Source organism: Antechinus flavipes, chromosome 2, assembly GCF_016432865.1.
Source record: "Antechinus flavipes isolate AdamAnt ecotype Samford, QLD, Australia chromosome 2, AdamAnt_v2, whole genome shotgun sequence".
Taxonomy (NCBI): domain Eukaryota; kingdom Metazoa; phylum Chordata; class Mammalia; order Dasyuromorphia; family Dasyuridae; genus Antechinus; species Antechinus flavipes.
The window spans coordinates 684927629-684998548 of record NC_067399.1 but is presented as its reverse complement, the minus strand read 5'-3'; the positions used below and the strand labels follow the sequence as shown (position 1 = coordinate 684998548).

The following is a 70920-nucleotide window of genomic DNA, read 5'->3' as shown; positions in this document are numbered from 1 at the left end:
GGGAGAAATCCAAGATTTCCCTCGGGGAAGTGTTCCAGAAGAGAGAGCAGGCCCTGGAACTGATGGGGGGCGGAGGGAGGAGGAAGGAGGAATGGCCAATGTGGAAAATCAGGAACACTTGTAAAGCTAGTTACTGAGAGCAGCACGTCTACCCGATCTAGTCCCATTCAGCCGAGCCCCGAAGGCAAGAAGCATTTGCAGAGTGCCCACTGTACTGTGCCTTTAGAAAGGTGATCTCGGGGATCCTCAAACGGCTTGCAAGGTTGGATTATTATCTCCATAATAATGGTTATGATATCTCCATTTTACAATGAAATAAATGAAGGCAAATAGATTCAAGGATTTGCCGAGCTAGAAAATGTCTGAAGCCGATTTCAATTCAGGTTTCCCTGATTCTGGGACCAATGCTTCAGCCACTGTGCTTTCTAATTATGGCCAAAATAAAGCCATATTAAGATAATTAATGAAATGAATGCAAAGAGACAAATTATACTTCTTTACCGCCCCCCTCTCTCACACACACGTGTTCTTTTATTGTTTCCTGGGGGGCTGACAAGAAAACAATTTTTAATGATTATATTGACTCACCATTATTTTCTGTATAAAAATGTTTAAAAGGCAGATTAAGGGCATTAAAGTCTGAAAAATAAGAAATTGGGCATTTCGGGTTAGAAATAATGATGGGCTCAAAGGTTCAGATGCTCTTTTCAAAATTTGGCAAAGAATGGATAGTAATCAGTATCCACTTCACAAAAGGTCAGTAGGCATTCAATAGAATGGGTTAAAACAAATCCCAGGATGGTCTGAGGCTCTTTCCAGCCTAAATCTAAGAGTCTGTGATTAGAGACACATGAACAACAAAATGGCAGACTAACCATTTTCTTTACTCCCACAACCCCTCAAACCTCCTCAAAACAGAAATTATGCAGCAAAATAAAGCGACGTCAGCGGTTTCTATGGGTTGGAACACCCCAAATCCAAAAGAATGTTTTAAAAATCCATGAACTGACACACTCCCTGAGCTCACTCAGTACCCCTCCCCCATCTCCATGTTAGCAGCACCAGGGCTACACTAGCAGACTCAGGGAAACAGCTTATATTAAAGGCTGTCTCTGTACCACAGTCCCTTCCTTCCTCTTTCCAGTGCCAGGGAGATTTTGTTCAGGCTTCTACAGTATGACCACAATCCTTTGGCGCAAAACACAGAAGATCCAAAGCTCTGCCTTTGCAGGGGCAGGAAAAGCAGGGTCTGAACTGGACAGGACACCACGACCCAAGACTACGTGTGGGGTTATGTGCAGCACTCTGCCAAGCCCAAGACAAGAGCACAGCATCCTGCTGACCACCTAAAAGTCACTTGGAAAGATGAATCAGGAATTGTCTTGTATGGGAGAAGCTGAAATCTGAGATCGAGACCCCCAGGAGACAATCATCCAGATACAATCATGGGGCGGGGAGGGGGAATCAGAAAGTAAGCAATTAAGAAAAAAGGAGGGAAAAAAAAACTAAAAGGACTAAAAGGAAGAAGTAATCTCAAAGACCTGAACAAAAACAGATAAATCAACAGTGAAAGTAGTAACAACAGAAAGAAATATGGCCTCTAGATTCAAGCCCAGCCATCAAAGAATCAGTGCTGCAAGCAAAGAAAAACTATGTGATGAGACAGAATTCTGGGGAATGGGGAATGTGTTCCCATGTGGCTTCAAAGTGAGCAGCCCAGAAGATTGTGTGAATGGTGACAAGGAGAAAAAAAGTACCTCCAGAGAAAATCTGCAGTTCCTGAAGCCAAGATGCATAGAGAAAAACAGAACAGGGCAAAAGACCTTGTTGTTCATGCTTCAATTTTGAAGAGGATCAATGACATAGATTGTCATTGAAGTGCATGAAGTCATTCACCTCTCTCTCTTTCTCTCTCTCTGTGTCTCTGTCTCTCTGTCTCTCTCCCCTATCTCTTTCTGTCTCTCTGTGTCTCTGTCTCTGTCTCTCTGTCTCTTTTCTGTGTGTGTGTGTGTGTGTGTGTGTGTGTGTCTCCCCCCACTCCCATCTTCAAAGCTCGATGAGAGAACAAAAGTCCAGATGACAGGTCACAGCCCAGGGCACCCAGATGCTCCCGTTGTCTTCGGTGCCTGGCTAAGCTCCAAGCACTCCACAGCACCTGCAGCAACCACCTTCCTGCCCATGGAAACAAATTGTTCTCATTCTCCCTTTCCACCAGGGAAATTATTCGCCTGCTTAGAGAACACAGGCACGTTTGAGCTCCTAGAGTTACTCTTCACTTGGTTTAGTCTGTCTGCTGAGAGGTTTTACTGGGGTATGGCCTCTGTGCATGTTACAGCTTCTTAGAGCCAGAGGGGAGAGCTGAGTGACAGGTGCATGAGCAGCCCTGCCAAGGCTTCAGAAAGCCTTTATCCCAGAGGTGCTAGTTCTCTCTGCTTACCCCATGCACTCTCCGTCCAAAAAATCCTTAACATCATAGTGAAAGAAATAATAGGATTGCCCAGCACTTCTGAATATGAAAATGGAATTCTAATTGAAAAAAGTTTACAGGTCATTTCTAGGAAAAAAAAAACAACCAACCTCAAGACTGAAAAGTCCAAGAGTTTGCTCCTGAAAGCCATCAAGAGAAAGATCTTCAGATACAAATAGAGCGGAGGAATAGAATTATATGTTTTGAACAACAATGGAGCTCGAGATGCAGCCCCCAGTGAGCTCTACTGCAGATCTGAGCTTAAACATAAAGAAAAAATTGAAGCATTTTTCGAAAGCAAGCCAGAACTGAAGAGGTTCTTTGCTTCTCCAACAGAAATGCAGGAGCAGTGACTCAATACAGATAATAGCAACAATGACAACAGAGAGACAGTAAGAAAGAGGCTCCTAAATGTATGCAAGAAGACCATGGGGCAGGTGAAAAATCTAGGAGAGGCAGCAGTGATGAGGGGGCCAGGGACCATGATGGATGGAACAGGCCCACAAGTGAAAGAGGGAGATAGAGAGCAGTCGGGCGAAATCAAGGATGAGCAACATAGTCTCAGAAAAAAAAAGAGAGGGGAGTGGGTGAGGAGGAAGAGGGAAAGAGGGAAAGGGAGGAAGAAGGCCTTACTTTGGAGGTGGGAAAAAGTTCCACTGAGGGAAAGAGGGAAAGGGAGGAAGAAGGCCTTACTTTGGAGGTGGGAAAAGGTTCCACTGAGGGAAAGAGGGAAAAGGAGGAAGAAGGCCTTACTTTGGAGGTGGGAAAAGGTTCCACTGACAAATACGCCTCTAGGTGAAAGGAGGTGAGGACTTCATGTAGGTGAGGCCCTTGGTGCTTAGAAAGTCTGCTCACCAGGAAGAGAGAGTCAGGACCTCTGGGGGCAACTGGCACCTGGAGGAGTGGGAGATCATGAGCACAGAGAGGAGGTTCCCAGAGAAATGTAAAAAAAAAAACAAAAGTCAACAAGAGAGCGCCTAGGTCTGAGGTGTCCTCTCTGACATGGCCAATGACTGGCATCGTCCAGCCCCTGAGAAATAAAACTCTGAGTTGTTGCTTGCATTGGCAAAATGAGTCAGTAGATCCTTTATAGAACATAATGTTTAAGAATAGAAATTGGTTCAGAGATCACAAATAAAAGATACAGACCCAAATGGAGACTTAACAATGAATCTTAAATAACATATGGGTCAGGGAACAGATTAAAAAAAATAACTATGTAAAATAAAATGATAATGATGAAACTACATACCAAAATTTCTGAGACGAAGCTAAAGCAGTTCTCAGGGGGAAATCATAGCCTTACAATCATATATTAACAAAATGGAAAAAGAATTAATGAACTAAAACTGCATTTTAAAAAATCAAAGATGGAGGATTCTGGGAAGATGCTGGAGTAGGTCAAAAAAAAAGTCTAAGCTCTCCAGGTTTCCCCCCACAAACAAAACAAAATTGTACCTTAGGGCTAACAGACTAGTGGAGGAAAAGAAATAAGAGTTGGGGCAGAATAGGGGTCCTCCTGGGACCACCAGAGAAGACCCAAAGAAAGTCTCCAGGACTAGGATTTGACTAGTGTGAAGTATAAACAATCCCAAACGAGCTCCACTGAAACCACAAGCTAAATCCAGAGTTAGGCTCAGTCCCAGCTGGGACTACAGGAACTTTCACCACCTGGACAGCATGGGGAGTTAGCAGTCTGAATGCAGGAAGTCTGAGGGGGCCTCGGCTGATAAGGAACATCAGGCCCAGCTATGCTGCAGAGACAGGCCTCTGGGCCAGAAGGAACCAGCCCAGCTGGTGGGTGAGTGGAGCAGAGAAGCTGCTGGCTGCCAGCCCCTGCAGAAGGACATGGTTCTTAGCTCGGGTTCCAGATCAGAAGGAGAACTAAAGTGAAACTAGAGGTGCCATCCCCACCACCATCCCAGAACTGGAAGCAGTTACACTACTAAATGCCCATAAAAAAGTAATAATGAGCAGGCAAAGAAAGACTCCAGCCATAGGGAGTACTATGAGAGCAGGGAAGGCTGGATTCATTGAAGTAAAAAAGAAAAAGCTTCTCCTATCTTAAAAAGTAACATTAAATGGTTACCTGCCCTGAAAGAACTCAAAAAAGATTTTTAAAACCAAATGAGAGAGATCGAGGGTGGGAAAAAAGCAATCTAAGAAAAACAAGATTATGAAAGGAAAGTCAACCAACTAGAAAAGGAGATCGGGAGTCTTAAAGAAGATAGTGACTCTTTAAAATTAAAATTGGGCAAGGAGAAGTCAGTGAAGCTATGAGAGACCAAGAAACAACAAAACAAAATATAAAGAATGAAAAAATAGAACAGAATGTGAAACATCTTATAAGAAAAACAACAGATCTGGAAAACAGATCAAGAAGAGAAAAAAAAAAAGAACAATTAGACTACTTGAAAGCTTTGATTAAAAAAATAACCTTGATACAATAATGCAAAAATAATAATAATAATAATAATTGAAGAAAATTTTCCTGGAGTGATAGAACAAAGAGAAAATTAGGAATAGAAAAAATCATCAATCACCACCTCAAAGAAATCCTACAAGGAAAAGCTGTAGGAACATCACTGCTCCTACAACCTCAAAACCTCCAGATAAAAGAGAAAATTTTATAACAAAAAAGAAACAATTCAAATATGCTGGAGCTAGAATTAAAATTGTACAGGATTTATTTGCAACTACTATTAAAGTTCACAAGACCTCAAATACTATATGTTGACAATCAAAAGAAGTTGGGTTGTGGCTGAAAATATTATAATTCAGAAACATTAAGTATAATATTAAATGAAAAAAAAAAGACATCCAATGAACTCTCCGATTTGGGGTATTTTAAGCAAACCTGAACTCAAAAGAAAATTTAACCTGTAAGAGTTGATATCAAAGACCAACTTCAAGGGACTCAATAAGGACAAACTGTTTATATTTTATATGTGGAAATGTAAACCATGTGTCCAAGGTTGACAATAGTAGTCAGATAGTTCGAAAGAAAGATTGGGGCAGAGCTTAATATGATGTGAGTCTAAAAAACCAAAACTGTCAAGGAAAAGATTGTGTGTGTGTGCATACATAAGCACGTCCATGGTTTTTTTGTTTGTTTTGCTGAGGCAGTGGCCCAGTGATTGAGCGATTAAGTGATTGAGACCAGACTTGAACTCAGGTTTTACGGACTTCAGGACCAGCACACTATCCACTGTACCATCTAGCTGCCCTGATGTATCCATGTTTATCCATGTAGACTGCAGAGGGGAGATAGGAGGAAAGAAAGGGGTGAAAAGTATAAAGTAAAAAGTACACAACAGAGAACAAGAGAACCTACAAGGAGCAAAGAAAAGGTGGATAGTCATGAATATGATGTCTTCTAATATTACATAAACTTGCTTGAAATGGAAATTTATTATTACATATTTTGAATCCTCCCTGATGTTCTGTAGACACAATTTTTTTCTTTTTATATTTTGTGTTTTCTTTCTTTATGTTTGTTTTAAATAAACTAAAAAAAGTCAGAAAGCCAACAAATAAACTTTTTTTAAAAAGAGGAATCTTAAATGTTAGAGAGGATATAGATATATTGATAATAAAAAACCTATAGAAATACCCTGATCAAAAGATGGTGCTTTGAAAATATTGATAAGACTTTAGTTAATCTAATTAAAATGAAGAGAGTAGAAAATCAAATCAATAAAGTAGCAAATGAGCAGGGTGAATTCACAGCAAAATCAGGATAAATAAGAATAATAATCAGAATATTATATGGACACTTTTATATTAATAAAAGTGAGGATATAAAAGCAAAGGAGAAGTATTTTAAAAGAATATAACATCTCAAATTATAAGAAGACCAGATAGAGAAGTTAAATAACCCAGTCTCAGAAAAGGAGATAAAGGGAACATCCCCAAAATCCCAACCTTACTTCCAAATAATGAATCAACGTTTTGAAAGAGTAGAAGTAAGTAATGGGAGCACTCTTTCATTCCTTTAGTTGTTTGGGGAATTTAAGAATTTATATAGAGGGAAGCAACCCAGGCCTGCTTTGTAATTATGATGTGGATGTGGTCCCTTTAAGAATTGATTATACCTTTCTTTCTGATTCCCAACCCCTCCTAGTTGATGTAATTATCAATCAAGGACCTTTTGATTCACAAATCCTGGTCTCTTTGAATTCCAGTAGAAGATCCGGATCTGAGCCAACTTGGGGCTGCACCCACTGGCCCCTCTAGCTAAATCTCCCATTATAAAAGGGCCATGCTGGGACCCCCTCTTTGCAGAGGTCCCAAACATGCCAGCCTTACACCTGGCATGTCAGGACCCTCTGTCCATTGGAACTCTGTGTCCAGTGCCCTCTTATCTCTACCTTCACCTATTTCCTTAACTATACTTTAACCTCACTTCCAAAGCCCATAATAAACCTCTTTTATCAATCTAGCTTTTCAGGCCAATAAATGCTTTTATTGGGGACTGCGCTGCCACTAGACTTATTTAACTCAGTATCCTGGGGTTGCAGGGGAGCTCTGTTTGACTCCCTGTACCCCGAACCTGCCACTAGATCTCAATTAAACCTAACTTCATTTAGGTACCCCATATCTAGACCTCATCAATTACAGTAAAAGGGAAAGGGACCCCCTTTGCCTTTCCACATCAAGAGTTTCACAATTTGTAGATCCCTTCCCTGAGTTTCCCTAAATGAATAGCCTAATTAACAGAATGTCAGTCACATGGACTCCATTCTCCTGTTGAGACATGTTCCAATTTTAGGTAGCCAGGGTGGGTTGATTAGACATTTCTCAATCTGAATGTGGTATCATATTCAATTTCACAACGTTAAAATGCTGACATTTAGCTTGAACAAATCAGGCTCTTTGGGAATTCTTCGTTATTAGCAAGGCAGAATCAATTTCAGGGAAGGATTAAGTTAATAGTACCAATGCTGTGGGTAAGTAAGAACCAAACTACACGGAGTAGATAAAATTTTGAGGAAAACACACATTACTGTCCTTTATTTTACGCTTTCTCTTTTATATTAAATAGGCTCCCATGAGCCAAGTTGTCATCATCCTGTTAATCTTTAATGGTATGAAGGAGAAAAACCATTCATGAAAATTAGCATTTACTCAATTATCATTTAACAAAAGCAGTGTTTGTGCTAATAAATAACTCTTGATTGTAATGATTCATACTTACATGAGAGAATAATTAGTCCTGGCTCACCTGGCTAAGCCCAGGAGGCTTTTTATCCAGTAATTATCTAGACATGGTCAGATCAAGAAAGGGTTATAATTCTTATGAGTTTCAAAACTGATGCAATAAATCCAGCAGTCCATGACTGCTTTGGCTTTGTCAAGTCAGCTGCTTACCTGACTGATCTTCAAAAACAGATGCTGGAAGATAATTGTATAAATGTGTTTACATATATTGGATTTAACATATATTTTAACATGCAGAACATATATTGGATTGGAAGGAGTGGGGGAAGGAGGGGAAAATTTGGAGCACAAAGCTATGCAAGAGTCAATGTTGAAAATTTATCCATGCATATATTTTGAAAATAAAAAGCTTTAATAAAAAAGAAAAAGAAAGAAGGGGAAGAAAAAGGAAGAAAATTGGCAGAATGTGATACCTAACTTAGAAAGGCTTCCTGCCTCCAATTTCCCTTTTCCTTTAAATTGGTTTCAGTATAGAATGCTATGCATAATGTACACTTCTGATTTGAAACAAAGATTATGAATTTGTGAATTTACTTTATTATAGAACCTTGTAAAATAAAAGAGTAGAAACAAAATTAAAAAAAAAAAAACAAAAAAAAAAACAGATGCTGTGCAATTTCTTGGCTGAACACTGCAGGGTGGGGTCCCCCACAGAGGAGGGGGAATCTCCCCAGAGGGTGGGACCAAACTAATCTTTATCAATGCCCTGCCCCAGGGAGCAATTCCATCAATATTTCATTCTTTCTTTGACAACCAAGATCTCATTAACTTCGTACATGACAAAGATGGTCTTAGAGGAAAAACCCAATGGCGATTGTATTTTTTATTTTTATTCTTTAGTTAGTAACTTTGGACTTCAATTAGTGATACAAGTGTAAGAGATTTAGGACTGGGTGAAACTTTACAGCAATCTAGTTTAACAAAAGAATCTCCTAGAGGCATGATTGTCAGAGTATTCCAAAGCTTGGGAAATCTGTTTTAGGAAGTCAAAAGACCCAGAGAGCAGGTTTGCATTTTTTATCTGATTTGGGACAAAAGGGATTGCACTTTGGTTCAACTCCAGTGGCTTAGAAATTATTAGGCCTAGGTCTTGATGCCTCATTTTAAAAATCCCAGGAAGGTATAGGGAGGGAGAAGGGAACATTTTTCAGGTAACGTGAATTTCCACCTAAGTTCCCTTAGTTCAATTTTTAGAAGAAAATCAGAATGAGTCAACTCCATGGAATGGAAATGGGTTCCTTGTGATTTTCTTATTAGAATAAGTTTCTGCCAAGGATTTCCTTCAGTCAAGTTGATTTTGGCCACATGAGGGTGAATAGGGAGAATGGTGAGAGAATTCAGTAAAACTGGCCAATGAAATCTACATAGCCTTACCCAGTAATTTCTGTTTTTTCAATTCCCACACAATTCTCTGCATGAAATAAATTTGTTTTTTTAAAAGCCTCTTATTCTTTAATGGCATAAAGGGAAAAGTGTAAAACCATTTTCTGTTACTACAGATAAAGCCTTAATCTTTTTCCTCTACATTAGCCGCAGATCACCATCCTTGGACAAAATTTTAGAGTAATTGGTTATGGCAATGCTGTGAGCAAGAGTAGGGTTTCTGTTCCAGTGATTATCGGGAACCTGCCAAGTCAAGAGAGAGACCCCTAGGATGTTAAATAATCATAGACCTTCAGAACTGGACTTGGCCCCAGTAGAACACAGCAGGTGTTAAATAAGTGCTTTCCCGTTAATTACTAGCACCTTTGAAAGCTCACTTTTGCTGGGTAGTTTTATTTGTCAAACCCACTTTTTCCCTGTTGTGGGAGATTACTGGGTTGATGACTTGGAATCTGCCAGGTCACTACACAAAGAATGAATGTCCTGAGAAGGCTGGTCTGTCATATAATCTTAAAGCCCTGGTTGAACCTCTGTTTATAGATCATACATAGACGATGTACAGACCTGAGTAGGGAATTTTCTTCGAGTTTAGCCTTCCTATTCCTATGGGATTCCTAATCCCAAATTTGGCACTTTTGCTTATTGAACATTAAAGAAACTAAGAATAGCCACAGAATGATGTGGGGCAGTCCTGTCTGATGGGCCACATCCACTGCTCTCGAAAGGGTCTGCTTCTGACTCTTCTGTCCTGACTGGAGGGTCCCCTCCAGACCATTATTTACTACTCCTCCCTATTCCTTCCACTGTGGTAGAAACTTAACCTCTTCCAGACAAAAAGGACCAGGTGCTGTGGTTTTCTTTTCCAAAAGACATTTATAACTGATGCTACCCAGGCGGGGAAAATGATACACTTAAAACTCTCTTTTGTTATCCCACAAATTATCCAATATGAAGGAAGAGATAAAGAAAATTTATAGAAACCTGATTCAATCTTGGCCACTGCCCAAATGTCTCTGGCTCCTTTTTGAGCCTCGCCACGAGGGAATGGTACATTTTTATTGCCACAAAAGGAAGCATTTTTACTAGAGATTGCAGAAAGAAAAAAGAGGGATTTCCAGAATAAGAGTAAAAATGAGATACTGGAAGAATCTAAGAAAAATTTACAGCATGAGAATATGGGTTTAAACATCTGTAGTATGTTGTGCTTGTTCACTTTCCATGGCCTAACAATTCAGTCTACCCTTTTCCTTTAGTGTGATCAGCCAAGAGAAAGATTGTAAAAAGTGAAACTTTCAAAAGTCTTCAGAAAAGACAAGTCTCCTTTTTCTCTACATATTTGCAACCTGGACACATTGGCAATTGCAGAGATGGAAGACAGATACAAAAACGAATTAGAGACTAAATTTGAAATTCAACATGTTTTTTCCTACTGAAAATCTCTAAATTATGATTGGAATGTTTTTGAAAAATTTTGGTGAGTGTTAGGGATTTCAGGCTATAGAGATTCTCTGAATAAGAATAAAATATTGTTAAGTTTGATGAAAACAAAAATCAACAGATTAGGTTACTTAGAAAAAAAGAAAAATGTTTGCTATTTAACATAGATAATATGCTGGAGAATTCAAGGCTAAGATTAGATAGATCACTACCTGCTCAGCTCCACCTACCCAAAGTTGTTTCAGTTTGTTAGTCTATGAGTCTAGAAGTTTTGGGGTGCCATTGTATGAAAAAGACTAACCCCTAAATGGCACTTAAAAGGAATGACGAATTTATTTCAAGAGAGAAATAGAATTTTTTTTCCTTATTAAAAGGCAGAAGAGGAAAATTTTATACTTTCAGTTCTCTCCAAAATAATAAAAGTAAGTAAAGTTGGAATTTATTTACTCTTTTTTTTTTTTAAAACAACAAACCTGAAGACACCAAGTGAGCTGATCGGCTCCTACATAGGGTCTCCAGATTGCAGACAAATATCAAAGAGGAGACAGGAAAACGTGTTTTGAAAACAGAAAGCAACTGAAAAGTGTTGAGATTTGGGATTGAGCCCACTAAATGATGGTGTTGAGGTCTAGCTTTGAGATACCTAAATGAGATTAGGGTTTAGTTGAGGTCTAGTGGCAGGTCTGGGGTACAGGTGGTTAAGCAAAGCTCCTCTGCAACCTCCTTGGATTCGGCGCAAGGATATGGGGGTAAATGGAGTCTAGTAGCAGTGCCAGTTCCCAGTAAAAGCATTTATTGGCCTGAGAGCTAGATTGATAAAAGAGGTTTATTATTGGGTTTGGAAGTAAGGAGATAGGTGAAGATGGTGAGGATAGAGATAAGGAGGACACTGGACAGAGGGTCCAGTGGACAGAGGGTGCTCACATGGCTAGCATGTTTGGAATCTCTGCAAAGAGGGGTTTCTAGCGTGGCCTTTTTATAATAGGAGACTTAGCTCGAGGGGCTTTTGGGTGTAGTCCCAAAGTTGGCTCAGATCTGGGTGGGGCTGGGACAGATCAGGATCTTTTATTGGAATTCAAAGGCATCAGGATTTGTGATTCAAAGGGTAATTACATTCACTAGGAGGGGATGGGAATCTAGAAACTAATCTTTCCCACATCAATGGGGTCCAGGATTAGAAACAAACAACAAAAAAATTGGAGTTTCAGAACTCCCTGTACAATCCACCAAATATTGGGGGAGGAAAGTGTTGGACCTTAAAAGTGTGAAGGGGTTTTAGATGAGTCTCTGGCTTGAGGTTTCTCAGAAGAATTTGTAGGCTTAGACTTTATCCAAATCAAGAGGTAACGATTTTATTATCATAAACAGCAGTTTATTTTCCAGATGGATTTTAGTTGATTAACAGGGAACATACTCCCTGTCAGAACTTGCTATTAATAAAGGTGGAAGACTTCATAACAAGGGGGAAGAAAGCAATGCTCCTGAAGAACTTGCTACCACAAGGTGAGCAGTTCCTAATGAACTGGCAACACCATCAGGCAGGAGTTTAATGGGGCAATTACACCATTAACTGACTGGCTAACCTAAAGCCATTTAGGGTAGCCAGGGACTGGGGTACAAGTAGGTTCTTTAATAGGAAAAGAATAATTTGGGGGATTGACATCACAACTTGGCCTTCTGATTGGATACAATAACTGTGAGGTCACGATAATTTTGTCAACCTGAGGAACTGGACAAGAAACAAAAGACCCACTTAGAGATAATTGTCTCAGTGTTCCTTCCTGCTTACCTTCTGGGAGTAGTTTGGACAGTAATTCAGGCTCGGTCTTTTCAATGCCCCACTAGTTGCCAAGGACTAAGGGTCCCATTAAAAAGTAAGCAAAATGTAATGTTTTCCTGTGAGGGTTATAAGTTAGGCTCAGTTACCAAGGAAGAACACTGACGAAATGGATTAGCCTTTGGGGTTTCAAAGGAAATAGAGAGCTCTTGAGCTCTTCAGAAAATTACAGTGAATCCCAGGCAGACGCTCCCCAAGGTCAGGGGACCACAAAATCATATTACATTAAAGCTAATTGAAATTTTAAATTCTAGCAGATATATATGATAGTTGGGATTTGAAACTGTTAACATTAGTGGTTATATATCTACCTTGGATTTAATTGAATTCAAAAATTAATGTGATCAATGATGTGATCTCTGGTGTGGGGTTTGTCACCAAATGATGAAGGAACCAAAAGTTGGGGTTTGATCTTGTAAAGAATCCACCATGGCCATTCTCTTTGGCAAAAGAGATGTTACAGGGGAGATGTTACAGACAAAATAAAGGGAGACAATAAACAACTGGAATGGTAGATAGGAAATAGAGTGGGAGAGCATATGAAAGACACGTTACTCCACGGACTCACAATTATCCAATAGAAAGGGAGCCCCCCATGAGGTGGGGAATGCCCTTGGCTGGCAGGCTCAATCCCAAAAGGAACTCAGCACCCCAGAAGAGTTAGTTAGCTGTAAGGAAGAGAATTGGGGCTGGGAAGCCTAGTGGAGTTAGGGGAGATACGCTGTGGCATGGGAAAGGGAAAGGGGAACGACACCACAATTATATCGCCAATTGAAGCAGGCTAAGTTCCAAAATAATTTAGCAAAGAACCAGGACCAAGAAAACAAATTTATAGAACAAGTTAGACCAGAGCTTCATGTTACTTATTTGTTAATTTTATGGCTCCCTGGCAGGTTCCAGCGGGGGTCTGTTCACTATTGTCTCAGGAACTTGGTGATCACTGACCAACAGATTGTAACTAGATTATTATCTTCTTAAAGCCAGGAGACTTTAGAATCATCGACAGATAGTTAGAACTCTAAGGTCAGAGGACTTTAGGGATTACTGCTATATTTCCTCTAGGAGCTGTACCCCATCAATAAGGATTTCTATTCATTTAAAATCATCACAGATTAGTTCTTCTTTTGATGAGAGATAAATATAAAACTCCCAACTGCTTAATTAGGTACAATTATTTAATAACCTATAGTATCAGAAAATAACACAAATTTTGTAAAAAGGGGAGGTAATTAGGAACAAAGATCTTTCACAGTTAAAGAAAAAGTGCTTCCTAGTTTCTTGACACATTTAAGTACCAGCAGTCAACATGGAAGTCGCTTTTATACAATAGACTAGACATTGAGAAAAGAAACTAGTAAAAATGTGAAGAAAGCTGTCGGATGTCTGACAAAGTTGACAGCAATAACAATTTCCTGCTCTGGGAGGAGCAGCAGAGAACCTGGAAGGTGACAGTTTTGGTGACATTCTGGTGTCCTGGTTGGACTTGGGCCCATGCCCCTGGTCTCCCTTGTGAAATCTTTTTGTGAATGTCTCTCTAGTAGAGGGAAGGGTGCCTTTGGGAGCGAGGGGAATTTCGTCTTTCCAGGGTTATCCTGCTTACTGCATATCCTGATACTGGATTGGTTAGTGGGAAGGAATCCCCAACTTTGGGAGGAATTTAGTCCAGAAATCCCCCCTCCCCCCCCCCAAAGATGAGCAAACACTCACTTTTACTCGGCTGTTAGCTTCAGGAACTGCAATCTTCACAATTAGACTTTGTGGAAAGGATTCTCTAGGACTTGGTGGTATCTGTCTCATTCATAAACAAAAGTAGAACGTGGGACGTTTGCTTGGAGGCCTAAAGGAAGGATCCAGGCAGAACTCTGCAGGGCTTGTCCTGTGATAAGCACCAACTATTGTGACTTAGGGCTCTTCAAGAAATGAACTTCATGAAAACTAATGTGGAAACTTGGTCAATCGAATTAACCGGGCCCAGACTGTCGGAAGCCTCGGTCTCATTTGATAATGTATGAGATTGTAGCGAGAGACGACTTCCCTTCATCTTCCGCATTGGGTGGGAGTTCCTGATAGCTAACAAGCTATCATTAACCTACACTTTAATCCTTGAATGAGATATTTATCTTCTGAAATAATTAATAATGACGACGTACAGTGGGGAAGTTCCTTAGACTTTTCACATCAGAAGTCATGAGATCTGGTTGGCCCAACAGCTGAAGTCGATCGAAAATCTAAGAAAGGAAACCACCGGGAGACTATCTGGGAGGCCATTGGCTTGTGTCTACTCTAAGTAATCGGTGATAGAGATAGCTAGTGAGGAAATCTGTGTGACCATAAAGTACTATCTTTAGGCCCACTTAGTAACAATGGGCTTTAAATGGATGCCTTCCACAAATGCCTCATTCGTTACTCCATCCCATTTCCTTCCTTCCCTCTCTTAAATCCGTCCACAGACTGACTTCTCTCCTTCTTCTTTCTTCTTTCCGTCCTTACTTGCTTCATCCTTCCACAAATGTCTCCTGCATTCTTTCTTCCTACTTTCATTAAGTACTATATTCTTCCCTCTGTCCTTCCATTTTTCATTCCTTTCTACTTCCTTCTTCCTTCCATTCTTTCTGCATTCCTTGCACAAATGTCCTCCTTCCATCTTTCCTTCTTTCCATTCTTCCTGCAGCCCTTCTTTCCTTCCATGCTTCCTTTCTTTATCCAAATGCTTCCCCAAAGGCCTCCTGCACCCCTTCCTTCTGTGATGCCTTATATCCCTCCTATTTTTATTCCATCTTTCTTTCCCTCTTTCCCACCTTCCTCCCATCCAACCTGCTTTCCTTCCTTCCTTCTTTTCTTCTATAAGCATCTCTCCATCACTTCTCCATTACTTCCTTCTTTCCTTCTCTGCTCCCCCTCTTCCCAGGGACAATTCAGGTACCTCCAGAGACGCACTGGGAGCCGGTGAGCTGCTGGATTGACTGACATGAAGGACATTATGAGAAGAGTAGCACGTGTACCAGGGTGGCCGAGTGGTTAAGGCGTTGGACTTAAGATCCAATAAGCATCTGCTTTCGTGGGTTCGAACCCCACCCCTGGTAGTCCTTTCCTCTGTTTTGGCTCCTGTTACCCCTAAAAATCACACACTTTGTCTACACCAGCACACCCTAACCGCCTCCCTCAAGGACCCCCTAAGGGGGCCAAGGCCCACCTGCCCTGCCCTTCCTCCAGAGCTTGGGGCTCCCTCCCTCCTCATTGCCTGCCCCTTACTGCTGATATTTACTTAGGGCTGGGAAGAAGTAAAATCCCGAAGAAAGCTTTCCCGGGATGGGGGCAGGAGGAGCCCCAGAGCAGGGCAAGCAGCCGGGGGAGGGGGGGGAAGGGAGACCAGGACAGTGTCTGCCCCGAGGCAGAGGGACCTCAGCATGATGTCACCTGTTGAGGAAGGAAGGGGCCGGGGGCTTGGAGCCCGGAAAGGCAGTGAAGGAGTACCATAAGGGAGGAAGCCCCCTTCGTGTCCCCCTTCCTCCCCTGCTTTACAAAGAGTGGGGGTGGGGTGGGGATTGCAGCGGATCCGATTTCCACAGCACTTGGAAGATTATGCTGAATTTTCGTTTTTCTGTTTTAAAAATTCGGTTACAGCGATGGCAAGGGGGGCGGGGACCTTGGGAGGGGAAGAGGGATTCCAGAGCCAGACAAGGCACCCGAAGGGCGAGGGGGGCACCCTCGGAGCAGCCCAGCAGAGTCCGGGGCTACGGGACTCGGGTGTGCTGGGGGTTCACCACTGGCTGGGAGGGCGGAATGTTGGGGCTGCTGATCTCGCCGCAGGTTCCAAAATTTATAATTGGGGGAAAAAAAAATTCCACCACGCTGACCTCGACGTGACTCGAACACGCAACCTTCTGATCTGGAGTCAGACGCGCTACCGTTGCGCCACGAGGTCTGCGCTGTTCGCGTTTGGTGCCGGCCCTTAGGACGTCAGGTCGCTCTTTGCCCCCGGGGCAGACATCCATTCGTGACTTTCCCAGGCGCGGTCACGGCTCTCTAGCATCCCTGCACCACATCCCCCAGCTCTCCACGCTCTCCTGGGAGTAAAGGAAAGAGGGGGGAGGGACCCCGGAAACCCCCCTCTCCCCCAAACCCTTCCCCTGGCTAATTCGGAAAAAACGTCCGGACTACTCCCTCCCACAGAGGCTGGAGAGTGGCCCCTGCCCCCGGAGTCCCTCCAGCCTCGCTTGGCGGGAACCACAGTACCAGGGGAGCAGGGGGGAGGGAACCCTCTCTGTTCCCTTACCCCTACCCCAGGCCCAGTCTCTCGTGAGTGTCTCTTAGACCCTGAGGGGGAATGGAACTAGGCCCGTGGGGGCAGGGAAAGGGGTCTTCCCCGCCGGCAGTCACCCTGTAGCCACCGGAAGGCTCTGCGCCCTCAAGCCCGCCCCGCCTACCCTCCAGGGTCCCGAGGGCCGTACTAGGTCCTTGCGGAGGCCTGATCCTGGGCCCTGGTTTAGGACCCCCCTGCAGCGGCCCCCTTCCGACGGGAATGCCTCGTGCCAACAAGGGTGGCCCTGCTGGCCGAGACAGGCGGGGGCTACGGGAGGGGCAGCGCGGCCCCCCCGAGCCCCGGGGCAGTAGGGCCGCGGGTCCAGCTTGCCCTGCGGCCCCAACCGCCACCATTCCCCAGGCCTCTAAGGAGTCATTTCTCCCCAGCTCCGTGAGCCGGAGGCCCAGACTTGTGCCTTTCCTGATTCTCCGACCACCCAGCGCCCCGGAGCGCCCACTGCTATTTTTCGGGGCCTTGTGGTTTTGTGCAAGACGGGGACTTTCTCTGGGGCCGGTTTCCTCCCGCCCCGGGAGCTGCCCAAGCGCCGAGTGCTGCCCTTGGGTGGTTCAGGGGGTGCCAGAGAGAGCCCTTTGCCAGACACAGAAAAGCAGGCAGTTGGAGCCCTCGGCCACTCCGCTCCTGCCCGGGGGTAGAATCCTCTGTGCTCCCTCACACAGTGTGAGGGAGCCCGGGGAGGGGGACCGCGCGCTGGGGGCTCGGAGCCCGACTCCTGCACCCCTGACGTACATGGGAAATAAAGGCCCCTTATCCAAACAGGCAGAAAACCAGAAAGCAGAGGAAGTTAACATAGGAGAGATGGTCCGGCAAGGCAGAGGGCACGGGAAGGGCTTAGCGCTCCCGCAGGGGCCGTCCCCCCAGGACTGTGCTGGAGCGCAGGGCACAGGCTGTCCCATCTCCACTTATTAGCAAGGCCGGCGGATGGCCAGGACCTAGGCAGGGCTCTCTGCGAGGGCCCAGAGGCGCAGCCAGGCCCTTTAAGTGCAGCTCTCTTCCTCCGGTCAGCACCTCCCAGGCCGCCCCTAGCAACACGGCCAGGCCTGATTGGTGGAGGCTTGAGGCGGGAGTGGGCCGACTCCTTAAGTCCGATGAAGTCATCCCGGAGAGAAGAATAGCTGGAGAACGTGGCCTGGGGCTCGGGCCGCCTGCAGCCATCTGGGCTAGCCCCTCTCCTGGGGCGCCCCCTCTTCTTCCCCGTGGACCCGGTCCGTGTCCCCAAGCGGAAACGGGCTTAGGCCCCTTGTGACCACTTAGGAGAGAATGAGTTCACGCACAGAATACGAAGCGAAACATAACAGTAACAACAGCGCATTCACACCGTATTCCAGCCTCCCCCGGCTCTGGAGGGGGGTGCTGCTATTCATCCCCATTTCACAGATGAGGCAAACAGAAGATGAGGGACGCACTGCTAGCCAGTACGGGAGGCCGGATTTGAACTTAGGCCTTTGGACTGGGGCCTGGCCCAGCCTGATCCATTGTGCCACCAGTTGTCCCCAAGGAAAGAGAGGAAAGATCTCATTGGAACCCATTTATTTACATGTAAATAGTTATCAAGAAATTTGATTTGATTGTGACTCTGCTCCCCATGTCTAAAACAATTCAGCCTCTTTGCCCCCAAATGGCCAACGACCCTAAAGGTCCCGGGGCTACAAGGCCGATGATTTTTATAGTCTATAAACAGCAACTGTCGCTGCTCCAACCGTGAGCTCTGTTGTCCAAAGAGCAGGGAACTGATGTGCCTTAGGTCACCGGAGCCATCCTCGGACAGAAGAGGACGCAGGGGCTTCTGGGAAGGGGTCTCCCAGCTCCCCTTGCCCAGGGAAGCCGACAGTTGCAGTGGCCGCGTCCTCCTCCTCTCCAGGGCTCAGGATGATGAAGGAAATGGAAAAGGCCCAAGTGAAGGGCAGCGGCTCATGCACCAACATCTGTGAAAGGGGTACGGAAGAAAATATGAAGATGGGCTCCGACGGAGCCAAGGAGAAGGCAGCCGCCCCCTCGGAGCTGCTTCTGGGCCCCTTTTCCCTGTGGGACTTGCTCCCAGAAAGGTTTGAGAAAAGCATCTCAAAATGGGGGGGGGCAGTTAGGAAATAAGAGAGGACTGTGGCTCCTGCCCTTCTTCACTGTGAGCAGGTGAGCAGCCAACGCTCAGACAGAGGAGGCAGAACAAGGCCAGGGCATCAGAGCCGTCCTGTGGGAGCAGAGACCAGAATCCAACTGGACAAAACCCAAAGCCAACACAAAACTGCCTCCACCTCAGCTGGAGAAGACCCCGGCCGAAGGCCGACCCCACAGGCCCACGGGGAGGCCCCACAGGCCCACAGGACAGCCCACAGGTCCATAGGATGGCCCACATGTCCACAGGCCCACGGGGCAGCCCCACAGGATGGGAGAGGAAGATGTCCTAGGAAGGAAGAAGTCAAGTCCCCCAAAGCATGAAGCCTCTCTGCCATGTCCCCAAGCACATCTGGTCTCCTCTGAAACAAGGGCTCAAGTGTGAGTCTCTGTGGCCTCCGACGCCCTGCGGCCTCTGCCCCCGCTGTGCCACTGAAGACCACCGGCACAGCTCTATCCCCTTTCTGAAGGAAACCGATGGCGCTCCGATGCGGGGATCCCCGTCTTCTCTTGGTCCTGCTCTTCCTCATGTGGTGGAGGCCCCAGAAGGAGCCCTGGGATCAGAAACCTTTTGGTCAGGCTGATTTTACTAGAACGCCAATGGAATCAGGGCTGGGGGGGCCAGAGCCCAGACAGGGTATGTGCCGTCTCCCTCCCCGCCACGGGGAGCCCTTAACCGCTCTTGTGTCCGGGAGGGCTTGGGCAGGTGGGTAAGTTTTCTCATAAGAATGCTTTGAGAAACATAACATTAAACAGTAGCAGGAAGGAAAACATTGAAATCTAATGATCCAAATAAAGAATCGGGGTGGGCACCTCAGGCCCTTCCTTCCAAGTGATGGGGATGACTCCCGGGGAGAGGCCCTTATGTGATCATTAACAGAAATACAGCCCACTCCCAGGAGGGTCTTCTGGGGGGAGGAAGTAGGTCGGAGGCCATTTGGGCTCTTTCTGAAACCGTTTTTTGTGTAATCACCGTTTCTAGAAATCATCTGGTCTTTTACCCTCAGTAAAACCCCTTGGAAAAACCTTTCTGCCAGGGGCTTTATAATTCGTGGTCTCCTCCCGAAGCCCCGGGGTGTGTCCCTGGTGTGTCCTGCTTCCCACCTTGCTTTTCCAGCTGCCGCTTCAGCTTCCCTGGGTCAGGGAGCTGGGAGTTGGCTGCTGGAACATACTGGGAGATTACGCCATTCCTTGGGGGGCAGCTCCGGGGACAAGCTGGCTTGGGTGGCTCAGACCCCCGGAATCTTCCCCTTCACCCAGAAGCCCGACTTCCCAGAGCCCCGGATGCTCTTCTCCCATCATTTGCCTCCCAACCATTCTGCGAGAGTCTCTTTTTTTGCCCGGAGGGCGCTTTAAGCCCCCTGGAGCTCGGGAGGGCCAGGGCTCGGGTCAGGAGCCTCCATGCCCTCCAGGCCCGCCTGAAAGCCCGCCACCGCATCCTGCCAGGATGTCCTCCCGCTGGCTGAACCACAGGCTCTCCCTCCAAGGCTGTTCAGCCCGACAACTGTTTAAATCACTGAGCAACCCAGACAGCGCTGGCAGCGGTGGGGGCAGGGATCCTGAGGGGAGGCGGTGGGGGAGGGGCGTGGGGCACAGCTGTGCAAAGGCAGAAGCTGCAAAGCCTGGCCCGTGGCTGGCACCCCAGGGACGGCAGAGATGCAGCCCCGGGGCCAGAGCCAGGGCTGAGAGGACAAAACCAGTGTGGATTCGGGGGGCCGGGGGGGCTTGTGGATCAGACACCCCCGCGGCAGGCAAGGGGACCTGGGGATCTGAGGGCAGCCTCAGCGAGGGCCGGGGTCAGCTTCGCGGGGAAGGAGAGGCTTGGGGCGTAGCAGAGCCTCTGGGACTTTAGCCTGGGACACATGGGAGGGAGAGGCTGGCAGGGCTCCCAGGCCGGACCCCGGGATGGGTCTCAGTTTGAGGGATCTGTGTGCCATCCCCATGGGCGACAGGAGCGGGCAGAGTCGGGGCTGCGCCAGCCAGTGCCTCAGAGGAAGGGAAGAGCCTTAGGTCACTGCAGCCATCCTCGGACGCACGAGGACTCGAGAGCCAGGGCAAGGGTTCGTGCTCGGGGAGGCCAGTGTAAGGGCAAGATTGGGGGCGACATCCCAACGAGGAGCGGCCCCAGAGGGGGAGGGTCCCTTGTGGGAGGGGCTGAGAGCGGGCAGAATCCTCTCTAGTCTCTGCTTGGGGTGGGGGGTCTCTGTTCCCCGGGGGAGCCCCCGTAGGGACAGGGATTGCCAAACTGGCTTCCTCACCTGAAAGGACTTGGTGTCCTGCAGCTACCTCCTGAGCTGGACGTCCGTCTGGTTTCTCCAGGGATTGAGAACAGTTTCTGACCTGGACACCAGACTGGGGCTGCTGTCTGAGGGGTCGGCGTGTCCCTCCGGAGTCTCTGGGGAGAGTCAGAGGGTCACAGGTGTAGCCTCCCACGGAGCCACAGGAACTGGAAAATGCAGCTAAGCCCAACAGGCCGTGCAAACCGCGCCCTGGACAACTGGGGCTTTGTCGGGGGCCCTAGAGCGCACCAGGCCCTCCGGGGGCGGCAGGAAGGAGGAAGTGTCGCTGGGAAACCCGGGCCCCCGCCAGGAGAGCGGGCCGAGCGTTCCCTGAGAACTGCCCCCTTTCCTCCACACGTTTAGGCTCCTCGGGTCACAAGCAGGGCCTTCTGCCGGCTCCCACAAAGGGGCTCCGAGGGCAAGACTGGGGGGGAGCTCCGGCTTCATCGTGCCGGCGGAGCACCCTGGCAGGGCTCTGCTGCGAGAAGTGACTTGTCCATAACTAATTGTCTCGTGATAAGTTAATAACTACTTGGGAGATGCGAGGTATTACTGAAGGGGAGACTGAGGCAGGCAGCGGTGCTCCCAGAGACCCGAACCTGGCTCTCCCTCCTAGCGTTTCCAGCCCGAGCCCCCCAGGAGGGAGCAGAAGCTTTGCTTAACGGCCCGTCCCAGGGCACGAGGACCAAAGGTGGCGCTGCCAGATGTGCCGTCTCCTGGGGGGGCCCGTGGAGGGTCGGCGTCCCCAGTTTTCTATCTGTTCCCCCAGCAGAGCTCCCAGAATGCTTCTTCCTTCCCCTCACTCTGGGGGCCCCTGGCAGGACGGCGTTTTCAGAGGCATCGAAGAGCCGTTGTTTTTGGTTAGCGCTACTAGTTAGACCTCTGCTGCCGAGGACCCTCCCCCTCTGAGACAGTGACCACTAAGCCCACAGACCTTCACTGCTCAGCAAGTTTTGGTCGTCCTTCCATTTGAAATCCGCCTTCTGGTACAGGTCCATGCGGTTCAGGTCCCCTCCGCTGGAAAGGGCTGCGGACAGAGCATCCTCCTGAACGGGGGCTTCGGAGACCGCTCTCCCACCCTGGCCCACCCCACCTCCTGTGCCAGAGGACTCCCGCCCAGGCTCAGTCACCTCCCCACCCGACTTCCTGCCTCCCCCTGCAGCGGGGCCCAGAAAGGCCTCCCGCTGCCCTCGGCCTCCACAAAGCTGCTGTCCTGCCCAGGCTGGCCCGAGCCCCATCCCACCTTCTTCGGGGGCAAGATGGAGCCCCCAACATGCTCCTCCCCTTCCCCCAGTAATTCATGGGGAGCTAGCCAAGATTCCTGGGGCGGTGTGAAGGTGGGAGCGCGGCAGAGCTTCTCCGAATTTCGGCCCCCCCTCTTCCAGGCCCATTGCAGAGCTGATATCCAGGAGTCCCCCCAGCTGCCTTCCTCCTTACCAGCCCCCATGATCCCCAGGAAGGCGGATCTACTCTCCCACTCATCAGCTCGCCCCCCCCCCCCAGAGACTGATCACCCTCCCGCCTCCTCACAGCCTGGGGGAGGGGTCTGGGAGTTCAAGGGCTCTGGGGAAGGGTCACACCTCTGACTTGCTGCCTCCGTCTTTTAGTCCAAACCCAAAAGGAGAGAACAAAAAGGAGGAGAACCACAACGAGCACTGAGAAGATCCAGGACACCTCAGAGCCTCTGCGTCCTGCAAAAGGAAGAGAAAGAGGGGCGGGGGGAGGGACGAGGGGGGGGAAGAGAAGGAGAGAGGGAGGGAAAGAGGAAGGGAGGAAGAGAGAGAGGAAAGGAAGAAGGAGGCAGGGAAGGAAGGAAGGAGGGAAGGAAGGAGGAAGGGAAAGAAGGAGGAGGAAGGAAGCAGGGAAAGAAGGAAGGAAGGAGGAAGGAAGGAAGGAAGGAGAAAGGAGGCAGGGAAGGAAGGAAGGAGGAACGGAAGGGAGAGAGGGAGGGAAGAAGGAAGGAAGGAGGAAGGAGGCAGGGAAGGAAGGAAAGAGGAAGGGAGAGAGGGAGGAAAGGAAGAAAGGAAGGAGGAAGGAGGCAGAGAAGGAAGGAAGGAAGGAGTGAAGGAAGGAGGAAGGAAAGGAAAGAAGGAGAAAGGAGGCAGGGAAGGAAGGAAGGAGGAAAGGAAGGAGAGGGAGGGAGGAAGGAAGGAAGGAAGAAGGAGGGAAGGAAGGAGGGAGGAAGGAAGGAAGGAGGGAAGGAAGGAAGGAGGAAGGAGGGAAGGCAGGGAGGGAGGGAAGGAAGGAAGGAGGAAGGAGGAAAGGAAGAAGGAAGGAGGGAGGAAGGAAGGAAGGAGGAAGGAGGGAAGGCAGGGAGGGAAGGAAGGAAGGAGGAAGGGAAAAAGGAAGGAGGGAGGGAGGAAGGAGGCAGGAAAGGAAAGAAGGAGGGAAGGAAGGAGGAAGGGAAGGAGGTGGGAAGGAAAAGAAGGAGGGAGGAAGGAAGGAGGAAGATAAGAGAGGTGAGCGGCCAGGCCCCAGGCTTCAGGGAAAGAAGAATCCAAGGGCTCCGAGAGCCCCGGGAAGGCCAGAGCATGCCAGTGCCCAGCCTGCCCTAACCCTCTCCCAAGCCCCAGGCTGCAGATGTCATCAAGACATCCTTAGGGTTCGGGGGCACCACCCCAAAAATCGTTCTTATGGCCCCTGCTGGGAACTGTGGGATCCTGGCCAGGTTCCTGGAACAGTCAGCACAAGGGCTGAAAGAATGAGAACCAGGTTGGGGGGGGGGGTGTCTGATGGAGGAAGCCAGAGCTAGCCAGCCTGAGACCCGGGCAAGGAGGGTGGGCAGGGCTGACCCTCCCCCCCCGCTTGTCTAGCAGCCTCCTCGGCACCCCATCACTGCCTGGGCAGGGAGGTCGTACCTTCAGAATGTCCAGGGGTCTTGGAAGTACCTGCAGGAAGGAGGAGAGGGAAAGCTGCAGTTGGGCCTGGGGGTCAGGGGTGGCAGATTCCTCCCCGAGACCCCCGGGGCCGCCCCCAGGACTGAGGAGCTTCTGGGCAAAGGCAGCCTCCAGGGACGCCGGGGTGAAGGCCCCTTCCTCCTCCCCTTGCCAGCCCGGCCCAGCCCCCAGCTCCCCTCGGGGACCACGGCGCTAGCAGACCCTCACCGGAGCAGTGCACACTGGCATCTTCCTTGTGCCCACAGGCCGCCTGCCCCCAAGGGTTCGCAGGGCAGTCCCACAGAGACGACTCGTTTCCTTGGCAACGGACATTGCTCAGCCAGACGGGCCCAATGCCTTGGCCAAAGGCGGCCTCCAAGGGGGCTTCCAGGGGGTCACCGCAGCCCAGCTGGCGGCACACCACCTCGGCGTCAGCCAGGTCCCAGGAGTCCCCACACACCGTGCCCCAGGAGCCTCCGTGCCAGACCTCCACACGCCCCGAGCACGAGGAGTTTCCCCCTTGAACACGAATCTTCCCTGGAAAGACAGAAGCATCTCCTCTGACTGGCAGAAGTGCAGGGGGAGCTCACCGTGGGCCTGTCGGGCCGGGCGCCGGGCATTCTGCGGGGCCGAGAGTCAGGGGGTGCACGGGGGACGTGGGGGAACGAGCTTTCCCAAGATGCTTCCTGGGTGGCTACCCAGGAAGGGGAGCGGGATGCCCGGGAGAGCCGGGGGGGGGGGAGAGGAAAGGTCCGTGCCAGGGGGCAGCACTGGGGGATGGGCTAGTCAGGGTCAGCCGTGGAGCCGAGGCTGCTCAGGGAGGGAGAACCGAGTCTCAGTGGGTGCGGAGAAAGGAGACCAGAACCACGAGCTCGGCAGAGATGGCAAAGCCTCCCGCCCCGACCCTGGATGAGGAGCCTTTCAGGACCTCTTTTGTGGCCGACTAATAGGGGGCCCGTCCGGAGAGCAAAAGGGGGGGGCGTCCTGGTCTCCTGCAGGGCTAGCCGTAGGCCCGCTGCGCGCCCGGGGCCAACAAGGTTTGAAGGTGTCCTGGAAGTCCTGTTTCTTTTCTCCTCGGAGGCAGGAAGGGCTCGCCCCAAGGCCTTTCTAACCATTCGGGTCTCAGTGGACCAGTCATTTGGGGGTGCTTAACAAAGGCCTCCTTCCTGCTCCCTCTTCCCGGCCCAGTGGTGATCGAGCCGATGACCCGAAGACTGCCCTCGGGATCCCCTCGGGATCTCGGCCCGTAGGGGGCTCTCATCAGTACGGCCGCGCCCTGGACAGAGCCACGGACTGGATGGGGGTCAGAACAGAAAAGGCCAGAGGGGCTTCAAATGTTTGGGGGCCCCTTTGTGCCCCCAGCAGCTCCCCGAATGAAGACCGTGCTTGCCCCCCAGCGTTCTCTCAGTGTCCCTGGGAGTTTCAGGCATTGGACCTCCCTGGCAGGAAGATGGGATAGGATTTGGTGGATATGAGGCGGCCATATTTCTTCCCCAATAAGAAATTGCCCCCCACAAAAAAAAAATCAGGACCTGGATATCAGAAAATAAATGAAAATGGAGAACTGGTCACGTGGTGCGAGCAGCCCCAGCCCCCCGGGAAAGGCCGCCATGCTGACAAGAGCTAGATGGGACAGAACGTTTCTGAAGCGGAGGACTGTGGGAACCGGACACCTCCAAGTGGGATTGGAAGGGACGGAACAAGTGCTCCTCCGGCCCCCGGCCCTCTGTGCTGTGGGAGACCTTAACCCGGTGGCGGCCGAACTTCAGGCACAGTCCCTTCCAGCCCCCACTGACCCGCTCTCACTCCTGCTCAGGGAAGCCAGGGAAAATCCCCCTGGTCTGCAGCCTGGGCCCCTTCCCTTTCCCTCGCCATCAGCTCTGGGGCAGGAGCTTCCTCCTAACGGCCTTCCCGGTGGGCGGCTCTGCCCGCGGCTGCCCGGCCGCGCCTGCTGCCATGGGGCCCTTTCTCCATCCTCGTCCTCCTTGACTCCCTGCCCATGAGCCTTCTCTCCAGCCTTCTACGACCACTGTCTCCTCGAGAGATCCACCCAAACCACTGCCGCTCACTGCCCGTGTCAGACCCATTCTCCTTCCAGGCAAGCTTCCTTCCCAGGATGCATCTGTGCTGATGGCTCACAGACCTCCGGCCCTAACGTCTTACCCGGCCCCCACCCTGAACCCCTGACTGGCCACTGGACATCTCAGAGGGACCGTCTTCCAGAACAGGGATGTCGCTAAATTAAAATGTCATCGTTTACTAATGAAGTAAAACCAACCGCGACAGAGGTCAGGTTCACTCGGGGTTTCCAGCCCAACCGCGACAGAGGTCAGGTTCACTCGGGGTTTCCAGCCCAACCGCGACAGAGGTCAGGGTCACTCGGGGTTTCCAGCCCAGAGCGGTTCCTATTTGGGTCTGCGGCTACTTGCTCTAGACAGTTTAGACTCGACAAGAGCCAGGCTCCTTTTCTTTTCCCCGAGCCAGCCCCTCTTCCGGATCACTTTTCAGGGTCTCACCCTCCTCCCAGTCCCTCATATTTACAAGGCGGCCATGGGGAGCTCAGCCCCTGCGTCCGACCCGTCGCCCGGCTTCTCAACTTGTAACCAGGCTCCCCTAGCAGCCCCTTCTCCCCACTGCTGCCGCCTCCACCTTGGGGCAGACCCTCATCGCTTCACACCTGCAATAGCCAGTGGGGGCTCTCCCCCCCAAGTCCCCCTCTAGTTACTCAGCCACCAAAGTGATTTTCCTAAAATGGGGTTTTATCGTGTCACTCCCCTCTCCACGGACTCCGGTGGCTCTCTGTCCCCTTCAAGACCAAATGCAAAATGCTCTGTCCGGCCTCCAAAGCCCTTCCTAACCCAGCCCCGGCCAGTCCCCCCCCGCCCCCCGCATGTATTCTGGGATGCAGGACACTCCAGCACCACTTTCTCCTTGTCCCCCGTGCCTGGGACGCCTCTGTATCCCTGGAGACCTCCCTGTCTCCCTTCAAGTCCCCCTAAAACCCGTCTTCTCCGGACACTTTTCCTGCCCCCATCTCTGCTTCTGGCTCTTCTGGGCTCCTTAACGGCAGGAACTGGAGGTTCTTTTGGCCAGTGCCGGCCCTCCGGCCGCAACGATTTCTCAGTTTTACTGACTTAATCAATAGCTTGTATTAACACTAAGTGCGATCACCTGGATCAACCCTGACTGACTGACTCGCCGGTGAGGGAACTCGGAGCTGCCCGGGATTATTAACCATTAAACCAGAAGTTCTCTGGTTAAAAACCGGGACTCGGCGAGCACCAGTGACTTTCCCACGCTGATACACAAATGCTGGGTCTGAAGGCCCAGCTATGGGGAGAGAGAAGCGGGAAGAGAGGGGGCGGATGGAGCCGCCCCCAGGCCTGGGACAGAGAGAAAAGGGAATCGGGAAGCGAGCCCAGGGCCACTGACCTGTGCAGGTGATCCAGGTCTCGTCCGAGGTCCTCAGGTACTTCTTTTCCCAGGACGAGGACGGGCACTGCCAGAGGGTGGCCGGCCCCTGCGGGCACTCGACGTCATTCACCCAGGTGCGTTGGTAGTTCGCCTGGCGGGAAGCGCTGCGCAGCTCCCCGCTATCTCCGCAGCCCAGCTGCCCACACACCAGCCCCACGGTGAGCGAATTCATCTTGCTCCTGCCCACGTTTGCCCAGCTCCCGTTGTAAAGCACCTCCAAGCGTCCAGTGCAGTTCTGAGCGCTGGCCCCGTTGTTCAGCCTCAGGTCCACGACCCCTAGAGAGGAGAGGCGTCAGTGAGAGATTTCGGGGCGCTCACCCTGGCGTGGGCCTTCACACCAGGCCATTCCCACACACAAAGTGATGCTCCCTTCAAGTACCCAAGTCCTCGGGGCTTCTCCTCAGGGCCCGCCCCATCAGGGATGCACCACCCAGAGACAGCCCCATTGGGGATCCTACAGACAGAGACGGCCCCATCGGGGATCCTACACACAGAGACGGCCCCATCGGGGATCCTACACACAGAGACGGCCCCATCAGGGATCCTACACACAGAGACGGCCCCATTGGGGATCCTACACACAGAGACGGCCCCATCGGGGATCCTACACACAGAGACGGCCCCATCGGGGATCCTACAGACAGAGACGGCCCCATCAGGGATCTACTACACAGAGATGGTCCCATCAGGGATCCTACACACAGAGACAGCCCCATCAGGGATCCTACAGACAGAGACGGCCCCATCAGGGATCCTACACACAGAGACGGCCCCATCGGGGATCCTACAGACAGAGACGGCCCCATCAGGGATCTACTACACAGAGACGGTCCCATCAGGGATCCTACACACAGAGACAGCCCCATCAGGGATCCTACAGACAGAGACGGCCCCATCAGGGATCCTACACACAGAGACGGCCCCATCGGGGATCCTACAGACAGAGACGGCCCCATCAGGGATCCTACACACAGAGACAGCCCCATCGGGGATCCTACAGACAGAGACGGCCCCATCAGGGATCTACTACACAGAGACGGTCCCATCAGGGATCCTACACACAGAGACGGCCCCATCGGAGATCCTACACACAGAGACGGCCCCATCAGGGATCCTACACACAGAGACGGCCCCATCGGGGATCCTACACACAGAGACAGCCCCATCGGGGATCCTACAGACAGAGACGGCCCCATCAGGGATCTACTACACAGAGACGGTCCCATCAGGGATCCTACACACAGAGACGGCCCCATCGGAGATCCTACACACAGAGACGGCCCCATCAGGGATCCTACACACAGAGACGGCCCCATCGGGGATCCTACACACAGAGACAGCCCCATCGGGGATCCTACAGACAGAGACGGCCCCATCAGGGATCTACTACATAGAGACGGTCCCATCAGGGATCCTACACACAGACAGCCCCATCAGGGATCCTACAGACAGAGACAGCCCCATCAGGGATCCTACACACAGAGACAGCCCCATCGGGGATCCTACACACAGAGATGGCCCCATCAGGGATCCTACAGACAGAGACGGCGCCATCAGGGATCCTACACACAGAGACGGCCCCATCGGGGATCCTACAGACAGAGATGGCCCCATCAGGGATCTACTACACAGAGACAGTCCTATCAGGGATCCTAAATACAGAGACGGCCCCATCGGGGATCCTACACACAGAGACGGCCCCATCGGGGATCCTACACACAGAGATGGCCCTATCAGGGATCCTACACACAGAGACAGCCCCATCGGGGATCCTACACACAGAGATGGCCCCATCAGGGATCCTACAGACAGAGATGGCCCCATCAGGGATCTACTACACAGAGACGGCCCCATCAGGGATCCTACACACAGAGACGGCCCCATCGGGGATCCTACACACAGAGACAGCCCCATCGGGGATCCTACAGACAGAGACGGCCCCATCAGGGATCTACTACACAGAGATGGTCCCATCAGGGATCCTACACACAGAGACAGCCCCATCAGGGATCCTACAGACAGAGACGGCCCCATCAGGGATCCTACACACAGAGACGGCCCCATCGGGGATCCTACAGACAGAGACGGCCCCATCAGGGATCTACTACACAGAGACGGTCCCATCAGGGATCCTACACACAGAGACAGCCCCATCAGGGATCCTAAATACAGAGACAGCCCCATCGGGGATCCTACACACAGAGACGGCCCCATCGGGGATCCTACACACAGAGATGGCCCTATCAGGGATCCTACACACAGAGATGGCCCCATCAGGAATCCACTACACAGAGACGGCCCCATCAGGGATCTACTACACAGAGACGGTCCCATCAGGGATCCTAAATACAGAGACAGCCCCATCGGGGATCCTACACACAGAGATGGCCCCATCAGGGATCACTACACAGAGACGGCCCCATCAGGGATCCACTACACAGAGATGGTCCCATCGGGGATCCTACATACAGAGACGGCCCCATCAGGGATCCACTACACAGATACAGCCCCATTGGGGATCCACCACACAGACACAGCCCCATTGGGGATCCTACACACAGACATGGCCCCATCGGAGATCCTAAATACAGAGATGGCCCCATCGGGGATCCACCACACAGAGATGGCCCCATTGGGGATCCAGGATTCAGTACACACAAAGACAGCCCCATCAGGGATCCTACACACAGAGACAGTCCCATCGGGGATCCAAGTCCATGAATTCTGGAATTCCTTTCTCTGATTAAAGTTCTCATTCCAGTTTTCAATGTCTTTGGATCCTTCACCCCATTCTCCATCCTCTCTGGAACCCTCCCGTCCTCTACCTCTCACCCTGCTGTGGCTACATATTCATTTTCAAATTCTGGCCTTTCTTGGAAAGATTTAACGAACTGATGCAAAGTGAAACAAGCAGAACCAGGAAAGCATTGTACACAATAATAGCAAGAATGGGCCATGATCAGGCACAAAAAGCTTGATCCTTCTCAGCGATTCAGCAATCCAAAGCAATCCCAACAGACTTTGGACAGAAAATGCCATCTGCATCCAGAGCGTGAACTAGGGAGACTGAATGTAAATTAACACAAGCCATGTTCACATCTGTTTTCATTTTTTAAAAAAAATCTCTCCCATGGTTTTTCCTTTTGCTCTGATTTTTCTCCCAATGTGATTCATAATGTGTATTAAAAATCAATAAATTTACCAGGAAAAAATTCTAAAAATTACAAATAACAATAAGATTCTGGCCTCTTGGAGAATCAGGGCTACTCTGTGCCATGCTACTTACTCCCCAATTTCCCCTTGTCCAGTGGCCCATCACACTTGCTAAACATCAGGCTGAAATCATCCCCCCCTTCACTCTGATTCTTCTGCACAGGTATAATAACTTGGATCAGACACCACCATTTGACTGAGGGCGAGAAGGGGAGGGAGGCGGGAAGGATAGAATTTGGAACACGTTTTTTTAAAAAATGTTCCCAAGTGTTTTAACATATAATCAAGGGGAAAGTAAAATATTGTTGACAACAACAAGCAATCAGAACTTGTAGCACTTGTGTCACTTCCAGGGGATTCTTTGTACAAGGGATAGGACTCCCACGTCCGCCCCCATCCCGTTACTGTGCCCCAATGTCCCATCCTTTGGGAGGAGCGCCCCCCCCCCACAGCGCCAGATGGGATTTGTAGCCCACACCCACCCGTTTAAGGCCGGGGTTCAGTCTGGGGGTCCTCCCTCCCTCTCTGCCCTGTCCTTTCTTTTCTCTGTACAGACCTGAGCAGATGACTCCCGCGTCCTCCTTGTGACGACAGTTGTGTCGACCCCAGCCTCGAAAAGGACACTGCCACACCTGGGATTCGTTCCCAGAGCACTGCACGTCATCCAGCCAGATGGGCCCCGAGCCCCGTCCAAAGTGGGCTAAAACCGTGGCATTGGAGGCCACCCCACAGCCCAGCTGCCTGCACACCACCTGGGCGTCGTTCAGGTCCCAGAAGTCGTCGCAGACGGTGCCCCAGGCGCCCTGGTGGTAGACTTCCACCCGCCCGGCACAGCGGTCTCCTCCATCCACCAGGCGGATCTCCCGGATCTCTGCGGGGAGATGTGGGGTGAGACCTCGGGCCCCTCCGAGGGCCTCGCGCTGGCTCCCGGGGAGGGCCCTTCTCACCTGAGCACGTGGTCGAGTTCCGAAGGCGCGTCCTGGCCCCGGCCGGGCTGTGCTGGGAGTCTCTGCAGGGCACCCACTGCTTAGTCTGGTTTCCTACAAACAGGAGATGTTCTGGGGCCATACCTATGGGCCAGTGGGGGGAGGGGGGAAGCTGGGGGTGTGGTCGGGTCCCAGCAGGAATATGCTCCTCCTACTGCTCCCTCTGAATGTTCCCTCCCTTCTCCTGGGGGTGCCCCTCCGTTTCCTGTTTTACCTGTGATTGCCCCCCTTCATCCCCAGAGTCCTGTGGCCCCCCCAGCCCATTCTCTCGCTCACCTGAGCATATCACCGAGGCTGTGAGGGAACACGAGGGAGCCCCCAGAGCAATCACGGGGCAATCCCCCAAGTGGTGCTCCATTCCTGAGCAGTGAAACCTGTGCCCCCAGATAGGGTTGTCTTCCTTCCCCTGATAGACTCCTTTGGGAATGGAGAGAGCGACCCCGCAGTCGAGCTGGTTGCAAAGGACGTTGGCGTTAGCCAGGTCCCAGGAAGAGTCACACAGGGCTCCCCACTTGTTTTGGATCTTAATTTCCACTCGGCCCTCACATTTAGAGTTTCCATCCACCAGCTGGGAGTCTATGTACCCTGGAGAGGAGACGGCGTGTCCAGCGGCGCCCAGAGCCAAATGCGGCTGAAGGGGGCCGCGCGCATTGGGTCAGGGGGAGGTCTAAGGGCGGGCAGGGAGCCCCCTGGACGGGATCCGGGAAACGGTGCCCCAGGCCGAGCTGCCGGAGAATCACCGCAAAGCTGGCCAGATGTGCCGCCCGGGGCTGAGGCTACAGAAGGGGAGGGGGCGGAGAGGGGGCAGTCCAAGGGCTCTCTAATCCTCACGTGAGCAGATGACTCCGATGTCCCTGCCATCCGAGCAGCTGCCCTCGGGGAGGAGCACCCTGGGACACAGAGACAGGTTGGTCTCGTTGCCCGTACACCGGAGCTCTTCGTCCAGGATCGAGCCACTTCTTTTTCCAAAACGACTCGCCTCCACCACCGAGGTCAGGGAGCCGCACCCCAGCTCGCGGCACAGCACGCGGGCGGTGGCCAGGGGGAAGTCGTGGGCGCACACCGAAGCCAGCTGGTCTTTGTGCTTGACCTGAACGCGGCCGGAGCACTGGAAGTCTCCATCCACCAGCGACGGCTGCATGTGGCCTGGGGGACAAAGAGAGCAGAGTGGGCGCTCCGGCACCCAGCCGGACAGAGGCACCGCGAGGCGGAGGGCGAGGTCCCACCACCCCGCTCCAAGTAAGGAACAATTGTGAACATTGGCTGTAAGGTTGGAGCCACAGGTGCCATCCCTCGCCCCTACCGAGTTAGGGAGATTCTAGGGGCGCCCCTGGACAGCATGCCCGTGTTTGTCCCTCCGTGTCTGACCAGACCCAGGTGCCAGGTCAAAATGTGCCAGAAAGGAAAGTCACCCTTAAGTCTCCTGTGGCTCCCCCACTCCCAAGGCTCCCCTTTGCCCTTGTTCCTTGCAAGCCCGTGCAAGCTGCCTGTTCTGCCCATGGGCTCTCCTTTACTCTGTACCATGGCCTCCACAAGCAGTTATCAAACCCTCCGAGGTGCTGGGGAAGCCGACAAACCCATGAGCTGCTGAGCCCGCTGGTTCAGCACCCCGTGAAGAGAAAGCCTACTAGTTAGCCTCCAAGACAGAAGTGAGGATGTGAACGCTACAGGAGGCGTCTTCTCTTGGTATTAATGTCAGCAATGAGTTACACAACCCCCTGGAGGAGGGGAGCCGGGGCCCATGAGCCCACAGCCCCTCTCCTTCTTGCCTGTTTGGACTTGTTTGGTGTTCCCAATATTAGAGTCCCAGCAGACCGGGCTGTGTGAACTTTTGAACTTCAAAGGGTCAGGAGAGAAGAAGCTAACCAAGATGGCGGGACACTGAAGCCCACTGGGGGCCGCCGCTTCCACAACTACGACAGAGACTTAAAACTCCAGACCCAGGACTCGGTGGGAAATCCAAGAGAAAAATCAGCATGAGCCATTTTTTTCTAGCCCAGATAGATAGAAGTAGACGGACCAGGGAACACAGATACTGGAGCAAGATTTAGTCAGGACACCCGGCAGCAAGGGGGACACTGAGCAGGGGCTTGAGGCTGTGCATTTGGCAAAGGGGCCAGAGCTACGGGCTAAGCCAGCCTGGGAGGGTGTGCCAATTGTCACTTCTCTTGTTCCAGCCCAGAGCAGGGTCACAGGTCCAGAGCAGACTCAGGGACTGAGTACCTCAGAGCAGAGGGCTACCCAGCCACAGGTCCAAGGCTATGGCCAAGGAGCAAGATCACAAGGAACCTGAAAGTAAGGCTCCCAAGCCTGACCTGAAACCTACAGTTAAATAACTAGGACCGATAGCTGAGAGGGAAGGGTTAGCCTTCAGCCCTGTCTCTGAATCTGCTCCAATTTACAGCCAGCTAATGGCTGCCAGGACCAGCTGAGTCTGGGGAGCCCCAGCCAGAGCCAAGCAGATGGTTGTGAAGCTCAGCTCAGCAGGGTAGTGATCAGACATTGCAAGCAATCAGACAGCTCTGGACACATTACAGACTCACTGGTCTCCACAATGAGTCTCCCCTGAGATTTCTGAAGAACACAGCATTTCATGCCTTGAAAAAGCAGCAACAGGACCCAAGAGTATAAAAGATCTATTCAAGACCCAGACATTCCCTTTAGAAATTTTCCAAAGCAGGCCCTAACACAAAATCCCAACCCAGGAAGTAAGTCTGGAAGAATAAGTAAACTCAAAAAAATCCCACCACAAAACATTGTTAACACGATAGGGATAAGCCAGAAAAAGAGAATGATTCCAAAACATCTACTAGTAAAACCTAAGGAAAAAAAATGCACAGGCACAAATTCAAGTAGAATTACTAGAAGAAATGAAGGGAAAAAAATTGTTAAAGAGTTTAAGATTATTTCATACATTAAATGAGAGTGATAGAGGAAAGAATTGGAAAGATATGAGAACAATGGAGGAAATACTTGGAAAAATAATTAATACATTAGCACATTAAGTATAAAACCTTACTCAAACAACAAGTTCCTTGAAAAGCAAATTGCTAAAATACATTTAATCGAGAAAGATAGGAAAACTATACTATGTGTCAGCTATCTTAATCAATATTGGTTAAGATCACTTAAAACTAGACAATATAAATTACCTAAGAGTACATCTGCCAAAACAGACAAGGGAACCAAAACATAAACATAAGCATAAAGTACTTTTTATCCAAATAACTGAAGTAGTATTTCTTGTTCGTGAGTAAGTAAAATGACTATTTTACTTATATGATCTAGTTATGTAATGCCATCCCAATCAAATTACTAAACAAATTATCTTACTGAGTTAGGAAAAAAAAATTCATTTGGAAGAACAAAAGGACAAGAACTTAAAAAAAAAAAACAGGGAAAATAAGATATAAAAGAAATAGATTCTGCAATATCAGACTTTAAACTATACTAGAAGGTAAGAGCATTACAGAAGTGCAAAACGGATAATTTCAATTATTTTAAATTAAATATTTTCTTGTATGAATAAAACCTACGTAGCAAAGGATAGAAAAAATGAATAAAATTGAGGAAAGGTCTTCATAGATAATCTTCCAGATTGCACTGTAATTGCACTGGAATATTGCTGTAGTGTAGGAAATGAGCTGAGCTGGGTGATTTTAGATTTGGCCTTTATGAATGAAGATGCTATCTACCTTCAGAGAAACAAGTAACAAGAGGAAATAAGCAGAGTATGGCCATATATACATACACTTAATTGTAATCTGGAGCAAAGAAAAGCTGGGTAGCTTTTGTAATCAAGTATTTCTTATACAAGTTTTTTTGAAATGAAAATTTATTTTATATTGAACCTCTATGTTCTGCTGTGTACATGGCCTTTTTTCTTTTTTCTTTTTCATTTTGTACTTGAGTTTAAAATTAATTTTAAAACTTACAAGGAAGAACAAAGGAAGGAAGGAAGGAAAGGAAAAAAAAAAAAGAAAAGGATAATGCACCAAACAGAAGTGAATAACTCCATGTAATTACAAGAAATTTTTTTTAAGTCAAAAGGCTAGAAGAAAATAGAAGAACATGTAAGACACTTAATTAAAAACAAAACAAAACCTGACTCAGAAAACCAACTAAGAGAACACATTTTAAGAATCATTGAACTTCCTATGTTATAATTTTAAAAAGAGCCTAAACACCCTATTTCAAGATTTTAAACTACCCAGATCTCTTAGAACCTGAGAGCAAAATGAAAATAGAAATAGAAAATAGAAAAAAAAATTGGTGCTAGTTGTCTCCTAAAGGAAACAAAATGAAAACTACCAGAAACATTACAGTTGAAACGAAACGTAGAGGTTCTAGGTCAAAATATATATATATATTACAAGCAGCCAGAAAGAATTCAAATCCCAAAGAGCTACAGTCAAAATCACATAAGACTTAATAGCCACCATAACATAAGAGTAGAACATTTGAAATAACCTTACAATCAAGAATAACTTACCCAGAAAAACTGAAGATAATCCTACAGGAGAACAAAAAAACTTTTCATAAAATATTATAGAGTTTCTAAACAATTGCCAGAGCTGATTAATAACTTTGAAATACAAATACAGGAGTCAAGAGAAACATGAAAAGGTAAAAAGATCAAGTAAGAATGAAATGCTGACATTCGATTGGTAGGAGAGTCTGTCCCTCAGAATCCTATTATACTCAGGAGACATGGTAGGAGTTAAGTGAAACAAAGCACCTGGGAGTGATTTTGTTATTTTTAAATTATCTTAAAAGAAGAAAGGAAAGGAATAAGAAAGTGGAATTTTAAAAATGGGGGTGGAGTGAGGAGAAAGAGTGGGGACAGTAACTTCACATAATGTATAAGAGAAAGAAAATGCAAATGAGGAGACCAGGGAAACAGGCAAAACTTGAACCTCACTTTCATTTGTAGAACAACATATCACAAGAATAATACAGGTCCGATTTGTACCAAGGATGCAAGGCTAATTCAACATTACAGAAATGATCTAACATAATAGTATTGATTACAGTAACACCTGATTATATCAATAGATGTAGAAAAAGCCTCTGACATGATATTTCACTCATTCATGTTTAAATACTATAAAACAAAGAAATAAATGGACTTTTCCTTGTTATGAGATGTAGTATCTAGATAAATTAAAAGGGGCAGGATTATATGTAATTCATATAACTAAATCAGAGATAAAGCAAAAGTATCTGCTATCACCACTGCCATTTGATGTAATTCTATAAATGCTATCTATTAGTAATCAAACAAGAAAAATAAGTTAAGAAAATAATTTACATGGACAAAATAAAATGGACACTTCTGAAGATCATATGGTTTAGAGAACCTTATAGGGTCAACTAGGAGCTGATTGAAACAACAAATCCAACACTTTCAGGATGTAAAATAAATCTGTATAAGTCATCAACATATCTGTATATTGGAAACAAAACTTGGCAGGAAGAGGGAAAAAAGATAAATAGCATATGACTATATCATCAGAGAAACATTAATTGTTCATGGTAGGCTGAGCCAATATAATAAAATATTTTAAAATAAAATAAACAATTTAAGATTACCTTATGTTTTCAGTACTAAATTCATCAAAGTACCAAAAGAGTATAAATAACAAAACATATATGGAGGAACAAAAGGTCAAGAATCTCAAGGGAAATCAGGAAAAGAAATAGCAAGGAAGCACCAGAAGTCAAACAATACTAGAAATTGCTAACCATCAATGGGAGGTTGGTATTGGTTAAGAGATATAAAGGCTGATCATTGGAACAGATTAAGTACAAAATATGCAGAAGCAAAGAAATATGAACGATTGATGCTTGATAAATCTCCAAACCCCAGGGATTAGACAAGAAGGCAATATTTTTTTAACTCTGCTTGAAAACTTGAAAAATCTTCTGGAAGTTATGAACATCTCATAATTGACAAGAAAGAAAACAACAAATATCAGTTTGTTTTTTGGTAAGAGAAATGCTGTAAGGGGCTGTTGTTGTACCTGGGACTCTGTGAAGCCATTTGATGCAGCAACACTATTACAGATCTACATCCCAAAAAAATTGAAGCAAGAGAGGGAAAATCATATGCAAAAGTACTTATAGCAGTTCTTTTTGTGCTCCAAAGAACTGGAGATGAAGGGGGCGCCCCTTCATTGGGAAATGGCTAAGCAGATCAAGTGACATGAATTAAATGGAATACATGGATGCTCTAAGAAATGATGAAAGGGACACTTGCAGAGAAACCTGGGAAGAGGGACATGATGGATGCAACCTAGGGTGGGACCCCACCAAGAATTTGTACATCCATAAGCGTGAGGCCAACATGAATGACTTTGCGCTTCAGAATTCTGGTCCACATAGTGGACGGGCTCTCCACTTTAGAACTCTGGTCCACGTAGTGGACGGGCTCTCCACTTTAGAACTCTGGTCCACGTAGTGGACGGGCTCTCCACTTTAGAACTCTGGTCCACATAGTGGACGGGCTCTCCATTTTAGAACTCTGGTCCACGTAGTGGACGGACTCCCCTATACAGATAGCCACACCCGGCTGGGGGCCGGCTCCCATTCTTTTGGATTCAGGCCAGTGTAGGGATTTGTTTTGTTTGGCCATGAGTATTTACTCCAGGACTGTTGTAGCAAGTTTTTCTGCAGGGGAATGAGTGTAGGAAAGGAAAGAAATGTTCGTTATATGACCTGGAGTCCGAGCCAGAGTTTGCCAGCAGGGAGGCAGTTACCTCCCATGGGTGGGCAGGCCCAGGGAGAGACTCCTGGCCAGCTGCTGGCTGTGGAAGCGGATGGGGTGAGCCCTCGGGAACAATGGACTTAAACGTGATACGGAAAGATGGGGGGCGGGTAATGGAAGGAGGAGTGGGTCTCACCTGAACAGATGATCTTTGCCGGTGTTTCGCAGGACTGTGTTCCCCACCTCCAGGTCTTGCAGTCCCAAAAGGAGGCCTCCTCCCCAGTGCAGGAGACCTTGGTGAGACCCCTGTGGACGGTCACTTCCTCGAAGCCTTCCTGATGGGAGATGCTGACGGCGGAGCCGCACTGCAGGTGCTTACAGATCACCTCGGCTTCCTCCATGTGGATGGCTTGCTGGCACGCGGTGCCCATCACCTTCTGCATCTCCACCTCCACGGCCCCGGCGCATGGGCTGCCCCCGCCGACAAGCCGCAGCTCCAGATCGTCCTTCTCTGTGAATGGGAGAGATTCCGGGCCCATGGAGGAGCTGCAAGAGCCAGACTGTGCTCCCTCCCTTACCTGCCCTGCCATGTGCAAAGTGGGGCCCCCTTGGGTGGGCTTCCTGAGTGTGTCTGGCCTGGCCCATGGACACGGGGCCACATGTGGGATGGATGCTCTTTCCTCCTCCTCCTCCTTCTCTTCATCATTATTATTTTGGTTTTTTTTTTTTGAGGGGGGGGGCAGTCAGTGCCTTGTCCAGGATCACAGAGCTAGCAAGTCTCTGAGGCTGGATTTGAATCAGAGCCTCCTGCCTCCAGGGCTGTATTCTACCCACTGAACCACCCAGCTCTCTCCTCCTTCTCAGAGGCCAGACTCCCCGGACAGAGTCCGGCAGTTCCGTTCATCTGCTCAGAGCCTGAGCTCGCGCTTGGAGAACACTCCTCTGCTTTGGGAGAGTGGAATGGGAAGGTGGAAAGAAGGGGAGGAGCTGCAAGAACCTGCGCTGGGAAGACAGTGGGAGGGGCTGCTCCTGTGGGCAGTCTTCCTCCATTGGCACGGAAGCTCCGAGCACTGGCATCTTGTGCCCCCAGTTTGTTCCCAGTGCTTGGCATATAGTAGGCATTCAATAAATGCCCGTTGACTGCCCGCTAGTCCCTTCCTGGAGCAGAAGTCCAAGGACCGGGAGACTCCATTTGAGGAAAAGTGACATGTTCCTGAAGGGAGCCAGGCCAGAATGGAGCTACCTTTGAGGGGGGAGGGAAGAAGCTGGAGAGGGAAAGGGGGTCTCAGAGAGGAGGAGGGGAAGGAGAAGGAGCCCCATGTCCGGGCGACAGGGGAACTGGATGGGGGAGCCCAGCCACAGTGGGATTGGCTGCGTGGGGAGTCCCCCGCTTGGCGCTGGGCTGCTCAACATAGCTCTCCGAGATGTGGATCATTATCGGCCGAGGTAAGAGGCGATCTGGGCAGCCCAGGTCATCGGCCTGAATTCCAAGATGAAATGAATGAGGGCAATTCCCCCAAAATCCACCTCACCAGGACAAGATTAGAAAGTAGAGCTAGACCCAACGAAGCAGCCGGCAAGGAAAAATAAAAAGGTCTGGGGTCTGGAAGGACTCAAGGCCAAGAGCAAGGTGACAGGGGAGGGCTGGTGGCCCAGCTAGCTAATGAGGGAGGGGGATTCGTCTCAGGCTTCCCTGAGCCCAGCGCCTCCGGGTTCCGCCAGCCTGACGCATAAACTGGAGACGAGAGAAGCCCGTGCCCACGAAGCAGCTCCTGGAATGCCAAGTGGAGCCGAGGCAGAAGTGGAGCGAAAGGCCTTGCCGCGGACAGGGCCCCCTCGTGGGGGACAAAGACACAAGGGAGAAGCAGAACCCACAGGAGCCGAACCGATGCCGGGCACAGCTGGACCGGAGCCACGCTGGGCTGGGCACAGGCTGCCTGGCCACCGGCAGACTGGGGAAGAGGGCTCCCGTGCTTCAAGTGGGATTGGGAAACGCTCGGCCGCCATAGGGAGACGCCACTGGGCCGCGTGATCTGCGGCTGGACGGCCACACCCCTCAGCCCCCCCATTCAGCCTTCTGTTGACGACCCCATTTTGGGGGGACTTTTAACTCAGGGGGCTAGACTTGGCTCCCTCTAAGAGTAACGGGGAAGCCAAATGCTGAAGGCGCAGGTGGTCCAATGCTCAAAGAGACGCCAAGTGGCCTCTGTTCCTGGCCCTCTGGGAGGGGGTCGGGGGTCCTGCCGGGGAACCTCTCGTCCTCAGTCCTTAAGTTCCCTAAAAACGCCCGGACAGCAGGGTTCCAATGCTGCTTTTGTCTGAGCTCCAACTGGCGCCGTGAGCAAGTAATGGGTCCTGGAGGGGCAACGCCGAGTGCCGGGCCCAGCCGCCTCACCAAGCTCGGGAGGTGCAGAGGAAGGTAACCCCGCTTCCCCGAGGGCCGGCGGGGCCCCGCCTTCTGCTGCGGCCGGTCACAAGCATCTCGGACGGATGCCCTCGGACCTCCCGCAGCTGCGCGCTGCCCACAGCACTTAAGGAAGAGAAAGCCAGCCTTCCCTTGGGACCAGAGGCGAGGTCACCATTTCCCCCTTTCTTAGACTTTGCCTGCGGGACGGGCCTGAGGCGAAACCCTGGGGGAAAGGGCAGTGGGCGGGGCTGGCAGTGTTCGCAGACGCTGGATACGGGCAAGTTCCGTTTCCACCGGGCGCTGTCCTGGAGCGCGGAGGGTTCCTCCAGGAGGGGGCCGGCCTTCCTCCCAGGGGCTCTTCCCCAGGGGCGAGGCGCCTTTCATTGTGGGGAGGGCCACTAAGGTCCCTCAAATTCTGTGATCCGAGTCCTTGGGCAGGAGGGGCAGCCACTGGCCGTCCCAGAGGCCGGGAGGAGAGGGAGGGAAACCAGCAACGGCCTGAAGCGGGAGGGATTGTGTGGTTGCGGGGGGAGAAGAGTTCAAAGAAAGAATGGAGAGGATCCAAGGAGGGGCAGGAACTTTGAAAGCTGAAATTCTAGACAGAGGAAGACACAAGGGGAGTGCGCAGAGACTCGGGGATCTCCTTAACCAAGATGGAAGAAGCATCTGGGAGACCGGGGCAGACTGGGCACGGACACATGACTGAACCTGGGCAGCTCTGTGCTCACAGAATCACCCGTTATAAGAAGGCACTCATTCACCTCGGGGAGAGTTTCCACACTGAGGGTCTCATGGACTCAATTCCTGAGGCAACTGCGGGGTACAGTGGGATAGAGCGGGGAACAGTTCAAATGTGGCCTCAAACACCTACTTGCTGGTGGTGTGACCTTAGGTAAGTCACTTAACCCCTGCCTCAGTCTCCTCATCTGTAAAATGGGGATAACATCACCTTCCTCTAAGTCTGTTGTGTGGTTCAAATGAGATAAATTTGTGGTCACCTAGGCCATTGCCTGACCTATATATAGCACACCCTTAATAAACACTCATTCCCTTCCCCTTATAATCTTCCACCCTAATAATTCTCAAATTTCCCAACCTCTCTGCTGACCTCTAATCTCTCAGGTGCAGCAGGACATTGAGTAGACTCTGAAATCCCAAACTCCCTGCTCCTACCTTCCCTCCTTCCGGTCTCCAAGGATCATTGGGTGTCATCCTCAGTGACTCCCATGTCCAATCAGTGTCTCTGCAATGAGCACCTTCCCTCCTATTTTCCCCCATGCTGGTGCAGACCCTCATCATCCCACACATGGACTATTCCAATAGCTATTTTTGAGGGGGGTATAACTGCTTCAAGTACCCCCCACTCTAGTCTATCCTTTATCCAACCGTCCAATCTGTCCTTCTAAAGATCAGGTCGGACTTGTTACCTCTATAACCCCCAGTGTCTTCCCCCTCTGGGTCTTTCTTGCTTTGTTCTGCATCTGGCTAATGTTTGCACGCCCTTGTTATGGGCCAGGCTCCGTGCTTGACAATAATTATCTTATGTGATCCCCAAAACAGCCCTGATGGCAAGCAGGATCACGATTCCCATTCTAGGGATGCAGGCTCAGGGACTTGCTTGGGTCATGGAGACTGAACCTGAACGCAGTTTTTCTGGCTAGCCAACAGTGGACAGAGGTAAGGAGAAAGGGCCAAAAAGGGCTAAAGAGAAAGGGCCAGACAGGGCTAAGGAGAAAGGGTTGGACAGGGCTAAGGAGAAAGGGTTGGACAAGGCTAAGGAGAAAGGGTTGGACAAGGCTAAGGAGAAAGGGTTGGACAAGGCTAAGGAGAAAGGGACGAATGGGGCTAAGGAGAAAGGGCCAGACAGGGCTAAGGAGAAAGGGTTGGACAAGGCTAAGGAGAAAGGGACGAATGGGGCTAAGGAGAAAGGGCTGAAAAGGGCTAAAGAGAAAGGGCCAGACAGGGCTAAGGAGAAAGGGCTGAAAGGGGCTAAAGAGAAAGGGTTGGACAGGGCTAAGGAGAAAGGGCTGAAAGGGGCTAAAGAGAAAGGGTTGGACAGGGCTAAGGAGAAAGGGCTGAAAGGGGCTAAAGAGAAAGGGTTGGACAGGGCTAAGGAGAAAGGGACAAATGGGGCTAAGGAGAAAGGGTTGGACAGGGCTAAGGAGAAAGGGTTGGACAAGGCTAAGGAGAAAGGGAGAATGGGGCTAAGGAGAAAGGGCTGAAAAGGGCTAAAGAGAAAGGGCCAGACAGGGCTAAGGAGAAAGGGCTGAAAGAGGCTAAAGAGAAAGGGTTGGACAGGGCTAAGGAGAAAGGGTTGGACAGGGCTAAGGAAAAAGGGCTGAAAGGGGCTAAAGAGAAAGGGTTGGACAGGGCTAAGGAGAAAGGGACGAATGGGGCTAAGGAGAAAGGGTTGGACAGGGCTAAGGAGAAAAGACTGTACAGGGCTAAGGAAGAAGGGCCAGATGAGGCTAAGGAGAAAGGGTTGGACAGGGATAAGGAGAAAGGGCTGAAAGGGGCTAAAGAGAAAGGGTTGGACAGGGTTAAGGAAGAGGGCCAAATGAGGCTAAAGAGAAAGGGTTGGACAGGGTTAAGGAAAAGGGCCAAATGAGGCTAAAGAGAAAGGGCCAGACAGGGCTAAGAAGGGATGGGGCTAAGGGGGAAAGGGCAGACAGGGTGAAGGAGGAAGGGCCCCCGGGGCTCGGACTTACCAGAACAGATGACCTTGGCGTGGCTGTCAGACCTGCAGCCCCAGTTGTCGTAGTCGCAGTCCCAGAGGGCAGATTCATTGCCGTGGCAGCGGACGTTCCCGAACCAGATGTGCTCCTGCTCGCCGCCGTCGAACCAGCTCACGGCCTTCTTGGGCGCGGGGCAGCCCAGCTGGCGGCACACCACAGCAGCCGCCTCCATGTTCCAGTTGGTGTCGCAAACCCGGCCCCACTCCCCATGCAACCGGACCTCCACCAGCCCAGAGCAGTTTGTCGTTCCGCCCACCAGTCTCAACTCCATGTTTGCTCCTTCTGCAAGAAAGACCCGGAGAGCAAGAGAAATCAGGGCTGGGAAGGGGGTGGAGGGAGAGAAGGGAACTTCCCAGTGAGAACTGCGATGGGGGGAAGAGACATGGGAGGGGGGAGGCTGGCACCGAACCTCCAAGGAGCCCGGGCCTTCTCTAAGGGCTCGGACTCAATCTCAGGGCCAGAGTGGGCCGGAGTCCGGGCTGAGGGGCCCTGGCCCCTTTGGAGACGCTCTCTGCTGTCCAGTGGACCCCCCATTATGGAACTGCAGGACCCTCATCCCCCAGCACTTTGGGAGCCTTCTCTGGGTTGTGGCTCGATACCCTCACGGTGACCCCAGAATCAACAAAGCTCTCTGAGCACCTGCTGGCCACACCTGGGGCTCACCCCATTATGGAAGGGGGGGGTCGCTAAATAGAAGCCATGAGGTTACAAGGACTGGCCAATAGGGAGCAGAGATGGCCGCGGGGTGGGGCCCTCAGGAAAGGCAGCAGCGGGCAACCATAAGTTCCCGAGTCATGCCCGAAGTGGGCGACTTTAAGAGGGCAAGACCAAGGGGGCCGGGGTGGGAGGGAAATGTGCAGGAAGGGGGACACCCCCAAGGAGAGGCGCAAGGCCAGAGGGAAAGCTGCCTTCAGTCCCCTTCTTCCCACTGCCTGGCCATGAAGACAGCCGGTCTGCTTCCATCCTGGCTCCCAGCGCCCGGCGCAGACTGACCAGGAACACCGGGCAGCCCGGCCTGGGATAGGAAGGACAAATGAGGTCGGCCCTCGACACCGCCAGGGCCTGCTGCACGTGCTGGGCCCAGCGTATCTAGAAAACACGGCGGCTCAAAGAGAGGAGCCCAGGGAGCCCTCGGCAGTCCCGCACACGCTTGGGGTCCGTAGTCTGCAGGCCCGGGGAGTCCTCCTGAAAGTGGGGGCGGGAGCAGCCAAGCCTGAGGGGACACCTAAGAGTTTCCTCTGAAAGTTAGCCCAGCTGCTGCAGAACTCCCCAAAAGTGAATACGAGGGAGGGCCGTGGGGAGCCCTGGGGGCGGGCTTGCCCTCCCCGGGGGTGACCCAGCCAGGGCGCCCGCTGCGGGGGGGGGGCGGCGGAAGCCCCCGCGGGAGCCTCACCTGAGCACACCAGCCCCACGTCCTCGTGGTGGTTGCAGTTGTGCTGACCCCAGCCCCGATGGCGGCAGTCCCAGAGAGCAGTCTCGTTCCCGTAGCAGTTGAGGTCGTCCATCCAGATGGGGCCGGTGCCAATGCTGATACCCAGGGGCCTCCGCACGTTGTAGGCCGTTCCGCAGCCCAGCTGGCGGCACACGACCTCCGCGTCCTCCTTGCCCCAAAGGTCGTCGCACACCGTCCCCCACTGACCCTGGACCTTCACTTCCAGACGGCCCGTACAGCGGTTCATGCCATCGGCCAGCCTCACGGCCATGTTCGCTCCCTCTGTGCCGGGAAGAAGCTTCCGTGAGCAGGGAGAAGGTGCGGACACACTCACACAGTTACACGCTCACACATTTACACACACACTCACATAGTTATACTCACACAGTTACACACACACACACTCACACAGTTACACTCAACACACACTCACACACACTCACATAATTATACTCTCACACACTTACACACACTCACACACTTACACTCACACACTCACACAGTTACACTCTCACACACACGCACATTTACATGCTCACACACTTACACACACACTTACACACACATACAGTTACACTCACACACTTACACACACACTCACACAGTTACACGCTCACACATTTACACACACACTCACATAGTTATACTCACACAGTTACACACACACACACTCACACAGTTACACTCAACACACACTCACACACACTCACATAATTATACTCTCACACACTTACACACACTCACACACTTACACTCACACACTCACACAGTTACACGCTCACACACTTACACACACACTCACATAGTTATACTCACACAGTTACACTCTCACACACTTACACACACTCACACACTTACACTCACACACTCACACAGTTACACTCTCACACACACGCACATTTACATGCTCACACACTTACACACACACTTACACACACACTCATACAGTTACACTCACACACTTACATACACACGCACACAGTTACATGCTCACACACTTACACACACACTTACACACACATACAGTTACACTCACACACTTACATACACACTCATACAGTTACACTCACACACTTACACACACACTCACACAGTTACACTCAACACACACTCACATAATTATACTCACACAGTTACACGCTCACATACTTACACACACACTGTTATACACACACACTCACAGTTACATACTCACACTTACTCACACAGTTACACTCACACACACACTCACACACTCACATACCCCTAGAGCCTGGGCTGGTCGTTTTCCACAGCAAATAACCAAAGGGAGAGCTTGGTGGAGGAGCCCCTGGCTGGGGAACCCAGAAGACATCTCCCTTTCCTGTTTCCTCCTCTCTTTCCCACCCACTCACCCTGATCCCCACCTCCCTGACCCCTCTAGATCCATCTGCCCCAGCCTCAGCCGTCTCGCACCTTCCTCTCCAGCTCCCCCCACTCCAGACCGCCCTCGCCTCCATCTCCGGGGCAGCTCGGCACACGGGGAGCAGGGCCCAGGCCGGTATTAATGAGACCGGCTTTCTGTGGGATGCACAAGCCCCCCACCTCCTGCCTCAGCTCGCCAGAAGCCACGCCCTTCTACAGGAAGCAGGGGCAAGGAGCCCCTGCGGTGGCGCGTTCCCAGCTGGAGGGGACAGGCCCCTCAGGGACGGCCCTAGAGCAGCCTCGGGGCCTGTGGGGCCCGGCAGACCAAGCCCAAGCTCGGGATCCTTGCCCAAAGAGAGGGTGGCTGAGGGGAGACGGGCCCACAGCAGGGAGGCCCTTGGGCCCCATCAGCTTGCTCCCCATTTTGTCACATAAACTCCCGGGGGACGGGAGCTCTCAGCTAACCTTTGCCAAGCTGACCTGAACAAACCCCGGTCCTGTCCATGGGCCCCGGGAGCAGAAACCACCTGGGCTGAGGGGGCTCGGGGAAGGCCAAGGTCTCACTGGCGCCTGCCTCAATGCCTCTTCCTCCCGTTCCCTAATTAAGTTCGAGAACCCCCAACTCTGACTTGACTGTGATGAAAGGAGGCGAGGCTGGGTGGGGGAGTAGGGGCTCCCTCTTGTTCCCGCTGACCCGCTGAGGGCCTTTGAGAGGGGGGGACCAGGGCCCCGCTCCCGGGAGGGTCCCTGGGCTTCGGCTCCGAGACCGGCTCAGCCAGGAGGGGAGCTGGCCAGGCTGGCGGAGGCCGGGAGAGGGCGGAGGCCAGGATGCGGACCGGGGATGGGAGAGGGGCGGCTGGGGCTCACCGGAGCAGTTCACTCGGATCTCCTGCCCCTGCGCGCAGGGCTGCTGCCGCCACTGGCCGAGCCTGCAGTCCTGCAGGGCCGACTCGTTCCCGTGGCAGGAAACGTTGCCCGACCACGAGCGTCCGGCCGCGTCGCTCGTGTTCACCCCGGCCGAGCTGCCCGCGGCCAGGGGGCAGCCCAGCTGCTGACAGACCACCGAAACCTCATCGCTGCTCCAGTGGCTGCTGCACAGCGTCCCCCACTGGCCCTGCACCTTCAGCTGCACCAGGCCTTCACAGGGGCCGCTTCCGTTGACCAGCCTCAGCTCCGGGTCCGGAGCCCCTGCAAGAGACCAGAGCCGTGTCCCGGCGGAGCCCAGAGGCTGCAGGACACTGCCACGGGGGAGCGGGCACCTGGCTCCGGGAGGTACCAGGGACGGCACCTGCCACGTGAGTGGGGGCCGCTCCCCGGGAAACCGGTCTCTAAAGCTGCCTGGCCGAGCCCCACCGAGGCTTCTTCCTCCCCCCAGTAGAGGATACAGCACTGTTGCCACCGCTCCGGGTGGTCCGGGGGAGACCCTCAGAGCCACCTTTCCCCTCTCCTGCCCCATCAGATCGCGGGACCCCGAGAAACAGGGCTGCTCCCCTGCAGATGTGGCCTGGGCACTAAGACAGGGATCGGGAGGCAGGGGGACCCGCGTGGGCCCTGCAGCTCCAGCCTGAGAAGCGTGACCAGTGACGTCACAACTCCGAGGGCTCCGAGGGGCCTGAAGCTAGAGCCCCCAGAGGAAGTGGCCGGGGAAGGGCCTAGAAAAGGCCTTCGAGGAGGTCTCCCTGAAGGGTGGGGGCAGCTCGGTGAATGCTCCTCCTTGCCATGGCTGTGAAGCAAGTGCCCCTCGTGAGAACAACACGTGCCGAGCGGCTCCCAGAGGTGGGGGCTGGTCACCGTGGCCCCACATGCGGGGCCGAGCTTAGCAGAGAGGAGCGATGACCCCCAGCTCTCCAGAGCACCTCCCAGAGCCCTCTGGGGGTCAAGTAAAGCTGACCGGTCCTGAAAGGAGTTCAGGGTCCCTTCGGCTTGCCCCATTCCCTTGGCTCATCCGGAAACCGTGCAAAGACAGAAATGGGGAGCCCCAATGTGACGCCTCTGCTCTGTTTCTCTCACCCCCATTTTCTTTCTCAATCATATTTACTTTCTAAACCAGGGGTCCCAGGGCCAAACATTTGGAACTGGAAAGAACCCCGGAGGGTTTTACAGATAAAGAAACTGAGGCACCGCCTAATGCCTGGTGGTGCAGCCTGGAAGCCGCCGAGCGGCCCATCCCCAAGGCCAGCCAGGGCTGCCCAGAGCTCGCTGGGAGAGGGGCTGTCCCGCACGGCGCCGCCGCAGCCTCTGCTCCCAGAGGCTCAGGTCCCGCCTGCCCTCAAGGAGGGACTTCACAGCCCTTGGCCTGGTCTCCAAGGGGGCCGCTGGCCCTGGGCATCTGGTGCCCTGCCTCTCTCTGCGCCCTTCCCTCCTCTCCCTTCCCGGGGAACTTTCAAAAGCTCTCAATCCTCTGGCCGCCATCGGGGCCCGCACGTTTCAGGGTCTGGAGGAGCATCTGGCTTTTCAGTTCCTGGAGGCATGACTTCCTGGGGGGCTCCCGGCCAGAGACGGCTCCGGAGCCAAGCGGCCCAAGTGCCAGTTGCACCGACCAGACCCCGTGATAGTGGGAAAGGAACTCGGTAGATGGGAGCCCACGGTACCAGCCCAGTCTGTCTCAAAGGGTGGGGCTGCAAAGTCTCCCCGAAGGGCCAGCTCCCTGGGCTGCACTGGGCTGGCTTCTTCAAGGCTCCAAGCTAGGAAAGGGGGGAGCAGAGGGACCCCGAACCTACCAGCACAGCTGCTGAGGAAGCAGGCACTGAGCAGCAGGAGGGAAAGGCCGCCCGTCCGGGGGGACAGTGGGTCCCGGCGCCTTCCAAGTTCTGTGGGGGTGAGAAAGCACCAAGGTGGAGTCAGTGACCCCCGGACATGGGCTCGGCGGCTCGGTCCATCTTCCTTCCCCAGAAAGAAGTCACAGTCATAGACTCAGATGGGCCAGCCCAGGGGAGCCCAAGCCCCCGGCCAAGTTCTGGAGGAAGAAGGGCTTTTGGGAACAGTCGGAAAGTGCGGGCTTCCAGATGGCCCATTCCAAGCATCTGCCCCCAAATACATCTGTGTCCCACGACTGGACCAGGAGGACTGCCATTGCTGCTCTGTTGGCCGACACTGGTGGGAAGATGGCGCTGCCCCATCCGATTCTCCACTTTCCCCTTACTCATATATATACACAGCCCGGGCAACATTTCCATCCCTTCTCCTCTTTCCTTCCCTCTCTTCTCCCCACTGACCACTGGACCATGAGCTTCCCCACTACCAGGCCCACCTCCCTCCCCCAGTCCATTTGTTCCCTTTCTACACCTGTCCAAGGTTCATGGGCATTCCTAGCACCACCCCCACAATATGCCCAGAAGCTCTAAGACCATGGTGATGGCCAGATCCTCCAGCCACCGCCCCCCTCCACCCTCCCCGCTCTAAGCCTTGGACCAGATGAATCTGCTCTAGTAAAGAGGATGCCCCCTAAGGAGGCCGGCTGTCCCTCCTGCCATCTGGGGCTGGTAAGACACACTCCTTCCTCTTTCTTCCTTTTCTCTTCCTCTATCCTTTTCCTTCTTTCCTACCCCGTGCTTCCTCTTGTCTTGCCATCCCTGTGGATTTTGCCTAGAAGTTCACCAGATTGTGAAAATTTCACTGGGAACATTGACGCTTCAAGGCTCGATTTCTTGTTTGTTGTTTAGATTTAGGAAAGTAAAAATAATTCAGATTCAACTTAAAAATGTTTCCTGTGATTTTGGAAAGCCAGTCATTAAACACTGATGGCTACCTCCTCCCCCCGCCCCCCCCCCCCCCAGCTTTATCCCTCAAGGCCGCTTTGCTCCTGTTCTGTTCACCTGAAACCTTACTGTGCCTTCAGCCTTATTCTGAGCTGGCTCAAACTTTCCACGAGCTTTACAAGTTTCAGATCCTTTTCCTTACCCCCGTGTTCATGTTCCTGGTCCCACAAGACGTCTCTGAAGCTATCCCAACAGACATGGATGGAAAGAAAACAGGAAACCTTTACCTGCGTGCCAGGAGTATTCAGGGAGCCACATGGTGGCTCTGCCCATCTCTCTTTTGTGATGTCCACAGCCCCACAAAGAAGGGACACAGTTGAGCTCTGACAGTTCCCTCCAAGCAGCAAGAGTCTCACTTCAAAAGGAGAAGTTACTCGGAGAGCTGACGCTCCTTTTTATCCTTGCCTTCTGATCGTGGAACAAGGAACAACAAGAGGAAATTGAGAAATCTGGCCCACAGATTTAGTTTTTTTAAGAATTAGGACATTGTAAATTAACATACTGAATTCTGATGAATTTTCATCTTTGTGTTTCTTCATTTTTACTTCATTATGTCTACACTTGCCATACCTAAGAGGAGGGATTCATAATAGTTCTTTCCAAAAAAGAGAGGGGAAAGGGAAAATCTAAAGGAAATCAGGTTCAATAAACTTGACTAAATAAATAATCCCTCTCCTCTCATCCCAGAAACTGGAGTTTGGGGGCTTATCAAATAATAGATTACTGAAGGCACAGATTATTGTGTCCTGTGTATCCAACCTATTCCACTGATCCACCACTCTTATTTCTTAGCCCAGTGTCAAATGGTTTGATGACTGCTTCTTTATAATGTCGTTTTTAGGCTAAGCCACCAATATTTGTATTTTTTTCCATTTGATTTAATTTTCCAGTTGTTTAGCTCTGATGTTATCTGTGTGAGAAGTGTTTTGAAATCGTGTTCATATAATCCCTGCATTTGTCTTAGCAGGTGTTTTATTTTGTCTACAGTTATTTTAAATAGAATTTCTCTTTCCATTTCTTGTCGATGAGTTTTGTCAGTAATATATAGAAATGATGATTTGTGTGGGTTTGTTTTATATCCTACAACTTTGCTAAAGCTGCTAATTGTTTCAAATAGGTTTTGGGATGATTTTCTAGGATTTTCTAAGTATGTTGTTATATCATCTGCAAAGAGTGTCGTTTTATCTCCTTACTACCTATCCTAATTTCTTTTTCTTTTCTTATTGCTGAAATCACTATTTCTAGTACAATATAATAGTGGGCATCTTTGTTTCACCCTTGATCTTATAGGGAATGCATCCAGTTTCTCTCCCTTATAAATAATGCTTGTTATTGGCAAGATAAGATACTACTTATTATTTTGAAGAAAACTTCCTTTATCCCCATGCTCTCTAGTGTTTTAAATAGGAATGGGCGCTGCATTTTGTCAAAAGCTTTTTCTGCATCTATTAAAATTATCATGTGATTTCTGTTGGTTTTGTTATTGATGTGGTCGATTACGGTAATAGGTTTCCTGATTTTGAAACAGCCCTGCATTCCTGGTATGACTCCCACTTGGTTGTAGTGTATTATTCTGCTGATTAGTTGTTGTAATTTCTTTGCTAATATTTTATTTTATAATTTTTGCATCGATATTCATCAGGGAGATTGGTCTGTAATTTTCTTTCTCTGTTTTGGCTCTTCCTAGTTTAAGTATCAGTGCCCTATTTGTGTCATAGAAGGAATTTGGCGGGACTTCTTTACCTATTTTTTCCAAATAGTTTACATAGTATTGAAATGATTTGTAATTTAAATGTTTGGTAGAATTCATTTGTAAATCCATCTTGCCCTGGATATTTTTTCTTAGGGTACTCAATGATGACTTAGTCAATATCTTTTTTTTAAGATAAGGGAGGGGTAGTTAAGGTGGTCAGGCTCTGGGTAGGGTGCAAACTACAAGAAATTAGTCATGAATTACAATCACTGCAGTGAATTAGCAAAGTGACAGCCTTAAGAGGAACCCAGCTTCCAGGAACTGTAAAGGAAATTCAGGAGAGTGCAGGCAAATGTTTAAAAATCAACTCTCCAAAATTTAGTAGACAGCATTATTGGCTTTTCTCCTTCAATTTCTTAAGTCTGAACAATCAATAAAACAATAAATCAAGTCCCAACACATTTGCCAAGTTCTGTGTAAATGCTCCCACTGAAATGCAGGAGCTAGTTGACGCACACCCTGGAAGCCATGGAGTCCCTCACCCCAGGACGCTAAGCTGGTCCTGCAGATTCTAAATAGAAGATTGTTTGATATTCGGGCGAGCACATTCATGAATTAGTGTCCAGAGGAAAACCACCGGGAGGGCGATGTATCTCAAGGACTCTTCATCTGAGAATTGGTTATCGATCGAGTCCGAGTGGGGGGTACAGGGACTATCATGGGCAAGCCTGATGAGACTTGTTCCAGAAAGCAAAACCAGAATTGACAGGCAGGGCATTTTGGCTCAAAGTCAGGAAAAATCTCTGCACGCTTCCCAGGCAGCTTCAGCTTGGGGTGAGTGAGTAGCTTCCCTCACTGGAAGTCTTTAAGCAGAAGCTGGATTGCCACACGACTTTGTGATGGTAAGGGTACCTCTGGGGAGATGATCATGGAGTCTCTCTAACATCTCAATTAGTTTTAGTTTTTTTTTTTTTATTGAAGTTTTTATTTTCAAAAAATGTGCAAGAATAATTTTTAACACTGACCCTTAAAAACCTTGTGTTCTAATTCCCCTCCCTTCCATTCACCCCCTCCCCTAGATGTCAAATATTTTTAATTCTATGATTCTGTGATGGGACGGTGAGTGTGACTAAGATGGCAAGGGGGCTACCCGGGCAAAATTTACACTATCCAAACATAATCTTGAGAGCCCTAATCTTCATTCCCATCACAGCCTTCAATCCCCTGACCCTTCCATTTTTATCCAGGCCATCTGTTCTGTGTAAGTCATTAACTCCTCTTCCTCTATTTTGACCCCTTAGAAAACCAATTCAAGGCCACTTCCTCCTCTCCGGAACCCTTATCCCCTTATCACCTCAGGGCGCAAGCCTCAGCCTTGGATCCCTCCCCTCATGCACTGTCTTCCCTTTTTTCCACAAGGTTCAGGACAACGGTGCAGAAAATCACATACCTGTTCTGACTGGGTTCATCCCAAATTGATGCTCCCAAGCTCACCTGGGCTCTCATGTGGGGAAGAAAGCCTTTTACTCTCTCCCACTGCCCGCTGAGCTCTTCCAACTCTTCTCCTTCCACAAACCTCCCTCTCCCTGCCTGTCCCCCTCCCCTTCACCTTCTCGGGTGAGACCCTCACCTGGACTTGGACAGAAGTAACTGAGTTCATTGCCCATGTTCTTCTCTCCTAACACCTTTCTCCCAGCCCATCTCCCGTAATGAAGCGACCTTTCTCCTTACCAAGGACAACCCGTCTGCCTGTCTAGTGATCACCCTGTCGTCCCCATCACCCCTTCATTCCCATCCCACACTTCAGGCTCTCCCTCTCTCTCTCTCCTTTCCTCTCAGCCCTCAAACTTGTCCGTGGCTCCCCTCGGTCCTTCCATCTTGGGTCATTCTTGCCCTTTGTGGTGGAACTCCCCAGAAAGGCCTTTTCCAATCAGTGCCTCCATTCTCTTTCCCTGCCCTCTCTCCTTAACTCTTTACAGTCCAGCCTCTGACCTCATCCTTTCACTAAACAAGTCACCAGTGGCCTAGTTGCCACATCCAAAATGGTCTTTTCTCCATCCTCATTGTCCCTAACCTCTCAGCAGTTTGGGCACTATGAGCAGTCATGGACACTAAGGGCAGCCTTGGGCACTATGAGCAGCCCTGGGCACTATGGGAAGCCTTGGGCACTATGACCACCATCTCCTTGGTACTCCTCTCAAGGTTTTCATTGTGCTCTCCCTCCTCCTCCTGATTCTTCTCCTTTTCTGACTGCCTCTCCTCTCTCTCCTTTACTGGATCCCCGCCCCAATTATGTCCTCCGTACTTGGACATACGTCCCTCTGTACTTGATGATCTCATGAGTTCTCACGCATTTCTGTGCTGACAATTCTCAAATCTCTCCTCCAATCCGTTTTCCTAAAGCTCTGGTCCAACTGCATCACCCCCTCCTCATACACTCATGTCTCCCTTCAGGAACAACTACACACTCCTCAGTGGCTCCTCGGCCCCTCCTAGTTTTCCAGTTTCTTTATACTTATGTACTCTTCAGTCCAGTGGCCCTGCCCCTGGCTCTCCCACAGACAGGATACTCCATCTCTCATATCTGGGACTTGTTTCTGAGTGTCTTCCATGCCTGGAATGCTCCCCACCCCCATCTCTAACTCCTAGCTTCCTTTAAGTCCCACTGAAATCCCATCTTCTCTGGGAATCCTTTACAAATCTGTCTTGATTCTAGTATTTTCCCTGGGTTAATTGTTTCATATTTATCCTATATCTAGCTTCCTTTGTGCATATTGTTTCCCCCTTTAGATGCTGTTTCCTTAAGGTCAGAGACTATCTTTGTACTCTTTTTTATTCCTAGTGTTTAATATAGAACCTGGCACATATTAGGAGCTTTAATCAGTGTTTATTGTTTGAACAAATGTTCACATGAAAAGATTCTCAGGCTTCTGATTTGAAAGATGTAAGAGTATGGGAAAGTTTAGGGCTATTCACTCACTCAACAGGCTTTCATAAATCTACTGGTGAAAAAAAAAATTGGAAATAGCCCAGTGAGGAGAAGGGTAAGACCTTAGGCAGCTGTGGAGAGGACTTAGATTTCTAGATGGTGGAACTGGAATCACCAAGACTATGCAGCTGCTCAGAGATGGGGGTTGAGAAGGACAAGGGTATGCTCAACACAAATAAGGAAATGCAGACAAGAGTTTTAGGAGGAATGGCAATGAGTTCCATTTTACACAGGCTGATCGTGAGATGTTTATGGGAAATGTGGAAATGACCAAAAAATAGCCAACAATCACTGGACTCAGAAGAAAGAGGAAGCCTGGATGGGTAGCTTTAGATGTCATCTGCTTTGAAATATAGATCATCCAATCCCTGAAAACTAATTAAATCACCTAGCAAGTGTAGACACAGAAAAGAAGCGGTCCAGATTGAACTTTGCAGCCACGCTTGGGTAAACCAGAGAAGAGTCAACAATCAATAAGCATTTATTAAGTACCTATATATTTCAGGCACTGTTCAAGATTGCAGGGTACATGTGAAGGCAAAACCAAAAGATCTCCTTGCTTATTGGTCGGTGTAATGGGGAAGGTGACATGCATATCTTGGCAAATATAAAACACATTAAAAGCTCACATGAGATCACCTGAACTGGGCAAGGAAAGAAATGGAGGGGATGAAAAGGAATACTAAGTGAGGTTTGTGGGAGAATGGAAGTCTCCCAAACATCCCAGTGGGCTCATCTATAAAGAAATCAAAATCCATTCTAGATCCCTTCACCCTGCCCAGGAATCTAGAGAAGGATGTCCAGAATCCTGTGTCGACACCGAGATATAGAAGCTAGGGTGGGACAGAAAGGGAGTACAATGTGTCCCTGAAGACTCTGGGCAGAAGCTACTCAGCATCTGCAGTCCAGCCCTGTGCCCAGTGTCAGGAGAAAGGCCAGTGTCAGGCTTGTGGCCCTGTAGCAAGCCTGTGGCAAGAAGGCATCTCTGAGCAGAACTCAGCACCTGAGCAGCCTGAGATCCTTTGAAAAAGAGGTCTGAACCAAAGAAAATACACAAAGCATTACAAAATGCAAAATAGATAAATATGATCATAAAAAATTTAAAAGTTTTTGCACAAACAAAATCAATGCAACCAAAGATAGGAAAGCAGAAAGCTGGGGAAAAGAGGGATTTACAACAAATATCTCTGAAAAAGGCCTCATTTTTCAACTACATAGAGAACAGAAGCAAATTTATAAAAAAAAATACAAGTCATTCTTCAATTGATAAATGGTCAAAAGATATGAACAGGAATTTTTCAGATAAAGAAATCAAAGCTATTTATGGTCCTATAAAAATCCTGTAAAAATGTTCTAAATCATTATTGATCAGAGAAATGCAAATTAAAACAACTTTGAGGGACTACCTCATACCTGCCAGCATGGCTAATAGGACAAAAAAAAAAAAGATATTGGAAAGAGAAGATGTAGGAAAACTGGGAAGCTAATGAATGCATTGTTGGTGGACTTGGATAAATTGATCCAATCATTCTAGAGAGTAATTTGGAACTATGTCCAAAGGGCTACAAAATTGTGCATACCTTTTGAGCAATACCACTGATAGGGCTATATCCCAAAGATGTGCAAAAAAGGGAGAAAGGACTTATTTGCACACACAAAAATTATAGCAGCTCTTTCTGTGGTGCTAAGAATTAGACATCAAAGAAATACCATCTATTGGGGAATAGATAAACAAGCTGTGGTATAGGGTTGTGACGAAATGTTATGGTGTTCTAAGAAATGACAAATAGGATGGTTTCAGAAAAACCAAAAAGACTTTTATGAACTGGTACACAGTGAACAGTGAAGTGAACAGACAGACAGAAAGAAAGAAACAAAGAAAGAAAGAAAGAAAAAGAAAGAGAAAGAAATAAAGACAGAAACAGAAAGAAAGAAAGAAAAAAGAAAGAAACAGAAAGAAAAAGGAAGGAAGGGAGGGAGGGAGGGAGAGACAGAGACAGAGACAGAGACAGAGACAGAGACAGAGACAGAGAGAGAGAGAGAGAGAGAGAGAGAGAGAGAGAGAGAGAGAGAGGTTACCATACTCAAACAGGACCTGCCCTATCATTCAGTAGTGGAACTTGACCCCATCCCCTAGCCTAGAGAGTAATGTGAATGAAATAAGCAAGCAACCAAACCTCCAAATACCACAGTGGGTATATCCTGAATTAAGGGATGTCCAGGAGAGAAACCCTGAAGAAGTTTGTGACCCCAAAATAAATCCAAATAAAGCCGCAGACAAAACTCTCCTGGAGAGCAGGCAGATTTTGCTGATCTTTGTATCCCCATCATCTAGTAGTAGACACTGGGACCTTCACCCACTTTTAGTAAATCCCTCGTGCTCCCATTGACCCTCCTCTTGAGAAGGGGTGAGATGCTTGTTGGCGCACCTGCCACACTCCTGAGCCTTATATTACAGATTCTGTCAGTTCCCTGAATTCCCTGAATTGTGGGGTGCCTTACTACATCCTGCTCCAGTCCTGAGACTGGGTGTCCGAATGTCTCCTGTGGCAATGGAAGATTGTCCCGAGAACAGACCCTTTTGTCTCCAACTCGTCCCTCTCATCAGCGCATCCTCCCCAGGCAGGATGGCTTCCTAATTTCTATGCTTCTCATACTCAGATGTGAAGGCATGCTGGGATGGACTTGCAGAGGAATCGTGGGGTTCACTCAGTTCTCTCTCTCCTCTCTTGCCAAGTACACATTCTTGCTGCTATCAACAAGAGCCCAGCTAACCTCATTTCCTTCCTCCTCATCTCCATGTTGTCGACATTCTCCCAGCTTGCAAATTACAGAATTTCATACTAAATTCTGCTCCAAGGAGGAAGCTACAACCCACAGGACTTGATTCTACCCCTTTACTGGTGCTAGAGTCAGCAGAAACTCATACTTAGACGCAGTGAGGAGCTAGAGGCTACTATTTCCTAGGCCCTGAAAAAATGAGCTGCCGCTACTGGGGCTATATCCCAAGGAAATCATAAAGGCACACGCACAAAAATGTTTGCAGCGGCTCCTTTGTGGTAGTAAAGAACTGGAAAATGAATGGATGCCCACTGATGGGGGAAATGGCTGAACAAATTGTGGTACACGAAGGTTAGAGAGTATTATTGTTCTATAAGAAATGATGGACAAGCTGGTTTTAGAAAGGCCTGGAAAGATTTACACAAACTGCTGCTGAGGGAAACAAGCACAACCGGGAATACATCGTACACAACAGTAAGCTCGTGTGATGACCAACTGGTTCTTCTCGGTGGGTCAGTGATCCGAGGTAATCTCAATAAATTTTATGACAGAAAACCCCATCTGCATCCAGAAAAAGAAATATGGAGATTGAATGTAATCAATACATGTGGTGTTCTCATCATTTTATAAATGATGGTTCTCTGGGAGCAGATTTCTCAGGGAGGTTTTCCGAGGCAGCCTTAGTTTCAGTTGAAAGTAACACTCACTCCAAATGCAGCCAGGTGTTAAAAGTTCTGATCTTTTATTGCTTCCTCTAAAATAAGCCCAGTTAGTTTTTCTTAGAGACTATCTCTCTGCTTGGTCCCAAGAGCTCTTGCTGCTAATCTTTTGCCTCTGCCAGCTTCCGCTTCTCTTCTTCCAAAGGTCTCCAAGCCAGCACCAAGGTGAAAGTTGGAATGAATCTGACTCCACCTCTGAGAGTGGGCTTCTTCTGAACTGCCCTGACTGGCTCACTGAAGCTCTATTTATGCTAGGTGTAAAAGGTTGACTCCTCCTCCCATGGAAGGATCACAAAGTTACCCAGTTAACTTAGTGGATCTCCCAAAAGTGTGAACTCCAATGAGTACTTAAATACATTTGTGAGCTAGAGGATTTGCTAAGTACCATGTTAAATTAGGCAACTGACATCACTTTGTAAGGATTCTAACAAATACATGCTAAATTCACTTCTTTTTTTCTGTTTTGTTCTCTCCTGTGGTTTTATTCCTTTTGCTCTAATTTTTCCCTCCCAACATAATTCATAAAGAAATGTGTTTTTAAAAAGTTAAAAAAAAAAGAAAGAAAAAATGGGCTACTCCATTTTTTAGCCTAAAGACTGAGCATCCATAGATAGAGTTTTGTGGAGTAATCAAAGAAAATTTATCAGTTGGGTTAGCATGGTTTCTAAGAAAGATTGTACATTATTAAAGATGCTAATGAGAAGATACCCAATTCTGAAGGAATTGTATGAGCCACAAATGATACTCCCTCACACAGAAAATCAGGGTAAGATCCTGCTTGACAATTTGGAACTATGCTCAAAAAGTTATCAAACTGTGCATACCCTTTGATCCAGCAGTGCTACTACTGGGCTTATACCCCAAAGAAATACTAAAGAAAGGAAAGGGACCTGTATGTGCCAAAATGTTTGTGGCCGCCCTGTTTGTAGTGGCTAGAAGCTGGAAAATGAAAGGATGCCCATCCATTGGAGAATGGTTGAGTAAATTGTGGTATATGAATGTTATGGAATATTATTGTTCTGTAAGGAATGACCAGCAGGATGAATACAGAGAGGACTGGCGAGACTTACATGAACTGATGCTGAGTGAAATGAGCAGAACCAGGAGATCATTATATACCTCAACAACGATACTGTTTGAGGATATATTCTGATGGAAGTGGATCTCTTCAATAAAGAGAGTTAATTCAGATCAAAGATAGACAGAAGCAGCTACACCCAAAGAAAGAACACTGGGAAATGAATATAAACTGCTTGCATTTTTGTTTTTCTTCCTGGGTTATTTCTACCTTCTGAATTCAATTCTCCCTGTGCAACAAGAAAACTGTTCAGTTCTGCACACATATATTGTATCTAGGATATACTGTAACCTATTCAACATGTAAAGGACTGCTTGCCATCTAGGGGAGGGGGTGGAGGGAGGGAGGGGAAAAATCGGAACAGAAGTGAATGCAAGGGATAATGCTGTAAAAAATTACCCTGGCATGGGTTCTATCAATAAAAAGTTATTTTTTAAAAAATAAGATCCTGCTTGAGTAAGAATCTGGGTGCTTCCGATAAGATGGCCAAGAGAAGAATTATAGCTGAGCCTAAGAAATAGGTTAAATAAAGTAAAAGTCAAAAAAGAGGGAAAATGATGGAAAACATCACATGAAAAACTCCAAGGGGGAAAGGGGGGCAGAATACAAGAGAAGTAAGAAGGGGAAAGGCTCCTGTGGCATAAGAGACCGCCCAGAAAAAATGCAGAAGAGAGTTCTAAGGCAACTGCATAAACTCAGCGCCCTCTCCTCATGAGATTAGAGCAGCCCCGAGAACCCCAAGTTTGCAGTTTGGGAATGAAGGAAGCCTCAAGGGTAAGGTTCAGAGCTGCAACCATCAGCCATCAGCCGTCCTCTGCACCAATATGGGGAGCCCTGGAGATTGGGGTCCCCCAGGCTGCCTACACAGGGGGTGAAATGAGCCAGGTCAGAAAACCAAGCAGGTTAGAGCCCCCACAAAAGCTGTCAGGAGGATAAAGCCTTGTTGGGACTATGGTTTTCTGGCCTAGGCAAGACAATGAGGAGGAGGGCCAGACCATCCCAGGATCTCTGCCAAGAAAACCCCACACAGGGTCACAGAGAGTCAGACACACGGAAATGGCAGAGTGTAAGCTCCTTGCGAGCAGGAGCCGTTGCTCTTTTTTCATGTTTGTGTCCCTAGTGCTTGAACTGCTTAATAAAAGTTTATTGATTGGGCACCCCAAGGAGGGGAACCAGGTGATACAGTGGGATAGGGTACCAGGTCTTGGGTCAGAAAGACTCCTTTCCCTGAGTTCAAATCTAGTCCCAAATATCAGCTGTGTGATCCTGGCCAAGTCACTTTGCCTCAGTTTTCCCATCTGTAAAATGAGCTGGAGGAGGAAATGGCAAACCACTTCAGTGTCTCTGCCAGGAAAACCCCAAATGGGATCATGATAATCGGGACACCACTGAAACACAATTGAACAACAACCCTAGAAGGGCCAAACCCTGATGAGCCCACGGTCCAGCCCTGCTGAATAACCCAGGGAGTCCTAGTGAGCTCTGTTTGGGAACCCCAGGGTTCCAAGAAGCAGAAAAAGGCTGAACCCTGGGCACTGGGACAGTGCTGCAAAGGCACTAAAAGGGGACAGAACATTCTCCAGGGAATGGCAAGTTTGGCAGGAGCCCAGGGTGCTTGGAGGAGACAGATGGGCTCTAAGCCCGGAGACCGGGACAGGGTGTCCATTGGAAAAGGCTTTAAAGGCTCCGCAGGGACTTTGCAAATGATCTCAAAGACAAGAAGACACAGCAGCCCCAATACTGCCTGGGACAGTGACAGAACTAGATTGCCCTAGAAATACCCATCTATATATTAATTGTGGGGAGGAGGGACTTGGGAGGGAAAAGACTTTTCTCTTTGTGGCTTTTTTCTTTGTTCTCTATTACAAGTTTGATTTATGAATGCTCCTTGGTCTCACCCCAAGCTTCCTTGTAAACCCATTCCCCAGAGGCTGCAGTTCACAAAATCACAACATCAGCAAACAGCTCAGGGCCACTTTGTTGCACGGTAGGTTAGGAATAGGGAAAATGGGAATGATGATTTGTGTCCCCTAACCTACAGTCAAATGGAGGTTTAAGTGACTTACTCAAATAGCTGGTTATTGACTGAGGTAGAATTGGAACTCAGATCTCTCTAATTCCAGGTTCAGCACTCTATCCACTGCACAACCTAGTATCTTAGAAGGTTAGAGGTTATTTTCTATAATATGTAGATACAATGTATATAATAAAGTTTCTTATATATACTATATAGAGAGGATATATCATAAAGTTTATTATCTAAAATATATAGAAAGAATGTATATAATAAAGTTTCTTATATATTATAGATAGAATGTATGATAGTTTATTATCTAAAATATATAGATAGAATGTATATAATAAAGTGTCATATATTATAGATAGAATGTATGATAAAGTTTATTATCTAAAATAGATAGATAGAATGTATATAACAAAGTATCTTATACATTATAGATAGAATGTATGATAAGTTTATTATCTAAAATATATAGATAGAATGTATATAATAAAGTTTCTTATATATTATAGATAGAATATATGATAAAGTTTATTATCTATAATATATATAGAATGTATATAATAAAACTTCATATATAATATATAGATAGAATATATCATAAAGTTAATTATCTATAATATATAAATAGAATGTATAATAAAGTTTCTTATCTGTTATGGGCCAGAACTCTGAAACAAGGATTCTTACAAAGTGTTAGGTCAGTGGAATTGACTTAATAGTTCAGTAGCTGTACTCAGCACTTAATAAAGTTCCACAAGATTCACACCTTTGATAATGAAGTATATAACAGCCAGCAAAGGCTGAGACAGATTCATTCCATCGCCTACCTCCTTTGTGCTGGCTGGAAGCTGAAGCACAAGCTCTTGGACTTAGATTCATTCACTTCTTCTCACACCGCCTCGGTGGCAGGCTGTCCTCCTTCGCTTCTCCACTGAAACCAAGATCCAGAAGGCCTCCAGAAAACTAGCCGAGCCCCAAGTGAAGGAGACAATAAAGGATTTGGACTTTAACCTCTGGATGCTCATGTGGTGATTACTGAACTGAAATGAAGGCTGCCCCAGAGACTCCAGGAAACTGAACCAAAGAGAACATTACAATTATCTAATTGTATATAATAGAATGTATATTATATAGAGAGATATTTATATAAATAGAATGTATATAATAGTTTCTTATCTATAATATATAGATCAAATGTATATAATAAAGTTTCTTATCTATAATATATAGATAGACTGTATACAATAAAGTTTCTTATAGCTACTATATAGATAGAATGTATATAATAAAGTTTCTTATATACAATATATAGCTAGAATATATAATAAAGTTTATTATATCTACTATATAAATAGAATATATGTAACAAACTTTGTTATATATAGTATTTAGATAGACTGTATATAATAAAGTTTCTTATATATAATATATAGATAAAATGTATATGATAAAGTTTATTATATATTATATAACTAGAATATATAATAAAGTTTATTATATATAATATATAGATAGAACAAATATAGATATAAGAAATATAATAAAGTTTATTATATATAGATATAATATATAATAAAGTTTATTATAAAAATATGAAATGGGGAGGAGGCACAAAAGGGAGCCCGATCTTTAGAGCATTGCTGACGTTCTCTGGAGCCCCATATCCACATGGAGGCTTGGAGAGCCCCCCATGATGAGGGTCTGCCCCAGTTGCAATCAAGTACAGAAGATGTCCTTTGACAAACATCACCTGTCAACTTGGTGGGTAACAGATAGAGAGCCTATTATTAATGAGCTGCTGCTGAGAAGGATCTGAGTGTTCACAACCTATGCAAAAGTTCTCTCTTCTTTCCCAGTGGCTTTTGGGTAGGAGAGAGGCGGCAGCACTCCTTCCCCTCCCAATCCCCTTTCCTGTCTTAGATGGCAGATATTAGGGGACAGAATGAACCAGCTCATGGCCTTGTGAGCCTCAAAATTCAAAAGTCCCCGCAGGTCCAGATCCAGTCCAGCTTGCCACTCACAGCCCGATCAAGTAGCAAAGTAATCCAGCACCACGTCTGGAAAGCAAGCTCATTCAGAGCTGTGCTACCCCCAGAAATGAATGATGGGAGGCGATATTTGCTAGTCACCATTCTAAGTCCCTAGGGACTGAGTGGGCTCATGGGGAGGGGCTATTCTTCTGTCTTTGTTCTACTTTCCATCAGCAAAGGGATCCCAGCCAGAGATCAGTGCAGGGACATAGTACCTGGTTGAGAGATAGTGGAGGAGCGCCCTCCCAAGCCCACCGGGCCCCTCTAGGACACTGAGAAGTAGGCAAACTCTGGGGACCCTCCAGCCTACGGACCCTGAATGCGGTTGGGAGAGTGAGCCAGAGACCCAAGCTAGATGTAGCCAGATTTGAAGAAGTACCTCCCCCTCCCAAATCGACACTCCTGAGCTAACTGTCCACTGTCCTTCTCCTCAGGGCCATCCTTCTCACCGGGACAAATGGGGCTGTGAAATCCTGGAAACCCATACCTGAGGACTGGAACCCTGTTCTTACATCCCCAGTATGAAAGATTGTGACTGATCTTAGCTACTATGGGGTTCTGCCCTGCAGTGTTTGCCTTCCGCTTGATTTTGCCCAAAGACAGAGGCTGGGGAGCCAATGAAAAGAGAGGCCAGGCTTTGAGATGGAGCAGGGTTCCAAAGGCTGGGGGTGTCCACAAAGCTTGGTTTTTCCTGTATGTGAGCTGTTGCTCTTCCTCCCACTCCTTACCAGGAAATGTGGATGAGGAAGTAAGGATCATGAATCCGGGAACGATTCAAGGTCCTCCCTCTCTGGGGTCCCGTCTCAGAGGAGAGGAGTCTTCCTAGAAGTCAAGCTTAGAAAGACATGTGGCTGGCAGGCCGCCAGAGACTGCTTCCCCTTTTTTTCAGCAAAGGTCTGCAAAAAACCAGGAACACAAACTCCCAAGCTGCTTGGAAGCAAAAGCTTCTGGGTCGGCTTTCTGCAAAAGTGGGTGGAGAGCAAGGGAGATGTGGACAGATCTGAGTCCCACCACCCAGCCCGGGTCAAGACCACAAGGTCCTCGGACTCCCACACGAGGGAAAATGAGGGCAGGACCAGAAACGAGAAGGGCCGCCCTCACCCCGAACCCTCATCGGAGGGCTGGCTGAGCCAGAGAAGGCTGGGAAAATCGAATGGGGCCCATGGCGCGTCCTTTACCTGCTCACCTGGCCGTGGAGGGCCACATACACTCCGGGTGTGTGAGAGGGCTTCCACTCCCTGGAGTACCTAGGATGATCAGCCTCCCGTACCTCAGGACTCCAGAAGCCCAGAGGTTTCCTCACAGTGGGCATCTCCAGAAGTTCTGCCGGTGTGAGACCGGCCCAAGGTGCTTCAATAGAGAAGAGCACGAGTCCTGGGGCAAAGGCCCTCACGGGCTCCCTTCTGGGGCACTTCTTGGCTGAGGGGTCAGTGGAGAATAGACACAGCATCCCTCACCGGATGGAAGCAGGTCCTTGTCGGCTCTGTGGGGCAGAGCCTGAAAAACACTGAGTGGTTTCCGAGAGGCCGGAGAGACCGACAGGACCCGATGCTGAGAGAAGGGACAGAGCCAGGAGACTGCACGGCAACGAGACTCTCCGGTCCTCGGTTCTGACGGACCACTCAGGCAGTTCCAGTGCTCTCGGGATGGAGAGAGCCATCCACCCCCAGAGAGGCCTGTGGGAGCCGAGTGGGGCCACAACACAGCACCTTCACTCTCTGTCACCGCTTGGTTTTCTTTCTCATTTGTCCCCATTTTTCTAATGCAGCAAGACAAACAGTTTAGGAGAGCTGCTCATGTTTGACCTCTATTGGATTATCTGCTGAGTAGAGCAGGGGGTGGAGGGAGGGAAGGGAGAACAATCTGGGACACAAGGGGTGGCAAGGGTGAATGCTGAAAACTGCCGGATTTTGAAAAAGAAAAAGCTTTTAGCTTAACACATCTGAGTAAATGTAAAAAAAGAAAAAGCTCAGAATTGTACAGATGTGATCGCTCCTCCCCCGTGTGTTACCAAGCAGGCTTGCTGACCTCCCCTCCCCTCTGAAAGCGGCCCCCTGGTGCAGACCCTCATCACCCCCCACCCACGCCCGGGCAGGAGAAGCTAGTGGGGCTGCCTGCCTTTCCCCCGGAAAGTTTACTCTCCTTTCAGCCACCAAAAGGATGTTCCTCGGCTCTGGGCTGAGCGAGCCGACCGAAGGCCATCGGGGTGGGGGTGGGGGAGGCCAGGTCCGACGGCGAGGACTCAAGGCTGCATATTACAGACCCCAGAGGTGAGAAGGCAAAATCCGGGCCGGGAACTCCCCATGTCCCTGTGCTCGCCCTGGGGCCGAGGCTCGACCTGCCCTGAGCTCTCCTGCCCCTGCCGGCTCCCTCTGCCCTCGCCCTGGGCAGACAGCACCACCTGGTGACTGGTGTGGGGAGCTCTCTGACCCGGATCGTTGGCCCGCCTTTCGCTGTTGCATCCAACTTCGAGACCTCATGGAGCGTCTTCTTCGCAAAATGATTGGCCATTTCCTCCTCCACCCACTTTACAGATGAGCAAACAGAGGTGAACAGGGCCTTGCCCAGAGTTGCACAGCTAGAAAGTGTCAGAGGCTGGATTTGAACTCAGTAAAAGGAGGCCTCCTGATTTCAGGCCTGGTGCCCTGTGCATCCCGGCCACCAGCTCCCCCCGTTTTTTTTGTTTCCCCCAAAGGGGGTCCTCCCCTTACCGTGCTCCCACCTGCTTCAGACTTCCTCATCCCCTTCCCGTTTTCTGTCCATCTTCTACCTCTCCTCATTTCACGCTAACGAGCCAAGAATGGGTCGCGTGTAGAGGCCACCAGAGCCTGGACCATCATCACTGGCTGCCATCCCTGTCCTCCCTGCCCCGGCGCCAACATCCCGCCATCTACCCAGGAAGCTGCCAGGCAGTGGCACGACCCATTCCCAGAGCGCCCCCGCTTCCAGGCCAGGCCCAAAGCCCTCGGGAGCCAAGCAGGAGCAGGGGAGACAGAAGCAGAGCCCTTCCATCAGGCTCCTTGGAGAGAACTCCCATGGGGCAAAGGGGCCAGCCCCTTCACTGCAGCCCCCAACAACTGCTGTCCAACTGCCCCAGTGCCAGCTCCCCCCCTCGCCCCCACCAGCATCAGTCCCACCTAGCACCCTCAGGCACACTCCAGGGAAGTGACTCTCCCCTCAGCCAGGGCAAGACCAGATTCTAACTCGGACTTCCAGACTCCAAGCCTGGCACTCCCTCCACTTTGCACCACCTCGCTGCCCATTAATCTGGGGTCCTTCTGCACATCTGTCCGGCGATTCTGAAAATCTGCTTGGAGCGTGGTGCGGTGGCTGGCACCGAGTGGGCACTGAAAACCTACTCCCACAGTTACTGAACCCGATGTCCCCCAGACCCATGTCCCAGAGATGGGGGAAGAGGAGAGGACCCTCCCGAACACGTGTTTGTAGCCAATTGTTCCGTGCTGGCAAAGAGCTGAAAGCTGAAGGAGGGGCCATTAGGTAAAGAATGGATGAATACATGGACGAATGAATGGGCCCGAGTTCTCCTGGGCAGCAAGAATGAATAGTAAAATAGTATAATAGCAAAATGGATGGTCTGAAAGGAAACAGGGATGGTCTCTGGGAAGGGAGGCAGAGCACAGGGAGAAGAATGTAGACAGTAAAGAAAAAAGCCAGCTTTGAAAGGCCTCTGACCCAGACAATGAGCCAAGCTCTCTACCTCCAGAGAGAGCTGAGGAACTCTGAGTGCAGCTGGAAGCAGGATTTTTTCCTTTTACTTCTTTTTGTTGTTTTATCTTATTTGTGTTTTCTTTTGCAACGTGACAAATAAGGAGATCTGTTTGACAAGATCTCGTGTGGATAATCAAAATCAAACTGCCTTTCTTCTTGAGGGGAGGAAGGAGAATGAAAATGGAACTCAATTAAAAAAAAAGATTGTTTTAAAAATGATACATGTAATTGGGAAATATTTAATGAAATAAAAATAATTTTTGACAAAGGAAAGATGAGAACTTTAGTCCATGTGATGACTAACCCGGGAGAGGAGAGTTTGTTGGTTAGGGGATTATCAAGAGCTGTCTGCCCCTGAGAGAGTGCTGATCCCAAGAAGCTGGTGCAAGGAGAGGCAGGGAAGCAGCCAGCATAGAGTTCAGGAGCCCAGGCCAGCTACGTGGGGTGATTCAAGGCAATTCCAATCGACTTGTGATGAGAGAGCCATCTGCATCCAGAGAGAGGGGTGTGGGGACTGAATGTGGCTGGATCACAATGTAGTATTTTCACCTTTTTTGTTATTTGCTTTTTGCGTCTCATTTTTTTTTCTTTTTGATCCAATTTTTGTTGTACAGCATGATAAATGTGGAAATGCGTTGAGAAGAACTGCACAGGTTTAAGTTCTATTGGATTATTTGCTGTTTGGGGAAAGGAGGGAGAAAAATTTGGAACACAGAGTTTTGCAAGGGTGAATGTTGAAAAATATCTTTGCATGTATTTTGAAACTTAAAAAAGCTATTATTACATTAAAAAAAAGAAAATTCCAGCTCACCCCAAGCATAGACACAATAACTGAAGTAGAGTGAGGATACCATCCCTTCATTCTCTCTTTTACTCAGGATTTTACTCAGGCTTTAAGAAATGCATCTGGAGGTGTTTGTTTCTGATTTGTTCCACTTGACTTTCTAAATTTCAGGTGCCAGCTGTGATCTTTATGAACTAGACCCGGAAACCTTGAAAACAGGATGAATGTTAAGCCATCCCTACACGCCTGATATAAATCCCACTGGATCACAAGGTATTTTATCCAATTATTCTACTGAGTAATTGAATACTGAATATGAAAATTTATTTTATCCAATTCAAAAAAAAATGAGAAAATTTATTTGGAAGAAAAAATCCAAGAATATCAAAGTAACCAATGGAAAAAAAAAGTGTAAAAGATGAAAATTGCAGATTAAAAAAAATTCTCAGTAGTATTTTTCCAAATACAGGTAAAGATAATTTCCAATATTTATTTTCGTAAGACTTTGTGTTCCAAATCTTCCTCCTTCCCTCCCCCCCCCTTACCTCGGACATTTCAAATTTGAAATCGAAGAATTCGATATTTGGTAAATTTTATTGGGAAGAGGTATGGCAGAAACTGCTCACAGACCCATATTTTACACCATTTTGAGAGAAATGATTATTAATGATTTGGGGAAATTCGGAGTTTTCCCTTTCTTTTTTCTCCTCAAGACCTCCAAGTTCAGTTTCCCCTCTATCTGACACAACCCAAACGTACAGAGAATCTCTACAATTCCCCTCAATCTGGCTCTTGGAGCCCGATCCTTCTGCTAGAAAACCAAAGGGTGGGGGTGGCCACAGTACAGGGAGAGTTTCTCTGTCCCAGAGTGACATGATGTCCCTCTCAGCCCTCATTTTAACGTAGCTCACCTCCCATCATGTTAATTGAGCAGAGTGAATTCTCATTCCTCTTCCAAAAGAACACAGAAGCCCTGAACTTCCTCTAGGATGGCCAGTGAAATAACCATCCTTTTAATGATAATCTTGGCCTTAATAATAAAATGACTAAATACCCAGAAACCACACTCCTGAATTTTTAAATTACCACATTCTCTTTGGAACTGAGATTGTATATGGATGGGAACCCAGCCCAACTGTGCCCCTAGTCCCTTCCCCAAAGGGGGGAAATTCAGTCTCCTACAGACTGGAGGGACAAGTTTGGACCTTAGTGACTATACCTTTGAAGCCCTTTTAACAGCTGAGCCATTAGAAGTTAAATGGAGGCGGGTACAAGGACTACTCCCTCTGTTTGGGGGACCAGCAGTGGGGCTCATCTATAACAGGAGAACAAAAGCCCCTGCCAAGCTTTGTTTTGAAGATCAAATGAACTACTCATTTTGCAGTATGAATGACTGATTGATGACCCAGTCAGGACCGTCACTGGGAAGCTCTGAAACCAGGCTCTGAGATGGAGTCAATTTGGGCAAACCCAGGGGCCTCCTCCTCCTCCATCTCTTCCCTCCCCCTCCCCCATCCCCCTGTGGCCTCCTTTGGTTCTCAGAGGAGCTCACGCTGCCCAGCCTGATGACGTCTTTAGACAAGCTCCAGCCCCGCATTTAGGGTTAGGGAATCCTAACCCAGATTTGTGCCCAAGAACTTCAGTGCGGGGCCGAAGGGTTAAGTGGAGACACAAGGGAGTTGGAAGTCGTTTCTCCCACCAGAGGCAGCTAGGGGGCAGACAGTGGGAAATTCTGGGCCTGGAGACCCGAGTTCAAATTCAGATACTAACTAGGTGAAGCAACCAAATCACTTTATCTGCCTTCTTCAACTGTAAAATGCAGATAATTCCTACTGGAGGGTGCTCAGGATGCTCATGAAAAGGAACCAATCTTTAGAAAGCGCCTGGCATTCAATGCTTCCGTCTTTCCCTCCTCCTGGTACAGAGCTTCTCAGCCCAGTCCAGGCACTGCCCCCAGGGCCAAACCCAGCTCCCCAAGGCTGGAGCAGCCCGTCCAGCACAAAATGGGCTCTGGAGGGACTGCTCACCCGATGGGACAACTGACCTCACAGAAAGGTCCATCTAGTCCTTAACCATTTGAGGTCACCACCACATGGCTTATGTTTAAGCCAACTCTCCCCGAGGCCAACACAACCCATGGGGAAGGAGGGAAGGCCGGGAAGGCCTTAGAGCGGTCACCCCCAAAGATACCTCGGACTGGGGAGAGATCCCCAGGCCCCAAAGACATGTTGCAAGCTGAACAACTTAGGAGAGCTCCCCACGGCTTTCTCCTCTCCTCTGCCCCCGCAAAGATGGGGCCCGGCCTCAATTTTAGCTCCTTTGCAAAGTAAGGAGAAAGGAGGGGAAGGAAAGGTCAGTCAGCTCACACTCATTCCCTTCCAAATGGGGAGCACACCCCCCCCTCACATCTCTTCAATCTCTCCTTCCCCTCCTACTTAACCAATTCCAGAAGGGGTGGGATTAATTTGGGGTCACTACCGCCAGGAGCAGGGCCCACTTCAAGCCTTAATCCCAATCTCACCTCTCAAAGGGCCCCATCCGGGCCAACACCCTGAAGGACTCCCAAGACTTGAGGGAAAGGCTTCTTTCGAATTTTATTAATGAGACCAGCTGGCCTGCTCCTCGGCCTTTCCCGCCCCTCCCCCACCCTGTCCTTTCCCCTTTGCCCCCCCTCCCCCACCCCAATCCGGATTCAGCAGCTGGGCCAGAAAGTCGGGGGCCCTGGCCGCCAGCCGGGGCCACTGCCGATATGGGCGGCCACAGGGGCCCGGCCTGTGGGATTCTGTCCAGGGCACTGCGGTGTTCCCGATTCCCCGAATCCAGGCAAACTCCCAAGGGCCCCGGGCCAGGGTTCCCAGGCAGCTCGAGAACACAGTCAAAGGGGCCCTTTTCCAGACACCTCCCTCCCTCCCTCCCTCCCCATCCCACCCCCCCAGCAGCAGCAGGGAGCGGAGCCCCGGAAGCTATAAATAAGTTAGGGGGCAGACAAAGCCCCAGTTCCCCGAGGCGTTCCCCAGGAGCCCTTCGAGGTCTTCCCCGTAAAAGAAGCGGATCAGCCCCTGCCAGCC

The 70920-nt window shown here is 49.4% G+C and overlaps 1 protein-coding gene and 2 non-coding genes across 3 annotated transcripts; 1 reads left to right on the top strand and 2 right to left on the bottom strand.

The window, feature by feature from the left end:
- Positions 1–15344: 15344 nt before the first annotated feature.
- On the top strand, positions 15345–15427 carry TRNAL-UAA (transfer RNA leucine (anticodon UAA)). The gene has a single exon. It is a non-coding gene; the product is annotated as a tRNA-Leu (tRNA).
- Positions 15428–16197: 770 nt separating this feature from the next.
- TRNAW-CCA (transfer RNA tryptophan (anticodon CCA)) lies at positions 16198–16269 on the bottom strand. Its single transcript has one exon. It is a non-coding gene; the product is annotated as a tRNA-Trp (tRNA).
- Positions 16270–18178: 1909 nt separating this feature from the next.
- LOC127552237 (scavenger receptor cysteine-rich type 1 protein M130-like) lies at positions 18179–50384 on the bottom strand. Its single transcript, XM_051982803.1, has 17 exons — positions 50254–50384; positions 48989–49078; positions 47136–47456; positions 44847–45167; positions 43427–43735; positions 38508–38822; positions 32437–32751; positions 31882–32190; positions 31567–31659; positions 31176–31490; positions 27365–27682; positions 24161–24469; positions 23915–23944; positions 22637–22747; positions 21991–22083; positions 21036–21170; positions 18179–18590 (listed from the first exon to the last, which is right to left on the bottom strand). Exons 1-17 carry the CDS (start codon positions 50297–50299, stop codon positions 18577–18579), a joined length of 3444 nt encoding a protein of 1147 aa, XP_051838763.1. The 5' UTR covers positions 50300–50384; the 3' UTR covers positions 18179–18576.
- Between the last annotated feature and the right edge of the window lie 20536 nt (positions 50385–70920).

Bases quoted from the DNA above. Each gene is read 5' to 3' on its own strand.
- LOC127552237 (XM_051982803.1), bottom strand. From the start codon at position 50,299: ATGGGCAGAGCCACCATGTGGCTCCCTGAATACTCCTGGCACGCAG. The intron at 32,752-38,507 runs GTGAGACCCACT...TTTGTCCCCCAG, and splicing joins GGCAAAGATCATCTGTTCAG to GCCACATGCAGCCGTCGCTG. The intron at 24,470-27,364 runs GTCAGTGGCCCT...CTGTCTTTCCAG, and splicing joins GACCTGGATCACCTGCACAG to GGAAGATTCGTGTTCAAGGG.